The 72,089-nt window shown below is 40.0% G+C and overlaps 2 protein-coding genes across 3 annotated transcripts; both read left to right on the top strand.

Annotated features, from left to right (window-relative positions):
- Window positions 1-10,956: 10,956 nt before the first annotated feature.
- On the top strand, window positions 10,957-13,145 carry MFSD6L (major facilitator superfamily domain containing 6 like). The gene has a single exon (XM_020966585.2). It carries the CDS (start codon window positions 11,144-11,146, stop codon window positions 13,037-13,039), a length of 1,896 nt encoding a protein of 631 aa, XP_020822244.1. The 5' UTR covers window positions 10,957-11,143; the 3' UTR covers window positions 13,040-13,145.
- A 14,232-nt stretch (window positions 13,146-27,377) lies between these two features.
- On the top strand, window positions 27,378-64,096 carry CCDC42 (coiled-coil domain containing 42). 2 transcript variants are annotated; one of them, XM_020966588.2, is made up of 8 exons: window positions 27,378-27,544; window positions 42,677-42,801; window positions 50,771-50,876; window positions 51,387-51,491; window positions 58,667-58,864; window positions 61,431-61,652; window positions 62,355-62,516; window positions 63,843-64,096. In XM_020966588.2, exons 2-8 carry the CDS (start codon window positions 42,719-42,721, stop codon window positions 63,936-63,938), a joined length of 972 nt encoding a protein of 323 aa, XP_020822247.1. In that variant the 5' UTR covers window positions 27,378-27,544; window positions 42,677-42,718; the 3' UTR covers window positions 63,939-64,096. The 2 variants fall into 2 exon arrangements, with proteins under 2 accessions (XP_020822247.1, XP_020822246.1); XM_020966587.2 differs by lacking the exon at window positions 27,378-27,544 and having other exon boundaries at window positions 42,013-42,801.
- The last annotated feature ends 7,993 nt before the right edge of the window (window positions 64,097-72,089 follow it).

The following is a 72,089-nucleotide window of genomic DNA, read 5'->3' as shown; positions in this document are numbered from 1 at the left end:
ATAGAAGCAAAAAGTACCCACAAGTGACCGTAGGACACAAAGAGACTTGAAGAGGCAGAAGAGTGCTCCTCTCCCCAACTCTCACAAATTCTTCCTCGACCTTTATGCAGTCATGAGGCATTGCTCTCCATCAGTAAGGAGAGAGTCCCATACCAACGGGCTTTGAGACTCAGGGAGTCAGGTTATGTCAGTCCATTAACAAACTCTGGCATCTGTATTTTGTAGACTGCAGGTGATACCTATTCAGAGGATTTGTTGAGAAGTACAATCCTAGATCATTCTGGTGATGTCTGGGCAATTATTTGTAGCCTTTTTTTCACCCTTCAGGCAGAACAATTAGGTTTTGATTTTTTTTTTATCTTTTCAGTTTCTTTTAGCTATTCTAGGACATCTTAATTTATAAGACTTGTTTTTTGTAAGTAAGGTAATTCTTCCTTGCCCTACTTCAGTCCTTGGCACGTTGAACAAAGGAGAGGATTGGTATAGGTATTATTGAAAATGGATTTTGAGGAAGACATAACTGACTCCATTTTGTTTGGATTCTCCGTTTTTTTTTTTTATGTCTGACCCCTGCATGAACTGCGGAGCCAGCTGCAACAGCTTGTTCCCTTCAATGTCTTCTTTCCTCCTCTAATTGTTACAAAAAGGCTTAATTGCTACAAAAGGAGGACTTCAAAAACCCAAGGAGCGTCCACCTCCTTTATCCTGCCTGATAGATGATATTTGGTAGGTTTTGACTTAGTGCAGCTAGCCACACTAACAATGAATCTCAATGATAAACATTTTCCTTTAATAAACATACCTTTCTCTCTTTATTTGACCAACTGAGCTATAATGAGCAGCCATCCTTTTTTTCTTTGTCTGATACAATTGAGATGGATACACACTTCTATCAACTGCTGGCAAAGTGTGTCACACTCTGAATAAAGTACGGTAAAATCATTTTCTGATTTGTGCTGGTTTATTGGCAGTGGCTAAATAAGATTCACACAACATATATTGCTATAGCACAAAAAATTGTGTCATTAGCTAGTCCAACATTATCATTGTACTTGTCATCTTGTACTTGTCTCGTCCACCAAGTAGGCACATAATATTGGGAAACCAGGCCTGGACAAAGGTGGGTGACTCAGAGCATTGGACTTGGAATCTCAATAGATCTGAGCTCAAATCCTGCCAGGGGATACTTGCTAGCTGCATGACCTTTATCTGTGAAATGTGGATAATAAAACCACCTATTAACCAGAGTTGTTTTAAGCATCAGGTGCTTTGCTTTGATCAAGAACTTAAGTATTATCTGATTAAAAGTAAGAGCAGCAGCTTATATGTGGGTGTTTTTGTTAACATACAAGTTGATTTTATCCAAATAACAAAATGCTATAATGATAAATAGGTTTTTGTTAGAGTGTACATGTTATTTAGAATGAATTGAAGTTTACTGCTAAGGTAGACTCCAGAACAGTCTGACGGGAAAACTACTGAAAGACTTTTGTAAACGTATTACTGTTAATCACCAAAATGGCAGGTGCAAGTCAGGAACTTCAGTACTGAGTTCATGTCTTCCAAAGAAGTGAACTTTTGCTTCCATAAAGCTGGAAGCAAGAGGACAGGATGACTAGTAAACTCTCCTCTGTCCAGAGAAGATGTGCCATTCCAGAGCCAAGAGATTTTGTGATTGTATGTCTCTCATCTCCAGGACAAAGGGACTGTACTTTAATTCCGGAAAGAAGCATGAAAGGTTTAACTGGCAATCCAAGATGTTTTGTGTGGAACACACAGCTGTATTTACTGTCATTTCCTTCCTCAGGAGCCAGAAATGTGTTTGTAAAGAAGGTATTTGTTAAGTGTACATACTGCTATTCTGAATATCTATAATGTCTATATAGCAATTGTTATCCTTGGTGACCATCTTGTTCTTTATGATGTCATGATGTTTTATAAGGTAATAGGATTTAACCATGGTTCTTAGTACTGAGAATGGGGCCACGATGCTAAATTGGGAAAGAAGGTAGATGGTTGTAAATTCTATGCCAGGGATTTTTAAATGGCCCTTTTAAAACCTGGTACTTAACTTATTGATTCTCTTATTGCCCTAAGATTTCATCTGTCTGGAACAAGTGATGAGACCTGATTAGCACCTGAGTATCCTTACTTCCTAGAAAAGGTAACTAAGTTTTAATTGGATTCTTTTGTGCTAAAACCAACATTGCAATTTCAGTCTGGAATGTACATAAAGACTTAGAAAGAGATTACTAGTTGGTATAATTGGAAAAAACACTGTTCTTATAGTGGAAGCCTACGGAGTCTGCTCCATATGGGGATGGGAGTGCCCTATATCATATATCTGCTTGGAAACCACGTGAGGAATCTCCTGTCCTCACTAATGAGTGAGATTGTCTAATGGACTAAGTAAGATATTCCAGTGGTACAGATCAACACTTTGAAGTGCTGAATTTTTTAAATTACCAGCTATGGGCCATTCATAGTGACCTCACTCATCAGTGTTGACTGGCCAGTTTAAAGAATTCCAGAATGCCTTCTGACCATAGAGTTATGGCCTGGAGGTTCTTGGGCTGGGTTGCAATGCACTGTCCTTTACAATGTTTCTTCCAAACCTCTGACCCCATGAAGGGAGTCTAAGTCCCTACTTGAGGACCCTGGGAAGGATGCTTGTGGAACTAAATCTATCATGATGTGTGGGACCTTAAATCCCCAGGAGAGAGTAAAATCATATATATGGTATGGAATAGGGAATTAGTAGACTTTCTGACCTTTATAGCCATCCATTTGCATTGTGGAAAGAAAAAACGGAGAAGAGAATGAAGTTGCAGAACTTCATTGGATTCAGCAAATAATAGCAAGTACAGATTCTGATGGGGCATGGGACCTGGACTCCAAAAATGCAACTCAACCCCTGAACTTTCTCTTAATTCCCCACCTAGATAACTCAATAATCCTTTCAACTGTCCTTTCCTTGTGGCCCCTACCCAGCCCAACCCTCCATTCTGTTACCTCTGACCCAGCCTAGCCCTTTATCGTCTGTTACCTCTGGACTATCCAGGCTACTTCCCACCCCTCAATCCCATCTAGGCCCCCTTCTCTGTTACTTCCTGGGTCAGGCCAGGCTATTTGCCACTCCTTGATCTCATACAAATCTTCCCACAATCTTTTTTCCCTATAAAAAAAGCCAGTCTTGTCCCTACCAAATGGGCAGACTCACTAGGAATCTTGCCCATCCCAAACTGTGTTTTAATAAACTACTTGGACTGGAAGAAGCCTTGAGTGGTCGAATTCTTTTGAGTCAGACCTGTGCCCTTTGCCCTTGTATTTCAAGATTCCCAAGACCCTTAGACCATAACAATTCCAGATGAGAATAATCGCTATATTAGAATAAGTTTATGGATTTAGAGCAAAGGTGGGGAACCTGCAGCCACAGGGCTACATGTGCCTCTCTCGGTCCTCAAGTGTAGCCCTTTGACTGAATCCAGACTTCACAGAACAAATCCTTTTAGGGGGAGTGAAGTTTGTGAAGTTTAGATTCAGTCAAAGGGCTGTCTTTGAGGACCTAGAGGGCCACATGTGACCTTGAGGCCCCAGGTTCCTCACCTGGGATTTAGAGTATCTAAGAATATCTACTGAGCAGCAACAAATCTAATTTACCTCAAAATTGTATGACAACCTTGTTAATTTGCAGACCTATCTGACTACTGTTCAGGAAATTAAAGGGCTGGCTGGAGACTTGAGTATGTTTTCTATAAGATTCTGTACCCTGGCCCTGGAGTCAGGGAGACCTGAGTTCCGATCCAGCCTCAGATACTTATTAACTGTGTAACCCTGGGCAAATCTCTTAACCTCTGTCTGCCTCAAATAAATGGGGAGTAAAGTAAAGTAAAATGGAGATATTATTATCTCTACCTATTATTAGCACCTACCTCTCAGGTTTTTTGTGATAATTGAATAAGATAATATTTGCAAAATACTGAGCACAGTGCCTAGTACATAGTAGACATTTAATAAATGCTTCCTTCCTTCCCGTTGCTTTGCTGTCTATATCCTAATTCATGGGGGTGCCTTGATTCTATTTTGTCACTTAGTACACTGTTAGAGCATCAAGAGTAGCCTTTCTTATCTTACAGTTTTGCTGTTTTCAGAAAAGGAAAACACAGAGAACTCTGTATTTTTGGACTGACTAGAGTGTTGTATCTTGCTGCTGATGAACAGATACATAATTCAGATCCTAGAGTTGATAAACAGAATATGCTTCAAATTGTGCAGAAGCACAAAAGGGGAAATTGTGAAAGCATATTAAAAACCTCTAGAAAATAGAGAAACATTAAGAAATACTGCTTCTCCAGCCTAAAACCCTTTCCTAACTTTTCCCTTTAGGAAAGTGGAAAGAACAAAAGCTAAGGCCTTGATTTGAAATGGAGTAAAGGTGATAACAAAACTTAACTCTTGTCTAGAATAGATCATTGCCTTCCCAGCCACTTGAAGTGATTCACCTAAGGCCAGCAAGGTGTCTTCTCTTTTGAATTCAAGGTTAATATTTTTCCTTTTTTTTCTTAAAATTTCTTTTTTATTAATTAATTTATTTTTAGTTTTCAACAATCACTTCCATAAGCTTTTGAGTTTTAATTTTTCTCCATAAGACGGTGTAGAATCTGATATAGGCTCTACATATACATTCCTATTAAACATTGTTTTCACATTGGTCATGTTGTAAAGAAGAATTAGAACAAAGAGGAAGAACCACAAGAAAGAAGAAACAAAACAAGAAAAAAAAAGAGCAAATAGTATGCTTCCCATCTGCATTCAAACTCCATAGTTCTTTCTGTGGATGTGGATAGGATTTTCCATCATGAGACTTTTGGAGATGTCTTAGATGCTTGTGTTGCTGAGAAGAGCTAAGTCAATCAAAGTCAGTCATCACACAACGTAGCTGTTACTGTGTACAATGTTCTCCTGGTTCTGCTCACTTCACTCAGCATCAGTCTATACAAGTCTTTCCAGGTTTTTCTGAAGTCGACCTGCTCATCATTTCTTATAGCAGAATAGTATTCCTATCCTCCCAATCTAGAAAAGTTATCTGAGGTCTCTGGGGAAGTATGAGCATTGTCCTTTCATTTGCTTCCCCACTGTTGTACAGGAAAGTGTCTCAAAGTAATAATCACTGTGGCATGATCTTACACAGTGCCTCAGGTATAAAAAAGGTTGGAGAGTGTGTCCATTGCCAATATAGATATGTTGTTCAGCCATTCCCCAATTGATGGGCATCCCCTCAATTTCCACTTCTTTGCCACCACAGAAAGAGCTGCTATAAATATTTTTGTACATGTGGGTCCTTTTCTCATTTTTAGGATCTTTTTGGGATACGGCCCTACTAATGGTATTGCTGAATCAAAGGGTATGCACATTTTTATAGCCCTTTGAGCAGTTCCAAATTGCTCTCCAAAATGGTTGGATCAGTTGACAACTCCACCAACAATGCATTAATATTCCAATTTTCCCACATCTCCAACATTTATCATTTTCTTGTTTTGTCATGTTGGCCCATCTGATAGGTGTGATGTGGTACCTCAGAGTTGTTTTGATTTGCATTTCTCTAATGAAGAGTGATTTAGAGCATTTTTTCATATGACTATAGATAGCTTTAATTTCTTCATCTGAAAACTGCCTGTTCATATCCTTTGACCATTTATCAATTGGGGAATGACTTGTGTTTTTATAAATATGACTTAGTTCTCTATATATTTTAGAAATGAGGTCCTTATCAGAGACATTGGTTGTAAAAATTCTTTCCCAGTTTTCTGCTTCCCTCCTAATCTTGGTTGCATTGGCTTTGTTTGTGCAGAAACTTTCCATTTAATGTAATCAGAATTATTCAATTTGCATTTCATAATGTTCTCTATCTCTTGTTTGATCATAAATTCTTCCTTTCTCCATAAGTCTGACAGATAAAGTATGCCTTGCTCCCCCAGTTTGCTTATAGTATCAGCCTTTATATCTAAATTGTGAACCATTTTGACTTTATTTTGGTGTATGGTATAAGATATTGGCCTATGCCTAGTTTCTGCCATACTCTTTTCCAGTTTTCCCACTACTTTTTGTCAAATAGTGAGTGAGTTCTTATCCCAGAATCTGGGGTCTTTGGGTTTATCAAACAGTAAATTACTATAGTCATTGACTGTCGTGTCTTGCATATCCAACCTAGTCCACTGATCCACCACTCTACTTCTTAGCCAGTACCAAGTAGTTTTGATGATTGCTGCTTTATAATACAATTTAAGATCTGGAATGGCTAGGTCACCTTCCCTAGCATTTCTTTTCATGAGTTCCAAAGTTAATATTTGATCACAGGAAAGAACTCTTTTCATTCCTTAAGGAGAGTGGTCCGGGCAGGAAAGAAGAAAGGAAAGAAGCATTAATTAAGTACCTAGTATGTGGGTATTATTACTCTTATTATGTCATCATCATATTATATTGCATGTTATTATATGATATTATTGGTGCATTAGATGGTCAGGAGGACTAGCGCCTCTGGTGGCAGGGCTTGCCGAGCCCTTTTCAGAACTATTCCTCCACCTTTGATGTCCACTTGATTCACCCAGCTCTCACCTGTGGCTCCAAGAAGCTGTAGTCTCAGCAGACAGGCTAAAGCAGGTTGAGGGTAACCAACAGGCCCTACACCTGTTGGTGAATTAGAGGACGTCTACCCCTACCATGTGAAAACTGCCCCCCAGTGGAATGGGAGGATGAGAACAATTTGTTCCAATGGCCATGAAGGCGGTTGAAGCAGGTGATGTGGAGCACTTAGAGCTGGGTCAGACTTCAAAGATGCCAAGGTCATCCACTTCATCCTGGGCCATTGCCAGTCCTCCTGACTTTTGTCTTTCCACTGGACTTCAGTGACTCAAGAAGATAGAGTGAGGCTGACAACTTTGCGCAACTCTGCCTCACTTAAATCCAATTCATGAGCACGTCATCATCCTGTGATGTCATCGTCCTCTTTGAAAACAAAGGACAAGCAACAATTACTATTATATGAAAACCTGATTCCTTTAGAGACTGTTATGGAAGAGCTGCCCCCCTTCTTCCACAGGAGCTAAATAAAAACTCTTCTTTACCCCTGAGGAATTAGTCTCACCATCAAGTCAGCTTGGGGATTCCATTTCTTCCAAGTAAAGAGATATCCACCGTAATTATAATAGAATGTAGTCTCTTTCTAGACTTTTGTGTATATTCCAGACAGTTTCACCTTCCCCATGCTATTAAAAAGCGAGGCTCTTCCCAATACTCATTTCTTAGTTCCCTTACCCCTTTTCCTAACCATCCCAGATATGAGGAAGCCTACCACTTGAGGGGCACCTGAGCTATTTTTCCATAGTGTTTGGAGCCCACTGAGGAAGCTAGAACCTTGAGGCCAAAGCAAATCTGCATGGGGAAGAGACAGAGAAGGTCAGTCCTTTCTTATCAAGTAAGTCTTCCTAGAGACTGTGTCCCAGAAACCCCCTGACTGGTGACCCTTTTTCCTACCTGGGATGATGTTGATTTCTAACAGATGTAGCTTCTAGGTCTACATGTATCACTTCCTGGGCAGTCAAGTATATAACAATGCAGCTGTTGATTACCAAGGACAAACCTCTTGCCCTGCCATTTTGCTTGTTAGGATAGGTTAAGGACCACTTGGACTGGATGAGTATTGAAGAAGCCCAATTGTCAGAAATAGCTGAACACAAGATGCTGAACTGAGCACGAATGGATGCCTTATCCTTAGATAAAGGGATCATATGGTCCCAGGACAACATATCTATATTGGCAATGGACACACTCTCTAACCTTTTTTATACCTGAGGCACTGTGTAAGATCATGCCACGGTGATTATTACTTTGAGACTCTTTCCTGTACAGCAGTGGGGAAGCAAATGAAAGGACAATGCTCATACTTCCCCAGAGACCTCAGATCACTCTTCTAGATTGGGAGGATAGGAATAGTATTTTCTATTTTCAAAACACTCCCCTACCTATTTGCTGGGGATGGCAAATTTTTCAAATAGGAAGAGAATGTAATAAATATTTATTGCATGCCCACATTACCTAATGTGGTTACTTGACCACATAGAAGATACTATGGTACCTGATTCTGGGAGACAGGGGAAGTGACACATGTAGACACTCTGTATTGACTTACCACTTGGTTGAGACTGCCCTTTTTTCATTGGCTGTATAGCCAATAACCAGGAGGTAGCTAGATGGCTCAGTGGATAGAACAATGGGGACTGGAGTCAGGAAGACCTGAATTCAAATATGGCCTCAGACACTTATTAGCTGTGTGCCCCTGGGCAGGTCACTTAATCTCTGTTTGCCTTAATCCTCTAGAGAAGGAAATGGCAAACCACTCCACCCAAGGCCCATTTTACCATCAGAGTTTGATCAGAATATCAAGCTGAAATGAAATACAAAATAGCTCATTTTCAGTTTTGTAAAACTTTTATGTTCTGATAAAATTTTACTCTCAGTTTCCCAGCCAATTAGTTTTTAAGTGGTTACAAGTTAAGGTATTGAATCCTTGTTTGGGTGGAAGTTGAAACAGGTCCAGTTTGAATTCTCTCTAGATGAAAATCATTGTTGGAATGTTTTTTCCTTTAAAATATGTACTCTTTAGCAGATGTGATATGTTACCTCATTTGATATGTCTTATTGTGAAAAACGAACCTCCCCCTCTTCTTTATTTTGTCTTCTCATAATATGTACATATCTTGCTCTACTCTGCTCTGACTTTTTTTTATTGAGTTGATCATAAGACCCAGTAATGCTAGCAATGTTTTTTTTTTTTTTTTTCAGAAACTCTCTCTGGGGTTAGTCCTACCAAATTCCTGTGGAACTTGAAGTTTGGGTCCCCATAGTATCTGCTCAAGGTGCCAGGGGTAACCCTGTGGGTGGTTATCTTACCATTGTAGTTCCTGAATCCCCACTGGGCTGGGCCCTGGATTTTCTTTGGGTGGATTTCTCCTGCCTTATATATCATGGGTCGTCATCCAAACTAGAGCCTCTGCCACCATGGACTCATCTGGTCTGGTCAATATCACGTTGTCAATGTAACGGTGGACATCGGCCTCAGGAAAGGGAGCCATATTCAGGTTTGTGCTATATTGACTTGTACAACAGTGGGGTATCCATCATGGGGGATGCTGGCTCCTCATAGGCTGGATGTTTTTATGCCTTAGGCAACCAGAAAACCATCAATGGCTCAAACTCTGGTCTCCTGTACCAATCAAGTTTTGGGGAGGTTTCCTTGCCTTTTAGGGAAAAAAAATAGCCCAATCTACATGTCAAGGACTCTAGTAAATTTTACTCATAGATGTTACACAAAGATTTACACTAGATTTTGTTCTCTCACTTTGTGGTTAAGGAAACTGAAGCCCAGAGAGGAAACATGATTTAGAATGTGAAAGCTTAGAGCACTGCAAGTCAGTAACAAAGCCTGTCATGATCTCACCTGAGCAATGGTTCAGCTCATACAGCAGAACAGGGCTTCAGCTTAGAGAATCATTTAAAATAACACCAGTGAGAACTGACATTAATATAATGCCTTGTAGTTAGGAAGTATTTCACGCACACAATCTCATTTGAGCCTCACAACAGGCAAGAATGGCAAACAGTACAAATACGATCATCCCCATTTTACAGATAAGGAAACTGAGATATAGAGACTGTGAAAGCTAGGAAGTACTACTGGGGGTGAATTTCCCCTGAAGGACCTTGGGTTTTGTATTCACCTTGAATAAATACTCAGACTATAAAAGTGAATGTGGCTCCCTGTACTTTTCTTAGTCACTCACAGAGAGGCTTGTCCTGAATCCTGATAGCAGCAGTTTCACCAGCTCAAAAAAGCAGCATCCTTTGCTGACATTGCTTTTGTCTCCCAGTGCTGAATTCAGTGTCATCTTGGGGATGGGAGTGGGGGCAGGGAGATGTCTCTCAGGCAGTTGTCAAAAATACATTTATGTGACCTGAAACTACATAACTTTGGACTCTTCCCCTTCCCTATTTTCTAGTTTTTCTAGTTTAATTAATTTCTAGGTTTTTTTTTCTGGTTTAATTAACATGGCTAATTTTCCACTGCGCTGATGTCTAGTGGTATATCCTTATTCAGTCAGATAGTCTCAGTGTAAATAAGCATTTATTAAGCACCTAGTATGTATCAGACACATGATTCTGTGTAAAAAACAAACAAAGTGGGATTTATCGGGGATTGAAGCAGAACTGGCCAAAGCTGTGCTACAGAGGTTATGGTGTAGTGCAGAGAACATGAGTCTTACATCCAAAGGCCTGAGTGTGAATGTCAAGTGCACCACTTCCTGACCATCTGAACCAGGGGAAGTCACTTCTCTCCTTCAGCCTCAGTTTCCTCAGCTGTAAAACAGAGAAAAAACAATGCCAGTGCTTTCAGGCTCATTATCAAAAAAGGGTCATTGTAAAGGATGCTCAGCTGCCTGTGTAGGACTATGAGATGTGTGAAGTGCTTTATAAATGGGAACTGTTATTTTCTAGATGAACACTGTGAAGTGATTTGCACAGCTGCTCTGTCCACATAGGGACAGTGCACACTCACAACCAGGAGGAAAAAACCCCCAAACACATAAAGCCCATCCCACATAAAGTCCTGGTCCCAGATTCTCAGAAGCACAGATAGAGAAGAAGAGAGTGCAGGGATCAGGGTCCCAGGCCCTTCAGCACCAGAGGTGCTCTGGACCTTAGGGGTGACTTATGTTCCCTGTGCTAACATCACTTGGAGCCTGTGAGACCTGAGATTACACGTTCCCGGGCCTCCTGCAAGCTAAACATAGCCCCTCCCCTGAAGGTGACAATTAGAACTTGGAAGCCGTTACCTGGGCAACAGGTGGGTCAGGCTTCTGGCAGGAATAGAGCCAGCTGCCGCAAGTTAGTGGTCACGCATGCCCTTCCTGTGCACATCTCCTGCCCAGGTTCTTCTGTGTGGGCACTGCTGTCTCTGTCCTGCCTGGGTCTTGGCCTTGGACTGGGTCTCTGCTCTGCTTCCTCAGCCTAAAAGTGGAGTTATTTCCTGCAGGGTGCTGCCCTCAGTATCCTGCCTCCTCTACTCCTATTGAGGGTCTCTGAAGCCATGAGTGCCAACCCACAATGGGATGTCAGTAAGGCTTTGGCAGTGGCCCGGCTCTTCCACCTTCTGTGTGGTGCCAGGGATGCTTGTGTGGCCCCCTTCCTGACCCTCTACCTGAGGCATCTGGGTCTTGCTGCCCCCTGGGTGGGTATCTTAATGGGCACGAAGCACTTGCTTGCTACCACCTGGGCCCCTGTGTGCTCCTTCCTGGCCAAAAACTATCAGAAGAGGCAGTTGCTCCTGACAGGATCTCTGCTGGGCTCAGCTGCTGCCGGGCTGCTTCTGACCCTTGTGAGTCCCCTGGACAAGGATCTGGTGTATCAGTATTGTAATGGCACCAACAGCCTGGCTGCTGCAGGGGTGCTACTCCAAGTGATGCTCCCTGTCAACACAACCCTGGAAAGAGAAAGGACCCCAAACCATTCAGCTCAAGTAAAGAGCTTTACAAGATTCAGGACCCCTGGGCAAGAGTTGCTTCCAGTTAGACCTCTCGGAAGTGACAGAGAAACCATCATTCAAAAAGAGCGTTTCACAGCTCTGTCTGCCCTTCCAGGATCCTACTTTGAGAAAACTAGCCTAACAGTCCCAGCAACTGCCCCTCCTCTGATGGACGAAGTGCTTGAAGTGGAAGCCTCCCCAAGGAAGACACAAAGGAGTCTAGTTAGCCCTTCTAACTCAGGGATAATAATGGGGAAAGGTGACCCCTGGAACAACATGTTTGGAACAACAGACCCTACTTTACCTGTGTTTCATGTGGTCTCTGAACTAGAAATTCCAGGTACTCGGGTGAATCTGTCACTAGCTGAGAGGACAAGAGCCCAGGACAGAAACTTAGCCTTTCCTTTGGAAGGAGAGCGCTGGATCTTTCTTCTTTCTATGATGGTAGTGCTATTCTGGGAGCTTCTCTCTGCCCCTCTGGGGCCTGCTGCTGCTGATAGCCTCTACGAATATCTGGATTTTGTGGATGCCACTGACTGCTATGGACGGCTCTGGGTTTGGAGATTGCTGGGTATGTCTGTAGGAGTGTGTGCTGTCCCAGTCTTGGTGGGTCGGTTAGACTGCTTCCTGACAGGGGATACCCCCTGGACAGTAGTGCACTTCTATGTCTACACGTTGCTCAGCATTTTGGCCTTGCCAGTTAGCTTTGCTATTCCTATTCCTAACTCCAAGAGGAGGGAATCTAGCCATAAAGCCATCAAAACACTGAGCCTCATTGGAAGTGACTGCCTCCTTGTCCTATTGGCTGTCACAGTTTTCTTGACTGGGGCTGCAGTGGCTAACATAGAGAATTTCCTCTTCTGGCAGATGCATGACCAAGGCAGCAGTGAGTTGATCATGGGGTTCTCTGTCACTCTCAGTTTGGTGAGTGAGATTCTACTGCATCCCTTCAAAGCTAAGATGCTCAAGAATCTGTCTAGTTTGGGTACACTGGGGCTGGGCCTGGGCTGCCTCTCTGGGCAGCTTCTCTATTACTCTTTACTTTGGAACTGGTGGGCAATATTTCCTGCTCAGGTTTTTGGTGCCATCAGTAATGGAGCCCTGTGGTGGGCAGTGGATGCTTTAGTGGAAGACCTGGTGATTCCTGGCACAGAAAGGTCTCTGAGTGTGATGCTGAGAGGCCTTTTTTATGGTAATGGGGCAAGCCTGGGGAGCTTTGTAGGGGGCTTTGTGGTACTTCACTACAGCCTGGATGTGCTATATAAGACTTATTGTGTGATTCTGTCCTTTTGGTTAGTTTTGTTCATGACTGTCCAGTCAAAGCTCCCCCAACAGAGAAAAATCAATTACTCAAAGGTATTGACTGGTGTCAGTGATTCTGAGGAAGGGGCTGAAGGTGACTGGCTTATAAAAGCCTTGAGAGATGAATATTTGACAGGAAGGGCTGAAAACAAATATTAAATCTAACAAATGCCTTACCCAGGAAAAGAACCAGTTTGCTGCTGCTCAAAATTAACCGTTGGCAGGCAAAATGAAAGAGACTTGTCTTGGGTTACAGGAAGCTCTAGGAGAGCAGAAAATGGTTTTGTGCCAATGGGTTGATGTGATCCTCCCATTTTCTATTGTATAATTTCATTAAAACACAAATATATAACAAATAAATGACATTTAAGTTTTTTATTGTTTTCTAATGACAGAATTAAAATCAGAAGACTAGGACTAAAATCCTGGCATCAGTCCTCATTTGACCTAAATGGGCAAATCGCTAACCTCTCTGCGCTCCTTTCCAGGATCTCTTAGTCTGGAAAAGACTGTTGGGACTAGGTGGTGGAAAGGGAACCATAGGAATCCTCTTCCTCAAAGAGCAGAGAATAAATCAATCAATAATGAATGAATGAATAAATAAATTTTTAAAAGGCATGCACCAAGCACTTACTTTAGTATACAGCCTGGCACAGCACGGGCCCTTAATAAATGCTATCTTCAGACTTCTAGTGCCATGATGGCAGAGTGAGAAACTCCCTGAATCCTTCCCAAATTTCCCTCCACACAACCTTTAAAAATGCCTCAGAACCAATTTAGGAGCTGAAAAGCAGCTTACCAGCATGGCAAGAAAGGTTTATCTCATTGCTATCTTCATTTTGAGTCAGTCACTTCTGAGAGGCAGAAGTGGAATGAAAATGCAAAAGCAAAGCAGTTCCTGGTCTCAAGGAGCTCACTACATTCTAATAAGATAAGAGTAAAAAGGGATTAGGAGCAGGAAAAGGTGTTTTGGTTTTAGAAGTCATGGAGATGATGAGTAGGGAGCCATAGGAGAGTCAACTGACAAATCCTTTCCAAAGGTAATGGTAGCATTGATTTGATTATTGTTCCCAGAACAAGAGGGTTACCAAGCCTGGGCTTAGGAGGTCAGGTGGTTTCAAGGGAGCTTTGACAGACAAAGAGAGGCCAAGGTAGAGGGTGTGATGGGATGTGAAGTATGATCTGGGGCTGGCTAATTACAATGGGTCCTGTACATTTGCACTGACTGACTCAAAATGAAGATAGCAATGAGATAGACCTTTCTTGCCATGCTGGTAAGCTGCTTTTCAGCTCCTAAATTGGTTCTGAGGCATTTTTAAAGGTTGTGTGGAGGGAAATTTGGGAAGGATTCAGGGAGTTTCTCACTCTGCCATCATGGCACTAGAAGTCTGAAGATAGCATTTATTAAGGGCCCGTGCTGTGCCAGGCTGTATACTCAGTCCATCACCATTTATTAAATACCTACTACATGCCTGGCAATCTTCTGCTAGGTATGAGTGATACTATAACAAAAGTGAAACAGTTCCTGCTCTTGAGGAACTAATCTATTTGGGGGAGGCAACATAAATATGCAAAAAAGTTAATATGGGATGGGGGCAGCTGAACTGATCAGGAAGGCTTCATGTAGAAGATATTTCTTGAGCTTAGACTTGAAGGAAATGAAGAATTTTAAAGGCAAAGGTGAAGAGGGAATACATTCCAGGTATGGATGACTGCCTGTGCAAAGGCAAAGGGACAGGAAATGGAACAGTAAGGCAGCCAGTTTGGCTGGACCATGCCCATAGTATGTACTAAGGCTGGAAAGGTAGGTTGGAGCAAGGTTGTGAATGGCTTTAAAGACCAAACAGAGAAGTTTATGTTTGATCCTAGAGGTAATAGGGAGTCACTAGAATTTATTGGGTAGGGGAATGACATGATCATACCTCTGCAGGAGGAAAATCACTGGTGGTTGTGTGAAAGATGGATTGGAGAGGGAGGAATTAGAGAGAGAGAGATGGGACAGCTAGGTGGCACAGTGGATAGAGAGCACTGGTCCCGGACTCAAGAGGACTAGAGAGAGAGAGAGAAAGAGAGGGAGAGGGGAAAGTAGAAATATAAAAAATCCACTGATGACCACCTGAAAGAGATCTTATGAGGAAAACCCACAGGAATATTATAGTCAAATTCCGAAACCCCCAACTCAAGGATAAAATATTACAAGAAAAAAAACCAATTTAAATAAGGTGGTGCCACAATTAGAATCACATAAGACCTAGTAGCAATGACACTAAAAGGCCACAGGTTTTGGAACACTGTATATTGAAGGTCAAAAGAACTGGGGTTCTGGACAAAAATATCATACCCAGGAAAGCTAAGCATAATCCTGAATGGAAAAAAAATGGATATTTAATAAGCTGTCAGACTTTCAGGACTTTGTTTAAGAAAAAAAAAGAAAACCTGAACTTAATAGATTTAACATACAAGAGCAAAGAGAAATATAAGCTACATACCAAAGACCAATTACAAGGGACTCACTAAGGACAGACTGTTTACCTTTTATGTATGTAAAATGTATGTTGAAGATTGTTATTAGTAATTGGGTAGTTCATAAGAAAGATTGGAGTAGACCTCAGTATGATATGACTATAAAAAATAAAACCATTTAGGAACAGCTAACAGAGTAATTATCTTCTTATACAAATGAGGGGTGAGAGGAAGAACTGACACAGAGAAATTAGATAGGGAAGGAGGGTCGGTAGTTCTGGAAACCTGCTTTTATTGGGAATGGGTTTCAAGAGGGAAGAATACATACATATTTAGAAAAATAGAAAAGTCTTCTAAATTAAAAAAGGAATAAAATGCTAAGGGGATAGGGAGGGGGCAGAGTGGATAAGGGAGAGATCTCTAGAGGGGAGAGTGAGGGAATAGGTTAAAGGGATATATATTATATATATATATATGTATACACACACACACAGAGTAGAAGGAAGTTTAGATTAATGGGAATGGGAGGATAAGGAAGGGATCCTTGGAGGGGGGAGGTTAAACAATAGGAGGGCGAGATAGCAGGTAGAAGTAAAGTTGAGGAGTTAGGGGGGATGGGAAATAAGACATATGCACAAACATAAAAACAAAGATCAGGAGTAGATTTTGATAGGGAAAGTATATGTAGGTTTATATGTATATGTGTATGTATATATCTATATATAAATATATCTGTGCTTAATTTTAACGGGGGGGGAAGGAAGAGAGAAAAAGAACTAAGTAAAAGTGCACAGCAGAGAATAAATGAAAACTTACTAGGAAACAGAGAAAAGGTCGACAGCTCTCAATACAACATAGTATTTATTATATAGGCTTTTTTGAAATGGAAACTTATTGCTATATATTTTAAATCCTCTCTTGCATTCTGCTGTGTACATGACATTTTTTTCTTTTCTTATTTTGTATTTAAATTTTAATATTTAAATTTGTAATATATTTCCTTTTCTTTTCTCATTAAGTTTTAGTAATAAAAAGAAGAAAAAAAAGAAAAAAAATTTTTAAAAGAGATAGGAAGCATCCTTCATTATTGGCCTCCTGGAGTCGTGATTGTTCATTATTGAACTGAGGTTTTTTAACAAAAAAAAAATTTATTCTGAATTTAAATGCCAGGCAAAGTGAGAATATCTATGTAAAAAGTATAACAGAAAAAGATAATTGTGCATGAATTTGCAAATTTCTATTATATACAGGGGGGTTTTTTTGCCCTTTATGTATACAATAAATTCAACATGTAAAGGGCAAAACTTGTCTGTTTCCCTCTGGCCTTCATTCTGTTCCCTTCTGTGCATTAAAAACATTTTTTTAAATGAGCATCTTTTTTTGTGTGTATGGCAACCTTTTCATTTTTTTCTCTTCCCTGCTACCCTACAATTGAAAAACAAACAAAAATAATTCCATCCAGCAAATCTGCATAGTCAAGCAAAACAAATTCTCCCATTAGCCATGTCCAAAAAAAGTTTCATTTTGCACTCTGAGTCATTCACCTCTCTGTCAGGAGGTGGGTGGCATGTTTCATCAAGAGTTCTCTGGAATCCTGTTTGCTCATTGTTCTTCAGTTTTTCAAAGTTGCTTTTCTTTACAATGTTGTTGTTATTTTGTAAGTTGTTCACCTAGTTCTGCACACTTCATTCTGCATCACTTCATATGAGTCTTCCCATGTTTCTTTGAAACCATCTGTTATTTCTTATGGATCAATAATATTCCATTATACTCATGTACCATGCTTTGCTCAGTCCCTAACTGATGGTCAGCCTTTAGTTTCCAAGTCTTCACCACCACAGAAAGAGTTGCCATAAATATTTTTGTACATATAAGTCATTTTCTTCTTTCTTTGATATCTTTGGGGTATATGCCTAGTTGTAGTATCACTAGAACAAAAAGTATGCATAGTTAAGTGACTGACTTTTTGGATATAATTCCAAATTGGTTGCCAGAATGGCTAGACCAATTCCCAGTTTTGCCAATAGCGCATAAGTTGTTTGTCCTCCTAAAATCCCTCCAACAAATGTCAATTTCCTTTTTTGTTGTCTTTGCCATTAGATAGGTATGAGATGGGATCTTGGTGTTGTTTTAATTTGCATTCCTCTCATCAGTAATTTGGAGTGTTTTTGAAAATATGCTTATTGATAGCTTGTATTTCTTCCCTTGAAATTGCCTATTTTATATAGAGAGCACAGGTGTGAGTTGAATATGAAGGGATGATATCTAAAAAATAAAATTAAGTAGTGAATGAGGAATGTACTGAGAGAAGGAGAAAGGGAGAGGTAGAATGGGGTAAATTATCTCACATAAATGAGGCAAGTGGAGGTGAAGAGGGGGGAAGTAAGGGGGAGTGAGAGAACCTTACTCTCATCAGAATTGGCTCAAAGAGGGAATAACGTACACACTCAGTTGGGTATAGAAATCTCTCTCTCTTACCCTACAGGAAAGTTGGAGGGGAAGGGGATAAGAGAAGGATGTGTGTGTGGGGGGGGTGATAAAAGGGAGGGCAGATTGGAGGAGGGGGTAGTCAGAAGTAAAACTTTTGAAAAAGTGCAGGGTGAAAGGAGAGAGAATAGAATAAACAGGAGTGGGGAATAGGATGGAGGGAAATACAGTTAACAATAGTAACTGTGAAAAAAATTGTGAAGCAAGTTTCTCTGATAAAGGCCTCGTTTCTCGAACATATAGAGAACTGGGTCAAATTTATAAAAATAAGATCTATTCCCCAATTAATAAATCAGTTATCTATACTCTAACTCACTATTGATCACAGAAATGCAAATTAAAATAATTATGAGGTACTACCTCATTGTCTAATAGGACAGAAAAGGTAAATGACAGGAAAAGTGTTTTTGGTTTTGGACATGTTGAGTTTGAGATGCCTATGGAATATCTAGTTCAAAATATCCAATAGTCAGTGACAAAGGCCTGGAACTTAGGCAAGAGACAGGACTGTATATGTAGATATTGGAGTCATCTGCACAGAGATGATATTTAAATCCATGGGAGCTGATGAAGGCAGCAAGAGAAAGAGTGTAATGGGAGAAGAGAAGGGTGCCTAGGACAGGGATTTCGGTTATATCCACAATTTAGATGGTCCAGCAAAGGGGACTGAAAAAGTGCAGTCATACAGATAAGAGAACCGAGAGAGAGCTGTATTTGGGAAACACCAGAGAAGAGAGGGTATCCAGGAAGGAGAGGAGTGGTTAGCAGTTCACACGCTGCAGAGGAGCCCAAAAGAATGAGGACTAAGAAAAGACCATTGGATTAAGCAATGAAGAGATCAGATCTGAGTGGAAATTCCCTGTCTGCTTTGCTCAAGTGATCTCAGGCAAATCAGCTCCCATCACTGGACCTCAGTTCTTTTCATTTGTAAAATAAAGGTATTATTAAATGAGACAGCCTCTAAGTTTTCTTTCATTTCTAGATCCTATTATGCTATGGAGCTGTCTATGGGAGCTGAGAGAAGTGGCCAAAGGCAGTGGACCTCATATTGAAGGTGTGTTTTAGAATATGTAGGAAGAGGGAGAGAAGTCCAACATAGGTCTAGGAATAGCACCATATTAGTGTCTAAAATTCCAGGCTCCAGAGAGGGATTGCAGGGATCTCTTTGCCAGTGTGGAGGCAGGAATCTCTTGCTTTGCCCGTGTGTGGATCTGGGTCACAGTTCTGGGCGGCGGTGCTGGGGTGAGGAGTAGCGCTGGCATGGTAGAGCTTGTAGTGGCTGTGAAGAGAAACCCCTCCTCACAGTTACGGGACAGAAAGGAATACTTGTGGTCACAGGCCAGGAAAGGAGTAAACACCTCGCCCCTTATCATACCACCTTGGAAGAACTGAAAATTTACAGGTCCCTACAAGTATCTCTGAAAACAGCTACACAAACCCCTGAAGCTTGGGACAGTACACTGTCCACATTGGAAGCAGACTCTTACCTTAACAAAGAGTTTAAAACTCAAGTAATTGGGCTGGGATCATGAGCAAGCAGCGCAAAAAGAGTCAGACTATATTATCTTACTTTGGTGAAAAAGAAGATCAAAATATACAACCAGAAGAAGACAACAAAATCAAAGCTCCTACATCCAAAGCCTCCAAGAAAAATATGAATCAGTCCCAGGCCTTGAAAGAGCTCAAAAGGGATTTTGAGAAGCAGGTAAAGGAAGTAGAGGAAAAACTGGGAAGAGAAATGAAAGTGATGCAAGAAAATCATGAAAAACAAGTCAACAGCTTGCTAAAAGAGACCCAAAAAAATACTGAAGAAAATAACACCTTAAAAACCAGCCTAACCCAAATGGCAAAAGAGGTCCAAAAAGCCAATGAGGAGAAAAATGCCCTAAAAAGAAAAATTAGCCAAATGGAAAAGGAAGTCCAAAAGATTACTGAAGAAAATGCTTCCTTAAAAATTAGAATACAGCAATTGGAAGACACTGACTTTATGAGAAATCAAGACACTGTAAAACAAATCCAAAAGAATGAAAAATTAGAAAATAATGTGAAATATCTCATTGGAAAAACAACTGACCTGGAAAATAGATCCAGGAGAGAGAATTTAAAATTGGACATCTGAAAGGATCCAGAAAAGAGCCTAGACCATCATCTTTCAAGAAATTATCAAGGAAAACTGCCCTGATATATTAGAACCAGAGGGCAAAATAGAAATTGAAAGAATCCACAGATCTCCTCCTGAAAGAGATCCCCAAAGGAAAACTCCTAGGAATATTGTAGCCAAATTCCAGAGTTCCCAGGTCAAGGAGAAAATATTACAAGCTGCCAGAAGGAAACAATTCAAGTACTGTGGAAACACAATCAGGATAACAGAAGATTTAGCAGCTTCTACATTGAAGGACCGCAGGGCATGGAATATAATATTCTGGAGGGCAAAGGAGATAGGATTACGACCAAGAATCACCTACCCAGCAAAACTGAGTATAATTCTTCAGGGGAAAAAATGGTCATTCAGTGAAATAGAGGACTTTCAAGCATTCCTGTTGAAAAGACCAGAGCTAAACAGAAAATTTGACTTTCAAATACAGGACTCAAGTGGAACATGAAGAGAGTTACAGCAAACCTGTTAATGTTAAAACATCCCAGCCTCTTCAGTGGCTGTAAAAGTGTAAAAAGTCAGTGTTCCATGATTCCACCCATGCTCATTCAGTCTTCTCCCCAAGTTCCCACTCTCACCAACAGCCAAGAGTGAAGCCTTAGGTAACTACCATGTACCCTATTCTTCCAGAAACATAGCACCAAAACCTGATAATCAAATGCCAGCAACCGTCTCTGTAGCCAACGTGACAGTATCGCCTCCTCAGCTTGTGGAAATGAAAATTGATATGCCACTTTACTTTGTCAAATTATTACATATTAATGATCAATCTACTATGTATTATTTGGCCCCCTCATTATGTGAGTTTGAGCTCCCTTAAGCCTGTAACTTCAGTTCCCTACTCCACCTGATTTAAGCATCACCAACCAATCATAGCACAATGTCTGTTGACACTGGCCAGTCAAAACTCATTCTCCATCTCTGAAGTGCCAAGTTATTTTTGTCTCCTACATATTGTTTGGATTTTTGTACACTCCCCTTAACTATAAAAGAGCTGCTCTGTCAGTTGGAACCTTGGCTACTAAGTACCTTTGGATCCCTTTTATTGGCAATAGCTAGCTTTGCTAATAAATTGATTATACTTGAAAAAAAAAACTCCAGCCTCCCTCTCTCCCCACCCTCCCAACCATTCCTCAGCTATGGGTGTTGATAATCTTTCTATACATCGCAAAAAGTGACTGGGACTCAGTCCCACTTTTCTTTAGAATTAGGGGTTCTTCTTAAGACTAACAGAATCATCTACAGCCTTTCAGCATTAAAATCAGGGAATGCTTGCTGCTCCCTCACTTGGAGGAAGGCAGGAGCTAGAACTAGGAAAGGACTGAGAGGCAGTGATGGCATGATCGTATTAATTCCACCAGAGGGCACTAAAGCCATTGGAAAGCTGGCAGTCTGAGCTTTGGAAAATACATCATCTCTGTGTTAACTTGCCAAGAAGACAGTAGCTCCAGTCACATGACCACCCGCTCCTCATGCCTATTTATTGATTAAAAAATCATTTAAATTGCACCTGAAAATATGAATAGGAGCTTTCCCACTCCCCCTTAGAGCACACGGATCATTACTTTTTTTTGGCCATCCTAACTTAGGGTTAATTCAAGTCAAGAAATAACCAGAAGTTCCTAAGAATACTGAGGCATGGAGGAGATGATATGGTGCAGAAAGACAGGATATTGGCCCAGCATAGATCCCTATAGTCTACTAAGTGGCCAGCAGTTAACTCAGACAAAGGTAAGTACCTGCATTAGGCATTTAGAGCTATAGAATAGCTTTTCTCTAGCTACTGTATAGTTCAACCTATGGTTTGGAGGAACTGAATATGTAGCTGCCCTGGATGTTCTAAGTAGAGAGCTGAGGGAGAAAGGGACCATTCTTTTTTCTGCATTGGAGGTAGAAGACGCGCTGTTATTACTGTGATAGTGTATAACTGATATGAGTGGGAGTCCCTGTCATGTAAATCCTTACCCACATATAGGCTTAGGTAACTGTACCCCAATCCTTAATTATTTCAGCAGCTCAAAGTTCACTTTGAGGCAATGTTTCGTCTTATTTGTGGAAGAAATTTGGAGAGTCTGGTGTTTTATGACCTACCTCACCATTTTCTCAGAGTCCTCTGTATATTGTGCTTTTTGGAACATTATTTAGCAAGATCTCCTTTCAGTTTTAGTGGAAAGGGCTGATTGTGTGATCTTGACTGTGGTTTGTTGGTACTTGAACTGCTGCTTTCTCGAGGCTCGCACTGTATATACTTTTTATTTGATATGCCAGCTCTGCACTTTGGATATGACATTCCTGGGTTTTTGGACATTCTTTCAGGAAATGATCATTGTATCCTTTCCATCTTTCCTTCTCCTTCTGGTTCTAATAGATCTGGCTAGTTTTAGTTTATAATTTTTTGAAATAATGTTGTTGTTCTTAACAACCATAGTTTCTAGGGAGTCCAGTGATTCTTAAGTTATTTCCCTTTGACCTGTTTCTCTGGTCAGTTTTATATACAAGTAAACAAATAAATGAAGAAATAATTGTATATGTATGTGTGCACACCCATATATATGTATATGTGCATAAGTGTGCATACACTTATATATATACATATATGTATATGTACATATATATTTCTTCTATTTTCTTCTACTTTTTCTATCTTTGGATTTTATTCTAATATTTCTTGCTATCTCATGGAATCATTGATTTCTGTTTGGTCTATTCTAGTTTTTAGGGAATTTATTACCTGTATAAATAACCTGTATAAGTCTAACACTTTCTCTTTGAAACTTTATTCTCCTTCCAATTCTTTCCTCAGGAGTTTTCATTTCATTTTTTGGTCTCTTGCTTTATTTCTTCTATATATTAATGTAGTCCTATTGGAAAATCCATTTTCCCTTGAGTCTTTGCTTGTACTTTTTACAAAGTTATTCTTTCCTGCTTTGGAGTGATCTCTAGATTTGCAGTGTCTTTACTCTCACCAGTGTCTTTTTTGGTTTACTCTTCTCTTCAGCTTTAGTTCCTCAGTTGATGCTTTGTGCCAGAACCAAGCTCTGCACCTTTTCTGTGCTTTTGGATGGGGCAGTTATCCCTGATTCATTTTACTCTGTGTTCCCTGGGTTCTTATGCTTACCTCTATTCCTGCCCCTGACCCCTACCACAGATCTTTGAGGTTCAGGGTGCTGACTCTTCAGAGCCTCTCTATGGTATCTTTGAATCACAGGTGTTTGCTAGGAACCTTGGAGTCCTAGGGTGTCCTGGTCAGAGCCATACTCTCCCTTGGTGCTTCTACTCACCCACTAGCCGCTGTCATTCCACGGAGTCTCCAAAGCCCCCCACTGTGGTTCCTACAGCTACCCTGAGGATTTCCTAGGAGACCCTTCTGCTCTTGCTGCCTTTAATATAGAACTCCAAAGGTTATACCTGCCTCGGGACCTTCTTTGTCCACTCTGGGAGGCTAAGGGCTTATTTGCCTCTGCCGGTGCTGGCTTTGCTAGTGGCTTCCATTCCTATCTCCTGTAAGCTACTGGCTTATTTTTTTTTGTATAGTTCTGGGGTTGAAGAAAGCACTTACTATAGTTTCTCATTGGATTTATTGACCATTATTTGGTCTTAAACAAATTTCAGATTTTTATTAGAGTAGGTCTGGGGGAGCAGAGCAATCTGCCTTTGTTCAGGTAGCCATCTTGGCCAGAAAGTCTCCAAACATGTTTAGAGATATAAAATTTCCATTAAGGACAGCCTTTTCTGAATCCCCCAAATTTTCATATATTGTCTTAATATAGATATGAAATTATGTGTTATTGTTATGACTGTTGTTTGACCCACAAATTCTTTAGTATTAAATTGTTTGTTATCCATTTAGTTTTGAATACTTTTTAAAAATGTCATTTATTGATTATAATATGTATTGTCTTGTGGTCTTTAAAGGACAGCTTTAATATTTCTGTTTTCTGCATTTATTTATGAGGTTTTTATGCCCTATATCATGGTCAGTTTTTGTATCATTCACGCCTCAAAAATATGTAGACAGTTCTTCCTTTATGTAAATTTGCTTTACACAAATTTGACTTCACAAAGAATTTTGAAAGAAATCCAAAAAAACACCTATGTTAATTTTTTTGTACATTGCTGTCTCTCTCTTTCTCTCTCTTTTTTTCTCCTCCTGCCTCTCCAAGTGAAAGCAGAAGAATAGGAGACAGATTAGGAGTTTGACTTGAGACATCTGATTCTGAGAGAAGACAACTTTGCCCTGTTCAGCCTACACACTTATATATTTGTCTTCTCTCAGTCTGTACTTGGATACCTAGTGTCCTGTGTCTGTCCCCATTCTGCCTGTTCTTCCCAGTTTTGGCCAGGCCTTCAAGCCTTCAGGCTAGCAGTTTCCTCCTCCTGTTCTTCCTTTTCTCTCCCTAGTCCCCACATGTCCTTGAACCATGTGCCAGCCCCCTTCCTCCACAGACAGCACCTCTTCCTGCCTGCCTCCCTCCCTTCCCCACATAAAGCAAGAACTACTGTACAGTATGTCCCTTTCACTTCCCATTTATTAATCACTAGGGATCTATTGTCTAACTTTTATAAAATTCTATTTATAAAATTCTATTCAAAATTCTATTCAATTCTATATCCTTACTTCTTTCCTATTTATCTTTTTTGTTAGATTTGTCTAGGTCTAAAAGGGGCACATTTAAGTCTCAACTATTATAGTTTTGATCTTTATTTCTTCTTGCAGTTTGATTAACTTTTCCTTCAAGAACTTGGATATTATGTCATTTATACACATGTAATATTCAGTATTGATGTTATTTCATTATCTATAGATATAATGTATACAATAATGTATATAAATGCCTTTAGCTATAATATAGATTCTTTGCTTGACTTTTTTAACCATTTCTATTTTTACTGTTGCCTTATCTGACATCATTGTGGCCATAGCTATATCTCCTTTTTTTGAGTCCACCTGAAGCATAATGAACTCTTTTCCAACATATGTGTGTATGTATATGTATGTGTATATACATATACATATATACATTATGTATATTACGCACATTATCTCTCTTTTTGACGCCTCTTTTCCTGCCTCCACTCTCTTCTGGCTACCTGTTTGTGCAGTTCAAGACTGGATGGAGGAGCTTAATTTTGAGTCTTTTCAGATTTGTCACTGGTCTTTTTCAAGGACTATTTTCAGATAGTAGTTGGGGTTTCTGTGGGAGAGCTATGATCCTTCATGTCACCATTTTTAACCAGAATTCCCCACTATGCTTGTTCTACATGACCTTTCTCTGTACCTTAAGGCCTGTTTGATTATTTGAAATATCCTCTCAGTCTTTTATCCTTGCTTCTGCCCCTGAACCACAAGGAAGAAAAAGAAGAACCAGGTGATGGAGCATTTTTATGGATTTGTGTCAGTGCTGTGAGTATTCTCCCCCTACCTCCCACCTCCCTCAGTAAAGTTATCTTGGTGACCAAGTTACTAAATCACTCAGCTAACTTCCTCTCCTTCTTTTTCAGTGACCCATTAACATAGGAAAGTTGCTTTTAATCACTTCCCAGAGTAAACCTACATTTCCTGCCTTTTCCTAATATTTTAAACCAATGGATCAGAAACAGACATTTATAAAAGCAATTGTACAGGGGTTTCCTCACATCCTCCCCCATAGCAAGTCACTGATAGTAACCCACTATCAAATCAGCTATCTTGCAAACAACCAATACTACTTCAGTAGAGTAAGTGGGAATGATAAGAGAACCTTTGTTTGACTGATCTATGGTCTCCTGCATGCAGTATGCCTGTGGGATACACACTTTGCCTTGCAAAGGTGCTTGTGCTCCTGGGATGATTCAGCAACCCTGGATTGGTCCCCTGATCCCCAAGACCAACCCAGCAAGTACATGTGCCTCAGTAAGGAGAGAGTGTATGTCCAGTTCTATGGGAGGGTCCCCAGGGACCAGAAAAATCAGAGATTTCCCACGTTATCTGCTGCACTACAGGCAAAAGGATGTATCAGAATTCAAACTCTACATAAATATAAGATATTGACCCTTTTGTATGTGAACAGCTTGGTTGCTGAAAGGGGCAGAAAAAGAATATTTGTGGTTTTTTAAAAAGTTTTATTGATTTTTTTTAATATTACAAACATTTCCAGATTACCCCTACTCCATGAGAGCTCTCTTGTAACAATTAGCAAGACTAATAAAGCAGTGACCTCATCTGGAAGTGTATGCAACATTTCATATCTGCAGCACCACCAAAACCTATTTTAAAGTATTTTAAAAAATTAACAGAAATCTATTTTTTCTGCCTCCTACCTCACACTCCAAAAGGAAATAAGAGAAAAGAAAAGCAAATTCCTTATAAAAAATATACAGTCAAGCAAAACAAATTCCCCCTTTGGCTGTATAGAAATATAGATAGATGGAGAGAAACAGACACAGAGACAAAGAGAGATCTCATTCTGTACTCTAAATTCATCACTTCTCTTTTAGCAGGTAGATAGTACGTTTCATAATCATTTCTCTGGAATCATGAATAGTCACTGTATAGATCATAGTTCTTATGGTTTTCAAAATTGTTTTTCATCTCTAAAAGTCTCCTGATGGAAAATGCTATCCACATCCAAAGAAAGAACTATGGAGTTTGAATGCAGAGCAAAGCATACTATTTGCTATTTTTTTTCTTCTATTTTGTTTTGTTTCCTCTTTCTTGTGGTTCTTCCTATTGGTTCTAATTCTTCCTTACAGCATGACTAAGGTGAAAATATGTTTAATAGAAATGTATATGTAAAGCCCATATCAGATTGCATGCTATCTCGGAGAGGAAGGGGGAGAAAAATTTAAAACTCAAAAGCTTATGGAAGTGATTGTTGATAAATCAAAATAAATTAATAAAAAAAATTTTTAACTGTCTTTACAATGTGGTTATTGTATAAATTGTTTTTTTTCTGGTTCTATCAATTTCATTCTTCATCAATTTATAAAAGGTTTCAATTTATTTTGTTTTTATATTTATGTTTATGTTATAGTGGAAGTTGTTTTGCTTACTTCACTCTGTATCAGTTCATTTAAGTCTTTTCATGTCTTTTTGAAATGATATTTCATTTCTCACAGCACAATAGTATTCTATCACATTTATATGTCACAATTGATTCAGCCATTCCTCAATTAATAGGCATCCCTTTAGTTTCCATTTTTTCATGCCACCACAAAAAGAGCTGATATAAACACTTTTGTACATATAAGACTTTTTTTTTATTTCTTTGATTTCTTTTGGCTGTTGGCCTTTTTGATCCTCTGAACGCTCTGTGTCTCTTCTCAACATTTATCAGAGAGACTGCAATTCTTCACAAGTGATTTTTTAAAAAATCAATTTTACAAAAATGTTTTTTCTGCCCCTTCCAGAAAAAGAATATTTATGTGAGAAAAACAGATACGAATCAATTTGTGAAGATACTAAGTTTCTCAGATGAAATGTTAAGAAGAGACACCGATTGTTCAGAGGACCAACTAGAGAACTGCCCCTTAGATTGATGGACTGAGAGGACATGTCTGAAGACAGAGCAACGATTGAGGTAATGATGGCTGCAAGATATTGTGGTCATTTTCATGTGACTACTTTTGGAATTTTAAAAGTTATAACTTAGAAAATTACAAATCAACTAACTGTTTGGGGACTATGGGAAGATTACATAGGAATTGTCGGGCTCATACCTGACAAAAGGGTGCGTTCCTTGAGTTTTACCTCATAAGGTAAAGATAAATCACTAACCCCCAAGTGGCTCTGATTCAAGGCATTGGATAGTATAGTAAGGCAGAGAGACGATAGAAGACAGAGAAAAAACTCTAGAAAGAGATATAAAAAGACAAAGGAGCAGAAGCTGAGTGCAGAAGGCACTGAGGATAGAAAGGACAGTAGACTGCAAGAAAAGGTAGTCAGAATACAAAAGCAGCAATAAGATGACAGGAAGGCTTTGCAGATTTTTTCTGGGAGCCATGAGGATTGGAAGAGAGGCATTGTTTTGCTGGTTGGCTAGAGAAAGGCTGGGCTAGCTGAGAGGGCTGCTGTAATGGTTGTAGGAAAGTTGAATGCTGCTGCTGTCTTCAGAGCTCATTTATTGCTCTCTAGTGCCATGTACAGCCTGAGACTGTGTGGGTATGTTGGGGTAGCAGGGAAAACCTCTCAGGGGTGGGTGCCTGATAATGAACCTTCAGTTGCTCAAGTTTCTTCTTCAGTGTCACCCTTTTTTCTAGCCTCAGCTGTCCACTGCCTCATTCTCATCCATCTCCTTCTGCTCCCCACCAGTGTCTCACTGCAGATCTGACCACCTCTTCCATTGTTCCCTCTAGAATGCTGGCTCTATAACTTGTATTCATCTTAAATTTCTTCTTTTCTCACTCCTATCTTTTGTCACTGAGCTGTGGCTTCTTAATGATGATATTACATCCCTTACCACTGTTTCTAGTACTGGTTTCATTTTTATTCATATCCCACTTCCCTCCCTGGTCAACACACGGCATGTCATGGTAGGAGAGTTAGAATACTCATTGCTGTCCATTGACACTTCCAAGCAGCCTCTCCTTTCACCATCATCTTTGGGCATCTCTCCTTCTTTGAGATTCATCCCATCTAAATTTATCACAGGTTAAATATAAGTAGCTGTTATCTATTGAACCCTAAGACATTGTCCCTACTTTCTAAATCATTGGGCTTACCTCACAGTGCTTACATCACAGTCTTCCTTTCTACTCCAACATTCATTCTAAGGGACTTCAACATACAGGTCGATGTTACCTAAAATGCCTTAAATTGGTAGCTTCTCAATCTACTCCACTCCCATGACCTGCTCCTTCACTCTACCTCAGCCATATACAGGGTTAGTCCTACCTTTCATCTTATTATCACCCACAAGTGTTTCATTTCCAACTTCAAGAACTCTGAATTTCCTTTATCTGGTTATAACCTTTTAATTTTCCAACTTTCCTTATAACTTTTAAACCTACTCTTTATCATCACAAATGCCTTCAAATCCCTCTGTCCCTCAGCAGTATCCAAGTATCATCCATCCTCAGGCTATACCTTCCTTTCTTCCCAATCTTGACTTCTTGGTAAACCAGTTCAACCCTACACCATCCTCTTCTCTTGAATCCTTTACTCTTTCGTCCTGTCACTTGCCAAATCCCAACCTTGAATTATACTGGATATTTTGTCCCTACTCAGGTGCTACTGAACAGAACTGGAGGAACTCATGAAATTTTGTTGACTTGGCTTCACTATAAACTAATTCTAGCTAATCTCAACTAGGCCATCACTGCAAGAAGGTCCTTGAGAGAATAAAACTAATTCCATTTTGTATCATTGCCATATTTTATGCAGATGCTATAGCTGTCTTTATTTTCTTGAATCAAGTTTAGTTTTCCTATAGGTCATGAGATTTGGGGGAAATAATTTATTGTTGTACCACTAACTGTTTTGTGGGCTGCAGGTATATGCAACCAATCACAGTCCCTGAAATCTGGAAAGTCCCTAAGTCTTAAGATAGTAACTTTACTATACATATGCATATACATATATAGAGAGAGAGAGACACACATACATAAATGTATTGTACTTTACTATAAAAATCCTTGTAAATCTTTCTTTAGGGTCCTTGTACTTATTGAGAAGGCCCAGATTACATTCCTTGCTAATAAATCACATAGCTTGAACCTTGTTTCCTCAGTCATAAAACTGCATATGACAATTGGTGAGCCAGCCAGGAGGTTGAGAAGGGACCCTGGCCTGGGGGATGGCCTCCCAGAGGAACACCTTAGAATGTTCTAGTTGATTTTCTCACAGAAAGATTTCTCTACAGAAGGCTTCAATCTCAATTCCTGACCTAAGGTAAGCCTTCACACTGTTAGGGAAGTCCTTTTAAGGGAATAATGGGATCTAGCAATAGCAAACCAAATGAAACCTTGAAAAAATTTTTTACACTGTGCTACCGTGGAAAGCTTCCAGGTGAGCCAGGAATGACCAAGAAGTGTGTCATTAAGATATGGGAAACTTGGTTAAAAACTGCAAGAGAGTCAGCTGATAATTTATGTTGGCCTCAATTCAGTACCACTGAGTATCATATATTAAAGGATCTAAGGTTAGCCATAGGAGACAAAAATCCAAGCCAGATGGAATACTGGTTACATTGGCTGCCTTTTCTGATACCATATGTCTGACATACCTGTGGGTATCCTCTCATTATTCTGTCCTGCCTGCTTCCTATCCCACAGCCTCTTCCAGCTACTCCTTCTTCTTTTGCTATCGCCACCTCCTCTTTCCTGCTGTCTGTGCCCCATCTTATTCTTCTCCTAAATTAACTGGAGATTAATTTTTCTTGAGCAAGGGGGGCCCACAGCTGGTGTTTTCCTTCTTCAAGAAAGGCTTATACATAAACTAGCACAGCCTGGTCAGATAGTCATGATTAGGAATCGTTAGCCTTTCAGTCTCTCTGATCTTTCTACCTCAAAAAGGTAGAAATTTAACAAAGATCCAGGAGTGGTTATAACCCAGTTTCAGGCCATCTTTATAATTACATCTGGGGAGATGTAATTGACCTAATGGAAACCTTACTTTCACCCAGTAAAAGAACTGCCGTTATTGAAGCTGCTAAATTGGCATGGGGGTCCTGGCCCCACAATCTCCCAAACTGGCCATTATAAGACCTTCAATGGAACTCCAACAATCCTGCTGAATTATACCAAGTTACTTCAGACTAGAGAGTCCTTAATTAGAGGCATGGAAGCTTGTGCTGTCCACCCTGAAAACAAATAAATTTAAAGAGACAATTTAACAAGAAAATGAAACCCCTAACCATTTTTATGATAGATTATATAAAAGTGCTAAGTGGTATGTGGGCGTAGATCCATTTAACCTATGAGATGCAAGAATAATAAATTCAGCCTTTTATCAGTCAACTCCAGTCAGAAACAGAAAGATACTTCCATAAGAATTACCCTGGATGGCATGAAAAACCTATAGGCAAAATTAAGAGCATTGCCCAGTATATTTATGAAGAAAAAGATAAGGAGAAAGAGAAATCTTAGTCAAAGGGCCAGCCTCGCCCCTGCACAGGCTATATCAAGACTTGTGAGTCACATGAATGTTTTTACTGCCACAAGAAGGAGCCATATTGTCCAAGAATGTAGAAAAGAAAAATGGGACTTTAGGAGGAAAAATAGTAGTGGACCTAGGAATGCTTTGGGAAATTCTGCTGCATGAAGGTATGAGGCAGAGGACTGTGGATTTTGGAGAGGACTCTTTTGTTTTCCTTGGCCTTTGATATCCTTGTCCCAGCCAGCCTAGTCCATGCCTCTCCCCACACCAGTGAACCCATGTCACACTTAAAGTTGCTGGTAAAATCTATAATTGCTTACTAGATACTGAAGCTTCTAATTTGGTTTTAACGAGTAAACCTGACTCTAACTGCAGCTCTATTGGGTCTCTGAACATTGTAGGGGTCTCAAGAAAACCTTCAGAATGTTCCAAAATTGTCTTTTGGTCCCTTTTCTGTAGAACACTCCTTCCTCTTCATGCCCAAATTGCATGTAAATCTGTTGGGGCAAGATCTCCTCTGTAAACTTAGGGTTATCACTTCCCATTCTCTCAGTGGTACTCTGTACTTGCAGCTGCCCAAGGATTCCCTCTCTTTTTACCCTGTCCTGATTTAGAATTCCCAGGAGGCAGTTGGAGATGTTCTTAACATCCATCTGATATCCTCAACTCTATGGGCCTTTTTGTCTTTAGACATGGGGCTCCTAAAATCCACCATCCCTGTTACCATCAAAATTAGGAGAGGCCCTCTGCCATCTATTTCCCAATACTTCTTATCCACAGAGGCCATTTAAGGTTTTTCACCCATCATTGACTCGTTAGGAGACCAAACATCATGCCTTGCACATCACCTTGCAATAGATGTCTGTCCTCGCTATTAAGAAACCTAAACCAGGTATTGACGGCAAACTTGTTTATTGTTTTGTACAAGATTTGTGCACTGTTAATGCTTATGTTATACCCAGGCACCTGGTGGTGCCCAACCCTGCTACCGTCATTTCCTCATTTCGCCGTGAGGTTATCAGTTTTACTGTGATAGATCTTTGCTCAGTGTTTTTAAAAAAATCATTCTCAGGGCAATTAGGTAGCACAGTGGATACAGTTCTGACCTTGGAGTCAGGAGGACCTGAGTTCAAATCTAGCCTCAGACACTTGATACTTAATAGCTGTGTGACCCTGGGCAGGTCATGTAACCCCGATTGCCTCACCAAAAAAAAAAAGTAAAAATCATTCTCATTCACCCAGAATTTCAGTACCTGGAAGAACACACAGTGGGCATAAACTCTTTTCCCTTAAGGGTACATAGAAAGCCCTACCCTGTTTTCTGAAATACTACAGCTAGATCTAGCTTCCATCACTTTCTCAAGGGCTCATCTTTAATCCAATACATTGATTATCTCCTACTGGCAGCACCCAATGTTGAAGTTTGTCAAGACAACAGCTGTCACCTTCTTCAGCTCCATCAAAGAGGCCACAAAGTCTCTAAATTAAAAGTTCGGTGGTACCTTCCACAGGTAGAGTATCTTGGTTTCATTGTATCTGCTGGTATCCACTCTGTTTTCCTTAAGCATGTGTAAGCCTTATAGAAGCTATTCCCACAAACAAAGGAGAACAGTACACCATCCTTGGAACAGCCATATTGTCAACAGTAGATCCCCTCCTTTGGTGAGATCATTAAACCCCTTAATTCTTTGGCAAAAGACTGTGTTCCATAACCTTTGCAGCTTGACCAGCAACACCTCTACACTCTTGCAGATCTCAAAAAGGCCTTGGTTTCGGTCCCTGCGCTGGAACTTCCACATTACAGTAAGCCCTTCATTCTCTTTGTACATGAATGAAAAGTGACCCAAACATTTGATCTTTCCTTTTTTTTTTTTGTGAGGCAATTGGGGTTAAGTGACTTGCCCAGGGTCACACAGCTAGTAAAGTGTTACGTGTCTGGGGCCAGATTTTAACTCAGGTCCTCCTGAATCCAGGGCAGGTACTGTAGCCTGACCTAGCCACCCCTGACCCAAACATTTGAGCCTACTTTACATCCAGTGGCTTATTACTCTGCTCAGCCTGATGCTGTAACTACTGACATTCTGCCCTGCTTACGGGCTGTGGCTGCCACTGCCCTATGGGTGATGAAAGATTATAATCTGGTTCTGGTGCCCCTTTGATGGTACAGTGTCCCCACAAGCTTGAGGCCCTCTTACTTTGTCACTGAACTCGGTCAGGCCTTTTCTGATCAGAGACTCGCTAAAAATGAAATGAGCTTGCTGGGTAAAAATGTCACTCTCAAGTGATGTGCTATCCTTAATGCCGCCACATCGCTGCATAGTTTGCCAGTCTCAGGGGAGCCACTGCATGACTGTGCCTCTGTAGCAGACATGGCTGAGAAACCCCACGATGACCTCTTTGACACCCCCTTGCAAAATCCTGATTATGTTTTGTATACAACAGCTCTCTTTTTATGAGAAATGGTCTTCATCACATTGGCACTGCTGTGGTCTCTGACCGTGACTGTTTGGGTGACCTCTCTGCTCACTAACCTCAGTGCCCAAGATGCTGAGCTTGCCCTTACCAAGACATGTCATCTTGCCAATAGAAAAAGCACCATAATCTATAGCGACTCATGGTATACATTTAGTGTCTGTCACGGGGTTAGGATGCTTTGGCTAAAAAGGAGTTTTTTTCCCTTTGCTGGTAAGGTCATTGTGATGCAAAGTTCATTAGAGTTGTCTTATTTGCCTTGAGGCTTTCTGTTCCCCTAGCAACGTTGTCCTGCCCACATCAATGGGAACCATCCTGTTTCAAGAGGGAACAGTAGTGCTGACACCTCCTCAAATGCCGCCCTAGAGGGACCTGTGCATGTTTTTCCTCTTTCCCCTTCAGATGAAGAGGACTTTTCTCTTGCCTATAGCGACTCCGAAACCCTACAATGGAAACAATAGTTTCAGGCTAACAGGCTGCTTGAGTCTGGGTGACTACGGAAGATAAATCACTTCTTCCCCAGTTCTATTACCAAGTATGTTTATAAAAGGGGTCATTTTGGTACATAACAGATTGTGGACTTGGTTAGGAGGGTTTGGGTTGCCCTAAGCATCACCTGTTTGCCTCAGTTTTCTCATCTGTAAAATGAGCTAGAGAAGGAAATGGCAAACCACTACAGCATCTCTGCCAAGAAAACCCCAAATTAGATCAACGAGTCAAGACACGACTGAAAAATGACTGAACAACAACAAAGGGGTGGCCCCAAAGTTTCATATACCTTACCATTCCCAAAACTTGAGTCAGGTTAAACTTATGAATAAGAAGCTTAAAACCATGATCGGTGAGTTGTGTACTGAAACCCACCTACAGTGGCTAGATGGCTTCCTCTGGCTTTGTTCTATATGCATAGCAGACCGGGGGGATTGCATATATCTCCTTTTGAAATGCTTTTCAGGTGCCATCCCCCCACTCCATTCGAGCAAGACCTTTTTTCCCAGCCCACACATCTCTGTTAGGAGGAGATACCTCTGTTGCTTCTTCTATACAGTAACTGCAAACCAGCCTGCAAGAATTCCATGACATAGGAGTGACAACAGATTGGACCACTGGACTGGACCACAATTTTGATCCTGGAAATAAGGTCTATATCAAGAATTTCTGACAGATCAATAGGACCCAGCCAGCTTGGGAAAGCCCATTCCAGATATTATTAAGCACTCCACCAGCAATCAAGATCGGGGAAAAGGATTCCTAGATACATTGTTCCCATGTGAAGCCTGCCCTTCATGCCAACTTAATGTTGACCGTGATGCAATATCACCCTGCCTTGTTCTCTGGCCTTATCCTAACTAACATTACTCATTACTGCTTTATATATTCTGTCCTAAACTGGGCTTCTCCTTTCCACTCCTCACAAGAAGATTGGAAAAGACAATACCATTAGCAACATCCACAGAGAAGTGGGACATACTGTATTGCTTTAAAGCTATTGGGCTTCATGGATACTGAATGTGGGTAATGGATGTGTCATCGTGTGCATCAGGGAAACCCAGATCCATGGATCATCCTCCCCGTTAATGGAAATGAGACCATTCCCCAACCCAGTCAGATGAAAGGAGAGAGAGAGAGAGAGAGAGAGAGAGAGAGAGAGAGAGAGAGAGAGAGAGAGTGAGTGACTACAGATTAAGGGAACTATATAATTGGTAGGATAAAAAAGCCTAAGTGAACACCCCCACAGGCTATCACCTGTGCTGATATGGGAAATAGTCACTTCCTTGTGGCCTTTAATGACTCCACCATTGCCCACAAAAGTAGGAGTATTGCATTGCCAATGTTTTTACCCACCTTCCCATTGTGTTTTAAAAGAGAGGAGAGAATTAATACTGCTCCAAATTTGGACACTGTTTTAAATTCAACTAAGACTATCCCATTCCCAAATATTTCTAAAGGAGACCCTTTTATTTGTGCCATGTACCTGTGTATAGCACTACTTCTGACAATCAGACTACTCCAAATTGTGTTTTTCTTGCTAGTAAAGGCACAGCAGCTGGTGTTAAATAGGAGCCTTTGGGGTGTTGGCTACTATCCAGCAACTACCCCAGGCCCTCTCAAGCATGCTGCAAAATGGTTGTCCTCCCCATCTGAAGATCCCTGAGGACTTGTAACCCCTGGGCAGTTTTTTATGTGTGGCAGTAAAGCATATTCCTCATTACCCTCCAATCTGTATGGTCTCTGTGGAGTTGCTTATTTGACCCCACCGGTATGAAAATTCAATCACATCATAGAATCATAGGCAAAAAGTCCACTAACAACTTGGGAGCCTGATGGTACAAGTGCCAAAAAGGAGGAAAGATCCCTTCCACTGGGAGTGTATTATCCAGAATCCTATAAAACAACATGGGAATGAAATTAAATTCCTTTGGTCCCTTATTCCATATTTAGGAATTTCTGCACTAGAATAGGCAACTAGAAATCTCTCCCTTGAGACTGAAAGGTTGGCTCAGGCTACAAGTGAGTCTATCAACTCCCTTCAAATTGAGGTAGATTTATTAGCCCAAATGGTCCTACAAAATCACATGGTTCTCGATCTTATCATCGCCTCACAGGGAGTAACCAATCACATTGTTCTTATACCAATCGATCAGGAGAAATCAAAACCAGCCGTTAAAGAATTCAACAATCCTCAGGTCCTCCTTACTGTTATTTTCTGAATTCTATCTGGGGGTTTAACCTCAGGCCCTCCTCTCCTCCCTCAAGCCACAGCTGAGGCCCCCAGACACACTATCCTGAAAATGTTCTTGCTCTCTGTGGTATTGCACCCACCAGGCATGTGCTCACTCTTCCTTGCCCACAGCCCCAGCCTGGGATCACATCTGGTCAGTACCACTAGGCCTGGCATCCTGAAGCAGCAAGGGGTTCAAAATGAATACATGACTTAGATATAAAGAGAGATATTAAAACATGGAATGTATTATTTATCAGACTTATGGCTAGGTGAACAATTTATGAATAAACAAGAGATAGAGAGCAGAGTGAGGTATAAAATGGATAATTTTGATTACGTTAAATTTAAAAGGTTTTATACAAATAAATATAGCCAAGATCAGAAGGAAAGCAGAAAGTTGGGGAAGAAATTTTATAGACAGTTTCTCAGATAAAGGTCTCATATCTTCAACATATAAAGAACTTTGTCAAATTTATAAGAATATGAGTCATTCCCAAATTGATATATGATCAAAGGATATGAACAAGCAGTTTTCAGATAAAGAAATCAACACAATTTATAGCTATGTGAAAGAATTCTCTAAATCATTATTGATTAGAGAAATGCAAATTAAAACAACCTTGAAATATCATTTTATATATATCAGATTGGCTAAAATGATTGAAGGGAAAAGTGACAGATGTTGGAGGAGATGTGGAAAAATTGGGACACTAATTCATTGTTGGTGGAATTGTAAACTGATCCAGCCATTTTGGGGAGCAATCTGCAATTATGCCCAAAGAGCTAAGAAACTGCGGTATACCCTTTGACCCAGCAATACCACTACTAGGAAACTACAAGTTTACAAAGATGATTAGGGGGAAAAGGAAAGAAGCTATATGTTATAAAATATTTATAGCAGCTCTCTTTGTGATAGCAAAGAACTGCAAATTTTGGCGGTGCCTGTCAATTGGGGAATAGCTGAACAAGTTATAGTACATGAATGCGATGGAATATGTGCTATAAGACATGATGAGCTCAATGATCTTAGAAAAACATAGATTTGTATGAAATAATGAAGAGTGAAATGAGCAGAACCAAGAGAACATTGTGTACAGCAACAGTAATATTGTTTTAAGAACATTTTGAGCAACTAAGTCATTTTGACTATTATAAATACTCAAATTAACTACAAAGGACATATGAAGGAAGATGCTGTCTGCATCCAAAGAAGGAACTACTACATAGAAATATGTACAGAATGATTTTACACATATATACATATTTGCTAATGATAGCCATGAGGGGAGGGTGAAGAAAAAGAAAGAAATTTATATGATAACTTCATTATATATTTAAAAAGAATAGCAAGTTGTACATAATGGATTTGCAGTTTCATGTGCAAACATCTTTTTGTTGTTGTTGTACTGTGTCATAGAAATGCTTGTTTTGGGGCAGCTAGGTGGCACAGTGGCTAGAGCACTGGCTCTGGAGTCAGGAGGACCTGAGTTCAAATCTGGCTTCAGACACATAACACTTACTAGCTGTGTGACTCTGGGCAAGTCACTTAACACCAGCTGCCTCACAAAAAAAAAATGCTTGTTTTATTCCATAAATTCAAAATAAATAAATTTTTTAAAAAAAATTTAACAAGTTATAACAATGGCCCTTAGAGGAATCCCTCTTCTTGGTTCACTTGACTACAAGAAAATGACATGGTAGTCACCCTTGGAAAACGGGCCCTTCTTGCCCTCTGCTTTATCATTCGTTTTAGAATTATAATTATACTCATAATTTTTTTTTTTTTGCTGCTTTAAAGCCTGCTCTAGTCTAGTCCCAGAGAGGCTCATGTTATTGCACTTGACTGACCATGACCATGTTAAAAATCTTATAGAATTAGCTTATAGGTAGTGATCCCATGGTATCAAATGGGGTAATGGATAAAACCAAACCCACTCCATTTTGTATCATCACTGACATTTTGTGCAGCTCCTGGAGCTAAATCTCACTTTCTCAAGTTTAGTTTTCCTATAAGTTACATGATTTGGGGGGAAATAATTTATTATTGTGCCACTAATTGTTCTGCAGGACGCAGGTACATGCAACCAAACATAGCTCCTAAACTCTGGAAAGTTCCTAAATCTTAAAATATTAACTGCTAAAAATAGTAACTTTACTACAAAAACCCTTGTAAATCTCTCTTAGGGTACTTGTGCCTACTGAGGGGACTACTTCATTTGTTCTGAAATTGTTCTTTCAATTGGAATTTTGGAGAAATTGGAATTGAATTTGTTCTGCAATTGCATGCCTTGCCAATAAATCACAGAGCTCAGACTTTGTTTCCTCAGTTATAAAACTACCCATGACATCCTACTGCTCCTTTCTGGTTAATTCCTTATTCTTCTCCACAGTAACTATTCCAAACATTTCCTTTTTACTTCAGGACTTCCACACCACAATCAACCCCCACTGTCTCCACCAAGAACCTCTACTTCTTGAGGCCATTTACCAAGTGCCCTGTCTTTTCACCTTCTCCTCTTCACATCTCTCTGCCACCTTCCCCTCACTATTTACTCTGTCTTCTGAGATAAAGTCCAGGATCACCACCTGCCTAAAATTTAACCTGTCCAAAACAGAACTTATCTTTTCCCTCAAACCTTCCCCTTTTCTGAACTACCCTGTTACTGCTAAGGGTACTCCTATCCTCCTAATTACACAGGATTGTAACCTCCATGTTATTATCCTTGACTTCTTATCCCATATATCCAATCAGCTGCCAAATCTCGTTATTTCTAATTTCACAGCATATCTCTTGTATAATCACTTTTTCTTTACCACCCTAGTTTAGGCCATTGCCAACCCTTGCTTGGACTATAATAACAGATTTCTGTCTTGATTCACTGCCTCAGGTCTCTCCCTACTCTAGTTCATCCTCCATTTAGCTGCCACATCACCCTATTTGCTGATCCTCCAATACAACATTCCATCTCTTGTCTCTGGGCCTTTCCCTATGCTGGAATGGTGATCCCTCTGAGCTTTACTTCTTCTTAGCTTCCCTGGCTTTCTTCAAGACTCAAATCAAATCCCACCCTATGCTCAAGGCTTTTCACTCTGACTGCTAGTACTTTTCCCTATGAGATTACTTTTCATCTACTCTGTATATATCTTATAGGTATCTAGTTATTTATGTGGTGTATCCTCCATAATATAAGCTCCTTGAGGTCAGGGACTGGTTTTTGCTTTTCTTTGTATTCCCAGCACTTGGCTTATAGTAAGAGCTTAATAAATATTGTTGACGGACTGACATGCTAGGTCCCAGTAGCTATCATAGAAAGATATACATTGATGGATATGGATAATGTGGGAACTTATTTTGCTTGTCTACGTAGATATATAGTGAGAGACTTGTTTTTTGTTTTCTTAATTTGCTGGATGAGGGATAATGTGAAGGACAGAGTAATGAAAAAAACTTGTTTCCTGAAAAAAAAAAATTGAAAAAGAAAATCAGATAGACCAAATAGAGTTAATGATTCCATGAAACAATAAAACATATTAAGACAATGTCAAAAGATTGAAAAAAATAGAAGAAAATGTAAGATACTATCCATAAAAAAAAAACTGACCTTGAAAACAGATCAAGGAGAGATCATTTAAAAGTCATTGACTCCTAAAAGCAATGACTTAAAAAGAGTTTATGTTTCAATATTTTAAGAAAGAAAATTGCCCAGACATATTAGAACAAGAATGTAAAGTGAAGATAGAATCTGCTGATCACTTCTAGAAGAAATTCCAAAATGAAAACTCTCAGAAATGCCATAGCTGAAATCCAGACCTTCCAGATTTAAAAAAAAAAAGTACTGTGAACAGCCAGGAAACGAGTTCTGGTACCAAGAAATCACAGCCAATATCACACAAGATTTAGCAACTACCACTCTAAAGAGTTGGAAAGTATGGAATACAATATTCCAAATAGGAAAATATATAAGCCTACAACCAAAAATAATTTACCCAAAGAAAAAATGGACACAGTAGAAAAATATACCTTCATTGAAATGGGCAACTTCCTAGCATTCTTGTTGAAAAGACCAGAACTGAGTAGGAATTTTGAAATATAAACACAGGAGTCAAGAGAAACATTAAAAGATAAACACAAGTGAGCAATTAGAAGGAGCTTTTTAAAGATAAAGTGTTTACATTCTAATGGGGGGGGAAATGATACAAGTGTCCCGCAGAACTCTCAGGGGTCATAGAGTCAAATAAGACAGAAGGCCTAAGAGTGATATAGGTATATTTTGTTGCTCTTAAAAGAAGAGGAAGGGAAAGGGAAACACTAGGGGAAAAAGGGGGGAGAAAGGAGGAGGAAAAATCTCACACAATCAGGGTGTACAAATAGAATTTGCAAACAAGGTAGAGATGGAGGGATTAGGAATTACTTGAATCTAACTTTCATCTAAATTAATCTCATACATACACAGTCATGCATACACAAAGAATTCAACTTAACTGGAAAATAGCAGGAAACAGGGAGGGTAGATTCAGAGAGGGATTAATCAAAATAAACCAAAGCTCAGAGGAGAAATCATGAATAGGGGTTTAAAAGGAAAGAAAGGATAAGAACTTGTGAAAAAGAAGGGGTGGGGATCTAAAAAGAAAAAAACAGGATGAAGAGAAATACATAATTAACATTCACAATTATAAATGTGAGTGAGGGTGAACTCACCTTTAAATGACAAAAAAAAAAAGGAAAGGGCTAAGGCAAAACAGGTACATTTGATGCATTGTGGTTAGGGCTGTTAGATGCATTGGTACAGCCATTTTGGAAAGTATTTTGGAACTATGCTCCCAAAATTACTCTTGGGGCATAGACCTAGAAATGGTATGCTCTTTGACTCAGAGATACTACCACTAGGTCTATGCTCCAAAGAGATCAAAGGAAAAGGAAAAGGTCCTTTATGTACAAAAAAATTTATAGCAACTCTTTTTGTAGTGGTAAAGAATTATAAACTAATGGGGTGACCATTAATTGGAGAGTGGCTGAACAAATTGTGGTATATGAATATAATGGAATGCTATTGTATTCCAGTAATATGCAGTAAGAAATTAAGAAAGTGATGCTTTTGGGAAACCTTGAGAAGACTTGTATAAACCGATACAGAGTGAAGTGAGAAGAACCATGAGAATGATTTACACTAGAACATCAAAATTGTAAAAATGACCTATTTTGAAAGACCTAAGAACTCTGATCAACCATTTCAGAAGATAAGTGATGAAGAATGTTATCTCACCTCCTGACAGAGTTGATGGACTAATATGCAGAATGACAGGAACTTGTTTTGCTTGACTAAGCTTTTTTGTTACAATGATTTTCTTTTTCTTCTTTTTTTTTCCTCTGAGAGGTGGGAAATGGGAAAAAAAATGCTTGATAATTTAAAAATTAAAGATCTTTTAGAGATAACTAATTTAGGATCCCTGTAATCATACACACTCCTCAAATCTTCTCTGGCTTAACTATAAATGAGTTTGAGTCAGAACAGAAGGGAAACATAGTGTTCTCCACCTACTTAGCACAAATCCCTGTTTTTATTACGCATATCTGTCAAGAGCAAAGCCTGAACACTTTGTCCCTGTATTTTGTCCAGAAACACCTTCTGTTCTTCTGTGCATATATAATTATATTCAAAATGTATATAAAGGAGATATTTACATGATAATTTTGGTGGAAGAATGACTAGTAACTGGGGTGATCAGGAAAGGTTTCATATAGGAGGGAACCTGGCTTGAGCTGAGTTTTGAAGGAAAGTAGGGATTCTAAGAGGGTGAGGAAGAGGACTAAGAACTGCTCCACTCTAGAAGAGAGACCACACAGGCACCACTCTGGTCCCCTTCCCCACCAGCAGGCCTTTCTAGGTCTCAAGTCTCTTGATGACTACTCTGGTTTGGTTGTGGGCATATAGGGCTGAAACCAGATACCAAGAATAAGAGGGCCTTCTCTCATTGCCTTTTCCACAACCTTGGTTATTATCATTCAGTGTTCCCAAAAGTTCAGGGCAGGATCAGGAGAGAAAAAGGGGAGCCAGGGAGGGGCTAAAATGAGCTAAAGAGAGAAGGTAGGATCTGAATTGGCTGAGGGCAAGGGTAAAAGGTCAAAGGATAAGGGAGACAGATTCCACGTACCACCACATAGAACCATGGCTGTTAGTTGTTACTAAGCAACCTCTCCTTTCCTGAACCACCTCCCCATCCCCTGTATCTTCTGACTGAGGACCAGTGATCTAAAGTATACCAGAGTAGACTATCAACTGTTTTGGGACCCCTTTAACTGGCTTTCTAAAGTAATCACTTATTGCAAGGTCTTGTAAGCCAGATTAGGAGGATCTAGAAACAAGAGTCCAGTATCTAAGCAGAAAAATTTCCTTTCTTGGCCTTGGGTTTTTCCCACAGATATTACCTGAGGATTGGTCTAGCCCCTGAGCATCAGCAATCATGAGTCTGGGAATCATGGAAGAAGAAGACCTGGCGGAGTACTTCCGCCTGCAGTATGGGGAACGGCTGCTGGAGTTGCTAATGTAAGTCACAGACAAACCCCCCTCCCCCCATCCTCAAAATCCTTGGTTCTTGGCATACCTCATCACCTCCAAGATAGCCGGCCTCCCAGGCATTCCCAGCAGGCAGTCTGTGGTGGTAGAATGAACCCTAGAGTACAGGTTAGGAGATACTCTAGTCATGTCTCTACTGATTGTTATCTGTACAGTAACTTCCCCTCTCTTGAGTATCAGATTTCTCATCTGTAAAATAAAAATAAAATCTGTCCATGTTGGTACTTTCTCCCCCCTCTCCCAGTTCTCTTTAAAAAAAATTTTTTTTAGAGAGTTCCGCTTCCAGGAGCCAAGATGGCGGAGTGAAAAGGTTGTCACTCTCACTCTCCCCTATCAACCTCTGAAAACCCAGAAAATATCACCCCAGAAAAAAACACCCTGGAACAGCTGAACTAGAAGAAAGACAGGGAGCAGCAGTGCAGCAACCCAGCAAATGGGTCTCCCAGTATCTCAGCAAAAATAAGGGAGGCAGAACTACAAGGGCCCCAGGCAGATAAGTACCCATCTGAAAGGAGGTGAAAAAAGCAACCTAAAGCCTAGCCTTGCTGATTCCACCCAACACCAGGTGAGCTTCAGACCTGCAGCCTGCAACCAGTGAAGAATCCTGAAGCCCAGGTGGTAGAACAGGCAAACACCAACACCTGGACCTCCGAGTGCCTCAGTGAGGGGGGGAACCAGTGGAAACCAGCTCAGAAAACCACCAGGTGCCTCAGCACTCTACCACAAAGGAATCTCCCAGTGCATTAGCAGAAACAAGGGAGACAACACTGCAGGGGGCCCCAGGCAGATAAACACCCTGCAGCACCCATCTAAAAGAAGCTGAAGAAAGCTAAAGGAAAGGAAAAGCAGGCAACCTAGAATTGCCTGAAAGTTCCAGCCTTGCTGATTCCAGCCCAAAGGTAAGCTGCCAGAAACCTACAGCCTCCAATTGCCACATAAGAGGCCCCAGCACACAAAGCCAGTGACCAAGACCTAGGCTCCCAACACAAGAAGCTTGGGTCAGTGCCCTCTGTTCCCCAGCAGGAGAGCTCAATCTCTTTAAAGGCCAGGGAATAAAGAAACACCATGAGTAAAAAGAAACATACCATAGATTCATATTATGAGAAGAGTGAAGATCAAGACAGAAATTCTGAAGAGGACAACATTGTCAACAAACCCACATCTGCAACAACAAAAGGGAATATGAACTGGTCTGAAGCCCAAAAAGCCTTCTTAGAAGAGCTCAAGAAGGATATTAATAGTCAAATGAGAGAGGTAGAAGAGTCCTTCAAAAATACAATTGGCCAATTGGAAAAAAAATGCACTGAAGAAAACAAGTCCCTAAAAAACACAATTGGCCAATTGAAGAAGGAAGTACAAAAACTAACAGAAGAAAACAATCTGTTAAAAACTAGAATTGGACAAATGGAAACTAATGTCTCTATGAGAGAGCAAGAATCAGTCAAACAGAAACAAAAAAATGAAAAAATAGATGAAAATAAAATACCTCATCAGTAAAACAACCGACCTGGAAAATCGATTCAGGAGAGACAATTTAAAAATTATTGGACTACCTGAAAATCATGATAAAAAAAGAGCCTGGACAGTATCTTTCAGGAAAATCTAGAACCAGAAGAAAAATAACCATAGAAAGAATACCGATCACCACCTGAAAGAGATCCCAAATTGACAACACCAAGGAATATAATAGCAAAATTCCAAAATTACCAGATGAAAGAGAAGGTGCTGCAAGCAGCCAGAAAGAAACAATTTAAATATCATGGAACCACAGTCAGGATTACACAGGACCTTGCAGCTTCTACATTAAAAGACGCAGGGCATGGAACATGATATTCCATAAGGCAAAGGAGCTTGGAATGCAGCCAAGGATCAATTACCCAGCAAAAATGAGCATCATTTTTCAAGGGAGGAGATGGATATTCAATGAAATAGGAGACTTCCAAACTTTCCTGATAAAAAGACCAGAGCTCAACAAAAAATTTGATCTTCAAGTACAGGACTCAAGAAGACATAAAAAGGTAAATGGGACAGAAAGATACAATATGTTGTTAATAAGGGGGCTGTTTACCCCTACAAGGGAATATGACACTTGCAACCCTTGAGAACTGTATTGTTATTACACCATGTTAAAGGAGTATACATAAAGAGGGTGGATATTAGTTGACTTTGATGTAATGATAAAAAAAAATCTAATCAAGTGGGTTAAATGGATCCAAATAAGTGGATCAATCTGATCTTAGAAAATGTACTGAGAAAGGAGGCAGACAAGGGTAAATTACATTACAGGAAAAGACACAAAATCCTATTACAGCAGAGGGAAAGAAGGGAGGGGGGTGCATTGTTTGAACCTTACTCTCATCAGATTTGGCTCAAGAAGGGCATAACATAATCAGTTAGGTATAGAAATCTAACTTGCCCTATAGGCAGTAGGAGGGAAAAGGGGAAAGAAAAGGGAGGGGGAAAAAGGGAGGGGGGAAAGAAGGGAGGGAAGAAGCAGTAAGAGTAAAGGGGAAGAAAAGGGAAAGGGATAATAAAAGGGGGGAGGGACTGAAGGAGGCGGTGGTCAAAAGCAAAACACTAGTGAAGGGGGAAAGGAAAAAGGAGAAAGAAAAGCATAAATAGGGGGGAAAAAGGATGGAGAAAAAGACACAGATAGTAATCATAACTGTGAATGTGAATGGGATGAACTCTCCCATAAACAGAAACGGATTGCAGAATGGATTAAAAACCATAATCCTACAATATGTTGTTTACAGGAAACACATTTGAAAAAGAGTGACACATACAGGGTAAAGGTAAAAGGCTGGAGCAGAATATATTATGCTTCAGCTGAAGTAAAAAAAGCAGGGGTAGCAATCCTGATCTCAGACAAAGCAAAAGCAAAAATAGATCTAATCAAAAGAGATAAGGAAGGAAACTACATCCTGCTAAAAGGCACCATAGACAATGAAGTAATATCATTACTAAACATATATGCACCAAATGGTATAGCATCCAAATTCTTAGAGGAGAAGTTCAGGGAGTTACAGGAAGAAATAGACAGCAAAACTATACTAGTGGGGACCTGAACCTCCCCTCTCTGCACTAGATAAATCTAACCACAAAATAAACAAGAAAGAAGTTAAGGAGGTGAATAGAACATTAGAAAAGTTAGGTATGATAGACCTCTGGAGAAAACTGAATGGGGATAGAAAGGAATATACTTTTTTCTCGCAGTACATGGCACATACACAAAAATTGACCATGTACTAGGGCATAAAAACCTCACAATCCAATGCAGAAAGGCAGAAATATTAAATGCATCCTTTTCAGATCATGATGCAATAAAAATTATATGTAATAAAGGGCCATGGAAAGATAGACTAAAAAATAATTGGAAACTAAATAATCTAATCCTAAAAAATGATTGGGTCAAACAACAAATCATAGAAACAATCAATAATTTCATTCAAGAGAATGACAATAATGAGACAACATACCAAAACTATGGGATGCAGCGAAAGCAGTTCTTAGGGGAAGTTTTATATCTCTAAATGCTTACATAAATAAAATAGAAAAAGAGGAGATTAATGAATTGGGCATACAACTAAAAAAACTAGAAAAAGAACAAATTAAAAATCCTCAACTAAACACCAAATTAGAAATATTGAAAACCAAAGGAAAAATTAATAAAATTGAAATTAAGAAAACTATTGAACTAATAAATAAAACTAAGAGCTGGTTTTATGAAAAAACCAATAAAATAGATAAACCTTTGGTTAATTTAATTTAAAAAAAAAGAAGAAAACCAAATTACTAGTATCAAGAATGAAAAGGGTGAAGCTACCACCAAGGAAGAGGTTAATTAGGAATTATTTTGCCCAACTATATGCCAACAAATTTGACAATCTTAGTGAAATGGATACATATTTACAAAAATAAATTGCCCAGATTAACAGAAGAGGAAGTAAAATACTTAAATAACCCCATCTCAGAAAAAGAAATTGAACAAGCCATTGATGAACTCCCTAGGAAAAAATCTCCAGGGCCAGATGGATTTACATGTGAATTCTATCAAACATTTAAAGAACAATTAATTCCAATACTATATAGACTATTTGGGAAAATAGGTGAAGAAGGAGTCTTACCAAATTCTTTTTATGATACAAATATGTGTTGATACCTAAACCAGGAAGAGTCAAAAAGAGAGAAAGAAAATTATAGACCAATTTCTCTAATGAATATAGATGCAAAAATTTTAAACAAAATACTAGCAAATAGATTGCAGCAACTTATCACAAGAATAATACACTATGACCAGGTAGGATTTATACCAGGAATGCAGGGTTGGTTCAATATTAGGAAAACTATCAGCATCATTGAGCATATCAACACCAAAACCAACAGAAACCACATGATCATCTCAATAGATGCAGAAAAAGCTTTTGATAAAATACAACACCCATTCCTATTAAAAACACTAGAAAGCATAGGTATAAATGGAGTCTTCCTTAAAATAATAAATAGCATATCTAAAACCTTCAGCAAGCATTATATGTAATGGGGACAGGCTAGAAGCATTTCCAATAAGATCGGGGTGAAACAAGGATGTCCATTATCACCACTGTTATTCAATATTGTACTGGAAACTTAGCTTTAGCAATAAGAGAAGAAAAAGAAATTGAAGGCATTAGAATAGGCAAAGAAGAAACAAAGCTATCACTCTTTGCAGATGACATGATGATATACTTAGAGAATCCTAGAGAATCAAGTAAAAAAAACTACTTGAAATAATAAACAACTTTAGCAAAGTTGCAGGCTATAAAACAAACCCACATAAATCATCAGCATTTCTATATATTACCAACAAAGCCCAACAGCAAGAGATAGAAAGAGAAATCCCATTTAAACTTACTGTAGACATTATAAAATATTTAGGAGTCTACCTCCCGAAACAAACCCAGGAACTCTATGAACACAATTACAAAACACTTTTCACACAAATAAAATCAGATCTAAATAATTGGAAAAACATCAGTTGCTCATGGGTAGGCCGAGCTAATATAATAAAAATGACAATCCTACCTAAGCTAATTTACTTATTCAGTGCCATACCAATCAAACTACCAAAAATTATTTTATAGAGTTAGAAAAAATAATAACAAGATTCATTTGGAAAAACAAAAGGTCCAGAATATCAAAGGAACTAATGAAAAGAAATGCAGGGGAAGGTGGCCTAGCAATTCCAGATCTTAAATTGTATTATAAAGCAGCAATCATCAAAACTGCTTGGTACTGGCTAAGAAATAGAGGTGGATCAGTGGAATAGGTTAAATATGCAAGACACAGTAGTCAATGACTATAGTAATCTATTATTTGATAAACCCAAAGACCCCAGCTTCTGGATAAGAACCCACTCTTTGAAAAAAACTGCTGGGAAAACTGGAAAAGAGTATGGCAGAAACTAGGCATAGACCCAAATCTCACACCATATACCAAAATAAAGTCAAAATGGGTTCATGACTTAGATATAAAGGCTGATACCATAAGTAAACTGGGAGAACAAGGAATAGTTTACCTATCAGATCTATGGAGAACAGAAGAATTCATGACCAAACAGGAGATAGAGAACATATGAAAAGCAAAATGGATAATTTTGATTACATTAAATTGAAAAGTTTTTGCACAAACAAAGCCAATGCAACTAAGATTAGAAGGAAGGTAGAAAATTGGGAAAGAATTTTTACAACCAGTCTCTCTGATAAAGGCCTCATTTCTAAAATATATAGAGAATTAAGACAAATTTATAAGAACACAAGCCATTCCCCAATTGATAAATGGTCAAAGGATATGAACAGACAGTTCTCAGATGAAGAAATTAAAGCCATCTATAGTCATATGAAAAAATGCTCTAAATCATTATTGATTAGAGAAATGCAAATCAAAACAACTCTGAACTGAGGTACCACATCACACCTATCAGATTGGCCAACATGACAAAACAGGAAAATGATAAATGTTGGAGAAGATGTGGGAAAATTGGAACACTAATACATTGTTGGTGGAGTTGTGAAATGATCCAACCATTTTGGAGAACAATTTGGAACTATGCCCAAAGGGCATACCCTTTGATCCAGCAATAGCACTTCTAGGGCTATATCCCAAAGAGATCAAACAAATGGGAAAAGGACCCACATGTACAAAAATATTCATAGCAGCTCTTTTTGTGGTAGCAAAGAATTGGAAATTGAGAGGATGCCCATCAATTGGGGAATGGCTGAGCAAGTTGTGGTATATGAATGTAATGGAATACTATTGTGCTATAAGAAATGATGAACATGATGACTTCAGAAAAACCTGGAAAGGTCTGATGCTGAGTGAAGTGAGTAGAACCAAGAGAACTTTGTACACAATAATAGCCACATTGTGCAATGACTAATATTGATAAACTTAACCCTTCTCAGCATACAAGGATCTAAGACATCTCCAGAGGCCTTGATGGAAAATGCTATCCACATCCAAAGAAAGAACTATGGAAGTTGAATCGCTATCATGTTTTTTTTCTCTCTTCTGTTGAGTTTTGTTTCCTCTTTCTAATGGTTCCTCCTATTGGTTTTAATTTTTATTTACAACTTCACTAATGTGAAAATATGTTTAATAGGAAGGTACATAGCCTATATGAGATTGTGCTCCGTCTTGGGGAGGGTGGTGAGGAGGAAGGGGGAGAAAAATTTTCAACTCAAAAGCATATGGAAGTGATTGTTGATAAATCAAAATAAATTAATAAAATTTTAAAAATTGAAAACAAATTTTCTTTATATTTTGAACTTAACAATTATTGATAAAACAACCATTTTAATATGTTTTAATATGTTAAGGAAGAAGATTGTGAAGTTATGAACTTCTATTATGTACAATTTGTTTTTCAAAAGCATCTGTTACATTTAACAAGGCAATAAGGAAATTGTTCTGTTTGTGTTCCCTTGGAACATCCTTCTGTCTTCTTTTGAGTATTTTTAAATGTATTATTAATGCTATTTTTTCTTTTTGTTTTTGTACCCCTCTCACTACCTACTAACTCCTTTCTTTCCAAATAGAAGCCCTATCATAACAAGTATCTACTCCAGCAAGACGAATAAACATATGGTCCATGCCTGAAAATGTGTGTCTTATCCACTGCCTCTCTTTGCCAAGAAGGGAGGAAAGTCTCATCATCAAACTTCTGAGGTCATGTGACTAGTCGCTGGGATGATGAGTGTTCTGAAGTCATTCAAGGTTGTCTTTCTTTCCATCACTGTAGTCACAGTATGAATGGTTCTCTTGGCTCTGCTCATCTCACTCTGCACCAGTTCATACAAGGCTTTCCTGATGGGTAGAAAGCATTTTGCTATGGTAAAAAAAAAATCAAAACTCCCTACAGCAAGATTTATGTTGCTTGTGTATTGCTTACATATATATATGTATGTGTATATATATATATATATATATACACACACACATATGCACACACATACACATATATATTGTGTATTGCTTATATATAAAAAATTTATATATATATAAATCTTGTTATTGTAATTCCTTGCCCCTTCCCCACATACAACTGTAATTTCTTTTCTCTCTGTCTGTCTCTTTCATCTGTCTGGCTATCTTGTCTGTCTTCTCTCTCTCTCTCTCTCTCACACACACACACACACACACACACACACACACACACACACACATTACTCTCTGCTCTTTCTTCTTGAACTTCAGACACCATTCCAAAGCCGTCCTCTGCCCCATTTCTTTGGCTGATCTGGTGGGAAGGATAAGGATGATAGATATAAGAGTGAGGGTATCTGACTCTCAGAATTACTACCTCATCCAGGACTTCCTAGTTTTTCTACAGTGTGTGCATTTAGTTTCCATCAGGCCCTTCAGAAGCAGTTATACTTTATTTCTGGTACCTTTGCAACAGGAAGTTCCCATCAACAGAGGAGCAGTCACCATCTCCATCCATCCGGCTCCTAGAGAAAAAGAAAGAGGCCAAAGTGATGCATCAAGCCATGGAGGAAAAAAAGGAGGTGAGGTGATGCCAAAGAGGGGGCATGGTGAGGAGTCAAGAGAAAGAAGCTGAGTGAGAAGAGAGAGGGCAAAGTGGCAATGCATAGGAAAAAGGGTGCTGTCCTACTCTGTGTGTGTGTGTGTGTAGAATGGGATGTGGAAGGGAAAGGAGGAAGCTTTATTGAAATGGGTCCAGATTCCAGCAGGGATGGCAGACAGAAGCCCTCAACTACGGGAGTCTTGGCCTGTTCACCTTCATGAAAGAAGAGAAGGGAGCCAACCCCTTTGCCTCCCTCAAACCCCATCACCACCTAGAATACAGACAAATCCTTGTAGCTTCAGATTAATCCTGGTATAGGGGCTCCATGCTCAAGGGTAGGAAATTGGTAGCAGTTTAAGGCTTTAACAAGGAGACAGTTGCTGAATCTGCAAGGATTGTGTGGGACGTAGAGCCCTAGAGAACATTTGGCTGCTTACGGCCATGAGCCCGAGTAGGAGGTTCTGCTGACTTTTTTCATATGGTCTCATAGACATTTAAAAGGAGAATGGAGGCCCTGAATCTGCGCTGGGAGGAACTTGGGGCCAAGGAGGCACAGCTAAAGGCTCATATAAAGAAGTTTGAACAGTTTATACAGGTATGGATAAGAATCTAAGCAGCTACAACCCCCCTACTTCACATACACTCATTCATCACCTCGACTCTCTGCCCAAAAACCTTGTATGGCCACCTTGTGCCTCTAGAACAAAGCCTATGCCTCCTGACCCTGGCATTCAAAGCCATTCACCATCTGACTCCAGCTGACTTTTCTAGGTTTATTTCACAATACAGACCTTAAATGAATTCTGTTCCAAACAGTCTGATCTACTACTGCCAATTCTCATCTTAACCTTTTAAAACTGAATTACTTTGCTCACATGGTCCCCCATGTCTGGAATGGACTCCCTCCTGCAGCCTCTATCTAATGAAGTCCTGCTTTCAACAAGGCTCAGCTGAGGTACCTTCTATAAAACCTTCCCCCAGCCACAACCCAGGCAAGAGCCAACCCTTCCAATTTTCCGTAATGCTATAGTTGTATGTCTCCCAAATACTTAGTACATTTCTGATGTAGTTATTTCTGTACACATTTCTTTCCTCACACTAGAATCTATGTTCCTTGAGGGCAAAAGGTGGTTTTTTTTTCAACTTTGTATCCCTAGGATCTAACATAGTGTCTTTTATAAAATAGGACCCTAGCAAACATTTCAACAAATAATTACTGAGTACCTGAGTATAAATACTGAGTGTAGGAAGGGCCTTGTGCTAGGTAGGCATTGTGGAGTTACAGCAAAGAACAGGACACTCTTCTTCCTCTAGAAGTTTATAGTTTAATTGGGAAGAGAGGACACAAACAGCTATAATGCACACAAGGTGGTATGGAATAAACATAAGGGCCGCAGAGAGTGTTACAAGGAAGGTGTTAACGAGAAGGAAAAGATCTCTTCTGTGTTCTTTTTGCCATCTGACAACACGTAATCTCTCGGCCTGGCTGCTTCATCTGACTCAGTCCCCACAGAGTCTGCCTAGCTCTGCTGCTCTGGTCCACTTCTCCATGGCCTGCCCTCTGTTCATCACAACCGTCTGTTTTTAGCACTTTTCCTGAAATAAGCCTTTGGAGTTTGCTGTGTTCACATTATTATCCCTAATGCAGAGAGGAGAAAACTGAACTTGAGAGACATTAAGTGACTTAAGAACAAATTATTTCAAATCTTTTTCTCCTCTGTAAATTAGAGGATTGGACTAGATGGTGTGCTTATCAAATCTGCAGATGAGACAAAGCTGGGAGTGAAAGCCAATACACCGGCTGACAAATAAAGGATTTAGGATCTAAAGAGATGTTGATGAGCTAGAAAGAAATGTGATGTGTTGGAAAGTGAGATTTGGAGTAGGAGTCAGACCTCTGTTCAAATCCTGATACTTACTCCTTATATGACCATAGGACAGTCTTGTAGCCCATGTGAAGGGTTCAGTTCATCTGTAAAATAAGGAGGTTGGACTCGATGGCTTCTAATGTCCCTTTCAGCTCTAAGTCTTCTCTCAGAAGTCAATGGAGATTGAAGATCTGTCAGCTAGGTAGAGGATTCATCTGGTTTCTTCTGGTTCTAGGAAAGTGGACAGAGCTTTCTTCAGTTGGGGGAGACAGAGATTTTGACCTTCAAAAATAGAGCATGGTGGTAGTAGAAAATTCACTAAGGGCCAAGACTTTTAGGTGTGTGGTCAAGCCACAAGCCAAGTGAGTCCTCTGACCAGAGCTAAAGGAACCCTACGGGCCAGAGGCATTATGATACAGGAAAAAGACAGTAAATGAAGATGGTGCTTAGTAGCCATCTGACCAGAGGAACAGCTGCCCATCGGGACTCCTTGGAGTTCCTCCAGTGTGATCCTTCCTATGTGCCGTCATCTATTCCTTGCTGTTGCTTGCCCCAGCAGAGTACAAGGTGAGGAGGGGGAAAGAAAACCTTTCTAGCTGCAGACTGAGTAGCAAACATTTAGAACTGATTGCTCTTGAAGCAGTACTCTTGGTTTTCTTTTTATGTGTTTGAAACTGTATTGAAACCAGATAGTTATTGAATTCATGTCAGTTCTAACTGAATGCATACAGAGAAATTGGAAACGAGAGGGGGCAAATCCCAAAAAGAAGGAGATCTCATTTCATAAACTTAATTTGAGTTTTGTTAATGTAAATTGGCTGGAGTTTTGGAGCCACACAATTGATAGAAGTGAGAGTTTATTTGAAATAGGAGGGAAGAGAAAAGAATCCCTGGAAAGATACTTCTAGTAAATTCAAGGCAATATTGCCACAGAAAGTGGGTGAGCAATCTGAGGTCAGCAGGTTTTTGTTTTGTTTTGTTTTGTTTTGTTTTGATATGTTTCCCTGGAATTGAGTGTACATAGTTTGAAAGGAAAGCCACACCCCAGAAGAAGAGTGAGTTGCTAGGGAAGTTTAGCCCCCATACACAAAAAGGTGGGAATGAGTTCCTTAGGCTGTGCGGATAGGGCTCCAAGCTCAGAACTGATAGATAGCTTGACCTGCCTGGTTCATTAATGCCACTTTATGGTTTTAATAAGACCTGTGTTCATGTCCTCTGAGTAATGTTCCCATTTCTCACTAACTGCCAAGGTAGTGCATAGGGTCATCTCCTGGACCCTGGTGTACCTTTGTCTGTGCTCATGGGTGGTAGGCTGATTTTGTCTTTGTACCTGCAGCACCTAACACAGTGCATGGTACACATTAGGCAGCTAATAAATCCTTGCTGAATGATGAGGATTCTAAGAACCACACAGTTTTTAGACCACCTGCAAATACTGATTTACTGGTTAGTACTCTAAATTTGAGATTCTTATCCAGTAACCAATGATGACCTTATTTAGAGGGAGTTAATCATAACAATCTTTCTAATCTTGCTAGAAAAGAAAACAGAAGATATAAGGAAGTTGTATTCACGGAGCAAATAAAAGAGTTGGTGGAATTGGTTTTTAAATCCAAAGGAACATAATTTCATGGGTTGCTTAGTCATCTCTTATTACAGTACTCAATTGTGAACAAAAAGCAAAAAGACTCCCATGTAAATAATTGCAGTTTATGTTGTAGAGGATGAGGAGATAGAGAAAATTTAGGTAAAACTCATTAAAACCCTCCAATTAAAATATCTCCAATGCAAAGGTAATATAGGGAAGTATGGCAAAAATTTGCCTTAAGATTGAGCCATTAGAGAAATTAAAGGTAAATGAGAGAGATTATAGGTTTGTAGATGATATTGAACCCTGACACCAATATATTATGAATCCTTTCTTAAAGAAAAGAATTAGAAGGCACTAGATAGATATGACAAATACCAGATAAAACCACAATAATGTCTTATCAGAAAGAAGATTAATTATTTCCAATATGGGAGTCATTTCCACATTAACTGTCTGTCTACAATCACACCATTATTTGTTAGAGCAAAGATCAAAATCAATACCTAATGAGGATAAATTATAAAAATGAAAGATTTGGCATGAAGTTTAGGCAGCTTCAAAACTGACTTACCTAAACCAATTATTGGTGCAAAAAAATGGGACAAAAAAGACAAAAGAACAAACATTGACACATATTTCAATTTCTTAACAAAATTTAATCAATTTCAATCAGTCACCACAAACAGATCATATTAATCTACAAACTGCCTTAGATAACAGACACTTTTAATTTCTTTGCCAAGAAGAAGGATAAAGCAACCACAGGCAACACTGGTTTAGAATATAAGTTCATTTGTAAAATCTTATAGGAGGGTGGAAGATTATGAGCAATAGCACCTCAAAAAACAGAGAGAAAGGAGAGGACAAAATAAGTTTATAGAAAGATTGGTAAGAGAATGAATTTACTAAAAGAAAAAAAAAACAGACAAACTGAAAAGCTCTGCCAAGATTTCTATAACCAACTATTTTTTTTTCAGTAAATGACAACAGAGCCACCATATTTGTGCTTTTATCACAATGTTTGATGGTCCCATTTTCTGCTTGGCTTGTATTAGGTAGAAATGATACTATAGAGAACATTGACAGGAAGAGAAGCTGGAATAGACCAAGCATAGGCAGAAGAAGTGACACCCTTCTCAGGGCATTGAAAGATTGATTTTCTTGAGAATTTGAAAAATAGGATGCCAAAGGCTTGGGGCAGGGGAGAAATCACAAACCTTATTATGGAAAAAGAGCAATTGAGAAAGTATCATTAAATACTGACCCATATCGTTACCCATCTCTTTAGAATGGAGGGCGTCCTAGGTAAGAGTCTGAGAAAGAATCAAGGAGATTTTCAAAAATGTTATTATACAACAGACCACATTTTTTCATTGACACAGTTGAAGTGTAGAGGATACAAGATCCCACTGTACTTCTTTTGTTTTTTAATTCTAAATTCATTTTATGTTGCCTCAAAGGTTCTCCTCTAAAAAGTTTTCTTCCCTACATATGTTAAAATATGCAAGAGTCCTTGATAAATGCCACGACATAATTTTTTCCAACAACCTTTTCATTAATATTAAATGAGACATAAAATCAGAAGTCATATACTAATGGTGTTTGCCATTGTCATGGAGGATGTCTAGTGCCGAGTTCAAAAGATGGCAGTATTGCCCATATAGATAATGAAATCTTCCAGATGATGCTATTTCATTCAGATAGATATACACACACACATATATATATATATATGTAATTATAGATTATATTTTGCCTCAAGCCTCAGAATGCTGTAGAGCCTCCTAAATGACATCCACAATCATTCAAAAGAGCTCAGTCTGACTGAACTACTCATTACCTGCATGACCCTTTGCAAGTTTTGGGGGCTCATCTATGGATGAGCACATCCATATGGCACAGCCCATCCACCTCCATACAGGAAGAAACAAATGGAGAAAAAGTGCCTGTTGTCCAAACTACAATATGCATTTGGACGTCCAACCCATTGAGCTCCCAGTACATATATATTTTTATTGTCCACTAAAGATAGAAAAAAACCTGAGCAATAGTGACCCATGAGCTTCTCTCTGAAATAAATGTCCACCTCTTAATATCCACATTCTTCTTTGGAGAAGTGGTGTAACATAGTAGATAAAAAGCCAATAAGACCTAAGCCCAAGTACTGCCTCTGTCACCTACTGACTGTGTGACCCTGGGTGAGTAACTTAAACTCTCAGAGACCACAGCAACTTCCCTAAGGCTAATTGCAGAATAGGTACTGATTACGCCACAGAGAGGAGTATAACAGGAAAGTGCAGTAAACTGGTCATGTAGTTAGAGTGAAGGATAACAGATGGTAGTTCATGTGCTCCACTGATATTCCCATAATGTCAGGAGATCCAGTGGATACACTCAAGCATATTGGAGGGGCCCCCAAAGGAGGATTTATAGAAGGACATGGACAAGAGTCATACAGAACCAAAAGGCTCAACTGGGCTGTTATTTGTACCATCAGAAGTGGTGACCACATGGATGAAATTACATGTCTGTTGAAGTACGGAAATAGTATACAGATTGATTTATTTGAAAGGAGCAATTGTGGTCACTTATTTGGGCCCCTTAGGATTCAGCCTCAAGGTTTAATTACGTCCTGTTCTTGCTGAAAATAAGCCAGTCATTTTATGAGCATCCTTTCTTCTGCTTGTACTTGACCTGAAAGAAAAGATGGAGGTAGGACCAAGGTAGGTTGGATGGAGATACAACCATTGGGTACAGTGGAAAGATCTGGGTTCAAATTTCAGCCATTCTTCTTACTACCTGTGTGACTTTTTTGCAACTCATTTAACTTCTTTGGGGCTCATCTATAAAAAGAGAGGACTAAACTCAGTGGCCTCCAAGACTCAGTGGTCTCTACGGTCACTTCCAGTTCTCAATCTATGATCCTGTGATCTATAGACCAACATTATAGGAGTAAAGAGGTGGCAAAGCAATAGTGTGTATGCAATGCACAGCCCCTTCTCCCCCAAAAGTGTAGGCCCCAGAGTGCTGGCCCATTCACCTTGGGTGATGTAGTGGAGATGATGGGGAAGGGTATCCATTATCTGATGAATGTTCCTGGGGAGAGCACTAGAGTGTTTTCTTCTCATACGCATTTCCATCCAAGCAGCCTCACTCTGAGGAAATATTTGCTACAGCCTTTGAGGAGCCTGGTCTCCTTCTTGCCTCATCTCCTCAAAGTCCAAGCAATGTTTCCAGAATGGGAATGGAGAAAGCAACCTGTACCTAGAATAAAGAACTCTACAATTTCAGAGCTGGAAAAGACTTCAGAGATCTTAGAGTCGGCTGCCCTCTCTTACTTTACAAAGGAAAAAACTGAGGCCAAGAGAGAGAAAGTTACTTGCTCAAGGTCACCTAGCCAGTAAATAGCAAACCAATACTTAGATTCAGGTCTATCAATTATTTCCTATACTTTTTCCATGATCACACAGTCTGTCCTGACTATCCATAATGTGACAAACATTCTACCCACAGAAATTTCCCAAACTACTTTTCAATATAATTAACCCCTACACACATTTACATTTTATATCATCACATCTAATTAACCAATCTGGGGCCCCTCGATCCGCAGCAATTTGGAGCATGATGACCTTAGGTAAATCACTGCCCCTCTTTGTGCCTGTTTTTCTCTTTTGTGAAATGAAGAGTTTGAACTAAATGATCTCTAAATAAATCTAAACCTCCTTCCCAGCTCCAAAATCCTAAGAACCTAAGGAAGTTGCTGTGACCTCTCAAATTTTCTGTGCCTCAAATTCCCCCATTGTCAGCAGGACAATTTTATCTCAATGTTTTTAAGATGTTCTGCAAAATCCAAATGATGGCCTTGGCAGTGTCATTGGGAGGACCTAAGACGTAGCTGTCCCCAGGGGAAAACAGTCTTTTATAGATAAGTGGATCCACTCTACGCCTGGCTGGGAAATGAGTAAATCTCACAGAAGAATTTTGGTACCGGAGAACCTCTCTATACAATGGAGACCATAGAAATCCTCTTAGGATTCAGGTTCAATGTTATGAATTCTCCATCTCTGGAGGTATTCAAGGAAAGGCTGGAGTACCACCTGTTGGGGGTAAGCTATAGAAAAGAGGGTGAGGACCACCTATATCAAGCAGAAATCTTGACTAGCTGACCCAAAGAGGTGCCTTCCAGTTCTAATATTCTAATAATCCCCATGCTATGCCCCTTGCTAGGCCAGCCACAGGAGCAAGAGAAAGCTGCTTGACCCCATGCCCTCTCTGCTCCCCACATGTCCTTCTGGGGCCTTCCTCTAGGAAAATGATCAGAAAAGAATTCGAGCTCTGAAGAAGGCCAGCAAAGAGAGAGAACTGAAGAGACTTCGGGTGAAGGAACTGGCTAGGGCTAAGCAAGAGATGGCTGCCCTGAGACAGGAGCATCAGAGGATCAGTGCCAAATTGCAGGACTACTCTATATTCCAAAAGTACTTGGAGAAGGTGGTAGAGAACTCTGAGGTAAGTGATCTAATTGAGGTGTTCCTCAGGTTGGGGTGCAGGGGGAGAGCAAGTTGGAGCTGATGTTTCTTTCCAGCTGATCAGCCTCTCACACTAGGGGACAGTACCCAGTGCTGATGTTAGATGCCCCAACACCATGAGTACCTCGGGCTTCTTACTATGTCAGGTTAGAGTGTCCCCACTTTTATTCCCAGTAACACAGGTTGCCCCTTAAGATCTTCAGCGGGCCTTGGAGAAGCAGGGGAACTTAGGCCACAGATGGAAATGAGAGCAGGATTTGGCTGGTAGCATGGTAAAAGTTTTCCTTGGGAAATTCATGTATTCCACTGATATTCCCATAATGTCAGGAGATCCAGTGGACACTGGATCTTGGAGAAAAGTTCTGGAGCATACATTACCATTATATGCATATTTATTTAATTACTTGTTGCTTATATATCATATACATGTATCATTATTCTCACATATTAAGTACATTATAGAACACATACCAAAATAAATTTTCAAAAGATGCGTAGGAAGTTGGAACTCTCATGTTGGAGACCTCTGAATTATAAGATAGGCAACCCTTCTCCCTCAAAAAAAAAACTAAGGTTTTTAAAAAATTATAATCTATGCTCTTATTTTATAAAAATTAGGTTTTGGGGAAAAGAACTGCCTATACTCAGATCAATATGGCACTAAATACTAGATAGCTTCTACCCACTCTGCCCCCCCCAGCTCCTCTTCCCAAAAGGAAAGTATTTTCTCCTCCAAATTCTCTCCCTAGTTGGGGCAGCTAGGTGGTGCAATGGATAGAGCACTGGCCCTGAAGTCAGGAGGACCTGAGTTCAAATGTGACCTCAGACCAAACACTCAACATTTACTAACTGTGTGACCCTGGGCAAGTCACTTAACCCCAATTGCCTGGAAAAAAAAACCCCAATAAATTCTGTCCCTAGTGCCCAGAATTCTAACATAAGCATTATATTAAAAGAATGTCCATTCTGAATAGACCCTTAAAGATCACCTGTTTCAGTCAGAGGTCCAGAGAAAGTTATGGACTTGCCCAAAGTAATAGAGCTAATAAGTAGCAAAGCTAGGACTGAGAATTGAGTCTCCTGACTCTAGCACCTATAAACACCTTATGTTATTTATAAGGTCATTGGGGAAGGGGAAGGGGGATATAGACTCTGACTCCATTCTAAAATCCTATGACAGAGGCAGAGACAGAGAGCCAGAGCAAGCATATTTCCTCAGCATTTACTATATGCCAGGCACTGTGCAAAGTACTGGGGGTACAAATACAAGCAAGCAAGACAGTTCCTCTCCTCGAAAAGCACTCATTCTAATAGGAGAAAGAGAATACGCAACCAACAATAAGAGAAGCTGGGCTGTGGGGGAGGTACACCCTTGTAGGGGCATGGTTTGGATCAAGTCACTAGGAAATGAGGTTGGGCCCTAGTTCCTGGCAAGATAAAGTGAGAAATGGATTTGGGATTAGTAACCTCTCAGAGCCAACGGTAGTTCCAGGAGAAGACTCCTGAAGATAAGGGTGGGTGTGGGGAAGCAGATGAAGATAATGGCCAAAGTGTAAGTTGGTGTACCCTTGTGCACTGAGGGTACCCAGCCTGGAGCCTCTAGCTGAGAGGACCGAGGGTTTTTCTTTTCTCCCTCTCAAGCTAATCATGCCCCTGCTGGGGTAGTGAGTTGGCCTGGCCCCAGAAGGCTCCAGTCAACACAGAAGGGCCATCAATTGGGTTACTTTCAGTGTGTGTACAAGTCTAGATTCTCCTTCTTACCCTCCTCATCTCTACCTCATTTACATTCTCTCCCACTGGTTCAATAGTGTAGTATTATCTTTGTATTACAGAGCAAGAAACTGAGGCTGAGAGTGAAATGATTGCACTGCACAGGGTCATATAGCTAGTAGCTATCAGTGCCAAATTTGGGTTTTCTGACTCTGTTTCCCTCACCTCCACAGTGCATCCTTGTTAACAGCCTCATCCTAGGCCATTCCCACTTTTTAGGACTAGTGGCAAAGAATGTGAGTAAGGTAGAGAAGAAAAGAAGGTAAGAAGGAGAATCTAGACTAGTGCATACATTGAAACACATATGTATGATAACCTAACCTGTGGCCTTCTGTGTTGATTGGAGCCTTCTAGGGTGGGCCCAACTCACTACCCAAGCAGGGGCATGATTAGCTTAAGAGAAAAAAAAAGAGAACCCTCAGTCCTCTCAACTTAGAGGCTCCAGGGTGAGCCTAGCTCACCACCCAGGCAGAGACATGATTAACTTGATAGGGAAAAAAAGAGAACCCAGAGCCCTTAGTCCTCTTAGCTTAGAAGCTCCAGACTAGGTACTCTCAGTGACTCAAATATGGGAACAGATAGAATGAGAGAGGTAAATGAGAATCCCCTCCCCACTCCCCATCTTTTCAAGGTAAGATGGTATCACCACCACTCTTCTCCTTAATCCAAATGGCTTGGGTCTGTCAAGTCTGTTGTTCTTCATCCTTTGTTCTCAAAGAGGACCAATAAATGGGTCTGGAAGGCAACGATCCCTATTCCCTTCCAACCTGCTATAGTTTGAAGAGATCCATGAGGTTATTGGACGCTACAAGACACTGGTGAGCATGCACCATGACCTGATGCAGTCAGCCCAAGAGGGACAGGAGAAGATTGACAAGGCTAAGGCCCGGCTTACCCACTACGTGGAAGAAAAGGATGATGAGGTCCTACAGCATAACAATGAGCTTGCCAGGTTGCAGATGCGGTATGACCGTGCCCGGAGTGATGTCATCATTTGGGTAAGATGTCCTTCATGTCAGAGGATTATCAGAGCTGAAAGAGAGCTCAGAGATCGTCTCTTTTTATAAACGAGGCTCATAGGAGAGAAGTGACACCCAACATAACACAGTTAAGAAGTAGAAGAGCTGGGATTTGAAACCAGGTCTTCCAGCTCTAAATGCACTGCCCTTTCCATTATAGCACACTACTTACTCAGGAAAGTGGTATCTCCCATCCCTTTGGGTGCCAATATCATGATGACCCCAGTATCAATAACCTTATACTCTTGAATTTGGCCCACTCAAGGTTGGAACATAATAATTCCAACTTCCAAGGAGAAGAAAGATATAGATGCTCATTCTGTTGTCAGTAGAATCAGGTAATCATGGCAGCTGTTGACCTGCCTTAAGCCTTTGTACCTCCTGGCCTTGACTTCCCCACATTGACAAAAAGGGTAATAGGGGAGTGAATGAGGGGGATGAAGTCATTCATCTCCTGGCTTTTGGGCAGTGCAGCCTCCCAGACATCCCAGACAGAATGAGGTCTTTCTCAAGGAGCATAAAGTAGCCCAAAGAGGAGGTTTACTGAGTCCAGGCTGCCTCTTGACCAGCCTGGTTGTGGTAGTGAGTTATCTGAGGATTAGACAAGTCCTGCTTCCTCCCTGGGCCTTCAGTATTCATTGGTCCACCTTCCTCACTAGCTCTCCTCCTCTCTACTTCCAGGAATCTCGATGGGCACACATCCAGAATACGGCTGCCAAAAAAACCCTCCTGTTGGGCACTATCAAGATGGCAACTCTGAACCTCTTCCAAATTGTGAGCAAGCAGCTGAAGGAGACCACCACACAAGTGGCCGTGGAGGATACCCACAAACAGCTGGACCTGGTAGGAAGACAAGGACAGCCCTTTACAGGGTAACAGGGGTTTCTGATGATAGAATCATGGGACTTCCTTATGTTACAAGAACCAGGCCTTGTCATGGACACTGGGGATAATCCAGAGTTCCTAATTCAGTAGTCCCGGAGGAGATCAGGAAAGGGTGGGCATTTGCAGCACCATGACAAGCAGACTTTTACTATTTCCTACCTGTTTATAAAACACCTGAGTTTGGGTTGGCATTAATCGTATCTGGGTACACATAAATCCAACTCATAAAACCTCCACAGCCTGGGATTTCTCATCACAGGTTTCTAAAAACAATCTTCTGTTGTACCTGTCAGAGCTAAATATAAATCTACATATTTATGGTCTGATCCAGAGAAAAGCAATTATCAACTTCCCTCCTTTTTTTGCTGGACTGGAGATAATGGTGTGGAACACTGTTATACTTTTAAAATAAAGACTGATTATCCTCACAAAGTCAAAATCGCAAAATCAGAGCTAGAAGAGGCCCAAAACACAAAGTTTTATTTGGAGAAAAGACCTTTGGCCTTGGTCAGAAGTGTAAGCAAATGCAAAGTATCAAGTGCAAATGTGCCTCCCTAGGACAGAAAGTGAATCCCTATGAAGGACTGTTTCAGTCTTTCAAAGCTTCAATCATTTTGACTGGCAACTATTCTAATGAGTAAAATAGGGGGAAATTTTGTGCATTTGCTTTGTGACAACTATTTTAGCTGCTCAGAAACTTTTTTTACCATCTTTTTCTATATAGTTTAGCTGTGTTCTGAACAGCTGACTATAATAATCATAACGATTTAAGTAACTATTATTGTACTGTCATTGTAATTTCATCCTTTCACTAATCCTTTTCATGCTGTTCATTCAACTACAGAGCAGTTAGGATATTTTGAAGCAGTGGGACCTACATTTCACCCCTCACAGATTCTACAAAGACCTAGACATTAACTAGAACCTGAGAACCTGACATTAATTAGTTAGAACCAGACAACCTAACTAACTAATTAAAACCTAAAGAAACTTCATCTCTGGGGCAGCTAGGTGGCACAGTGGATAGAGCACTGGCCTTGAAGTCAGGAGACCCTGAGTTCAAATCCAGCCTCAGACCAAACACTTGACACTTACTAGCTGTGTGACCCTGGGCAAGTCACTTAACCCCAATTGCCTTAAAGAAAGAAAGAAACTTCATTTATTTTAGGCCATGAGAAGATGATCCATATGGGATGGAGGCAGCTTTGTATAGGTAGGTGTTTCACAACAGAGAAATCTGCCACAGGCTGAAAAACTTATTCTTTCTGTCCCTTGTTTTGTCAGATCCAGGAGTTCATCCAAGACCTGTCAGATATCTGGGCAGAGGTGAAGAAGAAGGAGTCAGTACCAAACCCACCAGCCATCTCATATAAGATATAGAAAAGGAAGCAATAGTTCGCAGCTCTTCTGGGTCAGCATACTCTAGTGCTTTCAGCATTTCAATGGTAACCCCACCTTTCCACTGAATGATAACCGTCCCTCCCTCATACACCCACTAAATGTGATTCCAAGAGATATTAAATTCTAAACTGACACAATTTTCATTTTTTCGTTGGCAGGTTCTTCCCTGTGGGAGGATAGATGGGAGGGATTGGGAAGATAGCATCCGAGGATGGGAAGGCTGGGCATGTATGCCCTCGATTTTAGGGAAAAAAAGATTTCAAAAAGATCAGGAGCAAGATAGAAAAAGCCCCGTGGCCTGAGGTTCTAAAAGAGAAAAATGGCTCAAGACAGATGGGAGGCTTCCCAACATGAAATACTTAGAATACAATCACATATTATTTCTGTGAGGAGGAAAAAGTGGAGGAATCAAAGGAAACCAATGTAGCTGCACAGAGAGCAGTTACTTTGAGTTCAAACAAACTCAAAAGGATCTGGATAAAAGATGGAAGACAAGAGCAAATAGCCGAGAACAAATAAAGTTAGGTAAGAAAGACCCAGACCTGTAAGGATAGTCTCAGAAGAGGCTAAAGGTCAGCATGAGCAGAGAAAAAATATTAAGAATAACAAAAAGGGCTGTTTTTTTTGTTTTTCTTTTCAAGGCAAGAAAAAAGGGACAGCCCTGTTGTTTGCATGGGGGGAGGGGGTGCACAGTATTTCCTTTCCCCCTACCCAGCTCAATTAATGTGCAGAATGTGATTCCTTTATGAGGTGTAAACATTGCTCTGATGGGTCCGGAAGGAAACAGGGCAACTTGTGGAACATATAGCTTAGCTAAGCCAAAGGAGGTTGGGTGGAGGGGAGTGGTGGTGGGAGGGGCCTTTTGAGTAGCTTAGAAGCTAAAGAGTGGGAGAGATTTCCAACACCCTGTTGTGACTCAACTATAAATGTGAATGCAGGTTAAAGTGATCCACTGTGACCACTGTAAGTAGGAACTGTCTTTTCCCTTTCTTTGTATCCCAGTGCTTTAGCACAGTGCCTGACACATAGAAGATGCTTAATAAATGTTTCTTGACTGAGTTGGTATCATGATAAAAAGATGATGGAGAGAAAATAGAATCTCTATTTTACTTCCATTTTATCTAATGAGAATGGTTTTCAGTGACTTACGGTAAAGAGGACTCTGGATCTGGAACAAGTCACCTCATGTCTCTAAGGCCTCTGTTTCCTCATCTTTAAAATGGGGGGGTTGGACTTGAGAGCTGTTGAGTTCTTTTCCTGCTCTAGACCTCTGACTTCAAGTCTTATGGTGAAAGACATATCAGGACACTGGAAGAACTGATAATCAATAAACATTTATTGTTGTTGTTGTTCATTCATTTTTCATGAATGTGTCTGACTCTGTGACCCTATTTGGGGTTTTCTTGGCAAAGGTACTGGAGTGGTTTGCCATTTCCTTTTCCAGCTCATTTTACAGATGAGGAAACTGAAGCAAATAGGGTTAAGTGACTTGCCTAGGGTCACACAGCTAGTAAGTTGTTTGAGACTGGATTTGAACTAAGATCTTTTCTGACTCCAGGCCAGCACTTTATCAACTGCACCACCTTGATGTCAAAACATTTATTAAGTACCTATTATGTGCCAGGTCCTATGCTAAGAGCTGGAGATACAAAAGGAGGCAAAAGCCAGTCCCTGCCCCCAAGGAGTTCACAATCTAATGGAGAAAACATTAAAAAAAATACACACAAACATACTATATGCAGGATAAATAGGAAATAACAGAGGACAGACACTAGAATTAAGAGGGTTTGGGATAGGCTTCCTGAAGAAGATAGGATTTTAGTTCAGACTTAAAAGAAGCCAGGGGAGGCAGTAGGCAGAATTGAGGAGAGTGTTCTAGGCATGAAGGACAGCCAGAGAAAATACTTGGAGCTGAGAGATGCTGTGCCTTGTTCATGGAACAACCAGGAGTATTTATCAAAGAGTACATGGCAGAAAGTAAAGTGTAAGATTGGAAAGATAGAAGGGGGCTAGATTATGAAGGGCTGTGAATGCCAGAGCATTCTGTATTTGATACTGAAGGCAACAGAAAGAGCCATAGGGAATTTACTGGAGGCAAAAGGGAGTTTATTGAGTTGGGGAATCACAAGTGCTTTAGGAAAATCACTTCAGTGGCTGAATGGAGGATGAACTGGAGAGACTTGAGGCAGGCTATTACAATAGTCCAGGCATGAGGTAATAAGAGCCGGCCCTAGAGTGGTGGCAATGTCAGAAAAGAGAAGGGGGCATGTTCCAGAGATGTTGCAAAGGTGAAATTGACAGGCTTTGGCAACAGATTGGATATGGGAGGGTGAGAGACGGGCGGTCGTTGAAGATGACTCCTAGGTTGTGAGCCTAAGGAACCAGGAGAATGGTGTTATCCTCCATAGTAATAGAGAAGGTAAGAGGGAGGGAGAATTAAGGGGAAAGATAATGAATTCTGTTTTGGACATGCTGAGTTTAAGATGTCTACCAGATACCCAGTTCAAGATGTCTGAAATGCAGTTTGAGAGATATGCAATCAGAGAGAGTTTGGAACAAGATGGGTAGATATGAGAATCATCAGCATAGAGATGGCAATTAGATCCATGGCAGTTGACGAGATCAACAAGTGAAGTGGTATAGAGGGAGAAGAGAAGAGGGCCCAGGACAGAACCCTGAGCGATACATGATCTGGATGCAGATCCAGCAAAGGAGACTGAGAAAAGCTGTCTCATAGGTAGAGAGAGAACCTAGAGAGAGCAGTGTCCTTAAAACACAGAAAGAAGCAGCTAGGTGGTGCAGTGGATAGAGTGCTGGCCCTGAAGTCAGGAGGACCTGAGTTCAAATCTGGCCTCAGACTAAACACTTGACACGTACTAGCTGTGTGACCCTGGGCAAGTCACTTAACCCCAACTGCCTAAAAAAAAAAACAAAAAAAAAAACAGAGAAAAGAGAATATCAAGGAGAGTGCTATATATATATATATATATATATATATATATATATATATATATATATATATATATACTCTCCAAACAACAGGCCTCTAAAGTATGTTGTGTAAGTATTGCTATTTCCATTTTATAAATGCAGAAGACTTTCCATCAGAGATGAAATGACTTGCCCAAGATTCCGTGATGATTGTCAGAGCTAAGACTCAAACTTGGACTCTGTGTCCAGTTCTACTGTTCTGCAACTACAAGTGACTTTTGAGGAACTATGTTGAATAGAAGAGATATCAAAAGACTAGAGAAAGACATGTCTCAGTTTTCAAAAAGGGAAGATTTATTCTATTAACTATATAGACTGTTGACCATGATGCTGATCACCAGAAAAAATAAATTCAGCACCTTACTAGGCACTGGAAGAGATACAAATTTCGATAAGACATAGTCCTTGCCCTTGGGGAACTTACATTCTAATTCAGTCACAACTAGGAATTTTTACGTCTGGGGCAAACACCATAAACTATACCTAGGACAAGAGTCTGAAAGGCAGCCTTTTAGGAGAGAGGAGAAGAGAAAAGAGGGACACAGATACCAAGCCTATACATAATCACCTACATCCCGAGGAAACTTCTTGTAACTTTTTAAATGAATTATTCTTGTCTAGGTGCTAAGTAAGGTAAGTTGTTTATAACTGGCATCCAAGAAGCCTGAGTAAGGATGTGAGGATGAAAATACTTAGGTACTTTTAGAGAAGAGAGGTGAAAAAAATCTAACTGGAAGGGACCTTAGAGATCATCCCATTCAACTCCTTGATGTTACAGAGATGGGAACTGAGGCATCGGAGAGGCTAAGTGACAAATCCCACGGATACACGGACTGTTGGAGCTGAAAGACACTCTGTTGTCCAACCTCCTTATTTTTACAAAGAAGGAAACAAAGACTCAAAGTTAGCTTCAGGGCAGGAACTAGAACACAGTTGTCTGACTCAACCAACATTCTTTCAGCCAGGTTGCTGAAATCTGTCCTCCCCAGCAAAGCCTTAGAAATGCAACGATATATATTAAAATACCAAACACATTTATATAACTAGACAAAATATAACAAAATTCATGTAAAAGAACAAAAGTAAAACTGTCCAGGAAAACTAAGAAAAAGTAAAAAGAGAAACTATCACTTGGGAAAATAATCTCTACACTAATCTCTGACTAAAATCTGATATCCAAGATAAAGGGAATTCACACAAACATTAAGACCAAGTACCCACCCCCCTCAATAGAAAAGTAATCAAAGAATAAATAGTACAAAAACAATATAAATTATTTCTAGTCATATGAAAGATTGCTCCAAATCATTAAGAGATATGCAAATTAAGTCAGTTCTGTGATTTTATCTTATACCCATCAAATTAGCAAAGATAATGTAGCAAAATCTCAACTTACTTTAACAACTCCTATTTGCACTGATAGATCAGGTGCCCAATGATATGCTACTAAATCTTTCTTTGGGGTTTTAGAGATATTATAGCTCATGAGCCACCCCCCTCCCCCACATTGTGCTTCCCACTATGATTGTCAGTTGATAAAATTAGTCAGCTAAACTCAATGAGCTGTTTGAAAGGGATGTTTACTTAGATTGTATTGGTTAAAAAAAGATCAAGTTGGTTAAAAAAAATTTCCTCTCTTCCCTTTACTGCCATTACTCCCCGACCCCACAAATGTGTGACAATCTCCCACTAGTATATTTAGTGTCCAAGGGAACATGGACTCAAAACTTAACACATGTGACAAATTGCCATGAGAGTCACCTCATATCCTGCTCAGCAAACCATTTTCTTGATAGAAATGAGGTGGGTCACATCTACCTGAACCAGTGCTCTATCCTTGCTGAGTATCCTTTCCATTATATGGCTAATTAAGCCTCCTTTTATTAATTGCTAGATGATGTACACACCTCATTTCCTTCCAATCCCAGACCTGAAACATTAGACTAGCCTGACCTACAAGACAGGCAAATTGAACTTTTTGCCAGGAACTGTATGTAAGTAATACTGATGCCAGCCTTTAAGTCCTGCTTCAGAAGTCTACTCTCTTGGTGACTCCGGCTAAACCACCTTACCTCAGTGCATCAGGCAACTCTCTATAAGCTACAGAGCAGGTGTCAATCTGCATTGGTAGGAGCTTCATTATTGGGATTTCCCAATACCAATGGAATCACAGCTTTAGTAAAATAAAAAAGGGGGGGAGGGACAGCTAGGTGGCACAGCTGGGGGCACAGCTAGGGGGCGCAGTGGATAGAGCACTGGCCCTGGAGTCAGGAGGATCTGAGTTCAAATCTGACCTCAGACACATAATACTCATTAGTTGTGTGACTCTGGGCAAGTCACTTAACCTCAATTGCTTCACAAAAAAAAAATGGGAAATATTTTTAGAGTGACCTCGTGGAACTTTGAACTTTGGTATTTTGCCTATTTACATAATGGTTAAGAATTTGTAGAATGTTTTTATCTTTTTGCAAAATAACACCCTTTTCTTCCACTAAAGTTTTCCTCTGTTGCCTCATCAGGACATGGTGACCCTATGTTCTGGAAGATTACAACAGCAGAACATAAGCTCTGCCAGTTCTTAGTACTTAAAAAGGCTTTGAATGCAGGCTTGACAACATCTGGTGTTCAAGGGCTGGCCTAGCTAGGTATGGAGAAGCTTATCACTTACAAAGTTGTGAGGGGTTTTCTGTTGTTTGTTTTTTGTTGTTTGTTTTACCAGAACCATTTAGTAAGACCATCTAGTAAGACATGAAGAGGTTACACTTGGTATCAGTGGAGAGAGTGCCAACATGTCATGGATAAATACATGAATCCTAGAAGCATTCTTTCCACCCTCTCTTCTCTTCCCACAGATTACTCTATCTAGAGAGGAGTCAACATAATTACAAATGATGATAATCAATGCTCACTGGACTTTCCAATGAGAAGATATTTCTAAGTTTCTAGGTGGAGGCTGAACACAGAAGACTGAGAGCAGATGAGGTTACTCCTAATTGGGTCCTCCACACTATGGACATATTTGACACCAAGTTTATATAAACCAACATTAACTCAAATGTGAGACTCCCACATCCCTCTATAATGGCATTCCTCTAATGGATTAGGCTGAATCTTGGGTAATGCTGTAATTGTAATCCCCATATCTTGATTTGCTCCTGCTTAATGAGCCACCAGCTCAGCTCTGCCTTATGTCTCCCAAAAGTCCTTCTGATTCCCCGCAAGCACTGACTCTAACAAAAGCATTAGCCATAGAACCCACAGAATAGATTTATTAGGTAACTGATTATAGACATTAATCCTAGTTACCCCTAACTTCACCTCCCTTTCCCTAGGGGTTTCAGTCATGTCCCCTCAAGCTCACAGTACCAATTAGTGAAGTCTCTGTTATATGCACTGCTATCAGGGGTTCCAAGACCAATGCAGTGTCAGCTGTATTTCTCTTCCCTGCAATCTATGAGTTCCCTCGATCAAGCATCTACCTGCCTGCCATCACTTTCATACTCTCTCTCATTCTGCCTTCTCCTCTCTCAGCATGGGCTTATGTCTCTTCATTTGGTCCTGAAACTTCTCTGCATTCTCCTGGCAACAAGGTCACTTCCTACAAACAGATCCTCGTTCCTGATTTTTCTTCCTTTTCCTAATGTCCATGTGCCTCTACTTTCCTCCCTCCTGCATAGGACAGGAGAAGAGACCACTAATATCCCTTTAGAGCTGTTTGGGTCCTTCCTGCAGTAGTCTTTTTAGCGCATGCCATACTATAAGTTCAGTTGCAGAAATAGGGCACTGGAGAGATGAGGTGTGAAGTCAGCCTAAAAATGGGAGCTGTGTGTAGTACTCTGACCAGGTATGGTATAGTAAAGGAGAAAAGAAGACCCTTATCCCATCCAGGGCACTGTTTTCAAGCAATGGAAGAAATAAAGGCTGGGGGGTGGAACTGTGACATCCAGCTTCTCCTGTGATTTTTTGGTTTTCAAAAATTTTGTTTGTTTGTTTGCAAAAATATTTTATTTGTACAAAAAGCACTCTGGTTGATCTAGTTTTTTATGTCAGGATTAAAAAGAAGCTTCTCCAGCCCCTGTCATCCAATTTCTCTCTTTTTTTTCCATGTGCCACTCCCATTCTTCTAATATACATTCATGCTAGAATTTTTTTAATTGTACTCTAAATTTAGAGCTGACCTCAAAACTTCTGATGTAGGAGACCTCTTTGTCTTTGGCTCAGTGCCAACACACAGGGCTGCCTCCTTATCATTATTATCATTGTTACTATTTAATTCTTTCAGTTGTCCTAGAAACAGGGACTGGAATGGCTTGTCACAGCCAAGAAATGTGCCCAATGAGCTGCAGGGGACAAGACCCTGTCTCTAACCACTTCCCTTGTCAATGCTATTCTTGTTGAAAAATAAAGTTTCCTCTTCAGTTCTTGGGAGTTCTGTATGTTGGATATATTTCAAATTTTCTCTGCTCTCCCTTCCATATCTTCATCTTCTCCAAATCCCAGGAATTCTCTACCCTCCCCAAAGGTAGTGGTGGCCAATTTCTTGTCTGTATCCAACTACTTGTCATCTGGGATCTGTCCTCCTAGCCCCTGACCCCTCAGTCACACTCCTTCCAACCTCCCTTCCCTTGTCCCAAATGAACCTAACAAGACACAAATAGTCTGGTCTGGTATTTTCTACCAAGTTGTTCTCTGAATTCCAAGTCCCAACTAGGGGCTGGAATGCAGTGTGTACCTTGCTTGAAATCTATTGGCTCCAGTTCATCACCCATAACAGGCTCAAGAGTGAGGAGATCTGGGCTCCAGTCTTAGCTCTGGAGGAAATGAGATGACTAGCAAGTCATCTCACTAAGTATGTTTGTTCACTTGTAAAATGGGTGATTTTATTCATTCAGCTAACCTGGCAACTATGTATATAGTCATTTTCCTAGGTGATGATGTAGACTCAATGACAACAGATTACACTTACATGCAGACATAATTATTATTATATATTATTAGTGTTCAATAAATGCTTATATCATTTGCTAATGTCAACTGACTAGGGTCAGGGAATATAAATTATTAGGAAAAATAACATAATTTTTCATTATTTTCTTTATGTCCACAACACCTAGCACAGAGGCTCGCACTTTGAAAATG

The sequence above is a fragment of the Phascolarctos cinereus genome, unplaced genomic scaffold, assembly GCF_003287225.1.
Source record: "Phascolarctos cinereus isolate Bilbo 61053 unplaced genomic scaffold, phaCin_HiC Scaffold_5;HRSCAF=322, whole genome shotgun sequence".
In the NCBI taxonomy this organism is placed as follows: domain Eukaryota; kingdom Metazoa; phylum Chordata; class Mammalia; order Diprotodontia; family Phascolarctidae; genus Phascolarctos; species Phascolarctos cinereus.
This window is presented reverse-complemented; position numbering and strand designations above follow the sequence as displayed.

Excerpts from the sequence above, each read along its gene's own strand:
- MFSD6L (XM_020966585.2), top strand. The coding sequence starts at position 11,144 with ATGAGTGCCAACCCACAATGGGATGTCAGTAAGGCTTTGGCAGTGGCC.
- CCDC42 (XM_020966588.2), top strand. The coding sequence starts at position 42,719 with ATGAGTCTGGGAATCATGGAAGAAGAAGACCTGGCGGAGTACTTCCGC. Across the intron at positions 42,802-50,770 it reads CGGCTGCTGGAGTTGCTAAT|GAAGTTCCCATCAACAGAGG; the intron begins GTAAGTCACAGA and ends CCTTTGCAACAG. Across the intron at positions 61,653-62,354 it reads GGAGTGATGTCATCATTTGG|GAATCTCGATGGGCACACAT; the intron begins GTAAGATGTCCT and ends CTCTACTTCCAG.